Source organism: Azolla caroliniana, unplaced genomic scaffold, assembly GCF_043228905.1.
Source record: "Azolla caroliniana isolate FFs.n. ecotype wild unplaced genomic scaffold, voAzoCaro1.0.p SCAF_12, whole genome shotgun sequence".
Lineage (NCBI taxonomy): Eukaryota > Viridiplantae > Streptophyta > Polypodiopsida > Salviniales > Salviniaceae > Azolla > Azolla caroliniana.
The window spans coordinates 15,344,178-15,416,266 of record NW_028230447.1 but is presented as its reverse complement, the minus strand read 5'-3'; the positions used below and the strand labels follow the sequence as shown (position 1 = coordinate 15,416,266).

The following is a 72,089-nucleotide window of genomic DNA, read 5'->3' as shown; positions in this document are numbered from 1 at the left end:
TAGATATGATGTTCCACTTGAAAAACATTCAAGTTGTGAGACCTCAATCATGGGGCCATCATTCATTTTGTTGAAATCCATTTGGCCCTGTTTCACTATCATGTGGGTATTTTTCGTATGAACAAGGTGTGCAGATGTCAACCTAATGTTGGGATAAGCCATGGCTTGCTTCCTCTTGAGCCTTCCATGAGATCAATACTCTCTTCTCATTTCATCTCATCCTCTTTGTAATCTTTTTCCCATGAGCTTACCATCGGGTTATTCCCTGAGGAACATCCTTCATGTCTTTGTCTAGCTATTGTCCTTGCCTTGGCACATCACACCTTCATCTAGTCCTGCATCATCTCCCTCCTTCACTCAGGTCATATTGTGGCATGGTTCCAAACCTTTGGTAATGATGTTCTTGTCATCAGCTAAACCATCCTACCTCTCTAGCGCTTGAATCCATTGTCTTCATCCAATGTGGCATCCATGCATTCACATCAGCTTCATTTGACCCACTGAAGTCTGTACATGTTCTTTTTCATGATTCAAGATTCAAACCTTTGATCTTGTCATTTTGAGAGTAAGCTCCTACTAGTTGAGGTAAATCTTTTTGTAGTTTTAAGCCTTATCTTATTTTATGACCTTCCCGACATGGGATTTCCTAGAATTCAATATTGTCAGCTCAACTCTCGTGATTTCTCTAATCTGTATTTCCTTGTGACATTTTCCTTCATACTCAAATGTACCATTGGAAAACTATGTTGTATTTATCATGGAAATATCTAGATGAGGGTGTGTTGATAATCTAGATCCATGAATCCAAAGTTTGTTGCTTGCAAAGATAAGACAATTTCAAATGTAATTTCTAACTTTGTATGCAGATTGTTGAGCCAAAATTTCCATAATGACCTTGTTTGATCTTAGATTGCAAGGTTCATATTTATAATTCTTTTTCTAATACATTCATTTCATTACATAAAGATGGAAATATTCAAGCAATTCAAAAGGGTTAAAGATAGCTATACAATCAAATTGATTTTACATGGGGTGAGAAAGATGAAGAAAAGAGAAATATGAAAGAATATTCTTGAAGTATGCATGACGAGTCTTTGAATAATGGAACATCACCTTGGCTGTTGTATTCCTCTGACGAAGATTTGTGATCCGATAATCTGATCTCCAATGAAGCTTGGGCACTTTATCCAAAATTAACCATCCTTGATAATGAGCTCTTTTCCTCCTTTTAAAGATCTCTTGCCAAAAATAGAAGCTTTTGTAGCATGTGTCACCACTTGTACCTAGACGAGCACTTAGCTTTCACAAAATAAACAACCTTCATTTTGTTTTTACCACAAGCTTTGTCCTGTGCATGAGTGGCTTCCTTGAGCTTTCATTAGAACACATCTATAGATCAATGAAGTTATTGAAAAGATTTACGTGTGGAAGCTAAACAGAACATAACCGGCTCAGCCGAACAACAACAGAGAAAATAATGGAGAAACACAGAACGTAGGAGAGACAGAGAGAGCAAACGACTCAGAAACTCTATTCAAAATAATACACTATGTACGTACAAGTGTGTTCATAGAGCACTTTTATAAAGCCCTGACACAAGTACTATCAATACTTTAATGCTCATTAAAGAGCCTGATACTAACTTGGCCCATAATATTCCTATTTACTAGCATAGGAATATAGGCCCCTAACGTTATAACTACCTACTAAAATAGGAGTGTAGGCCTCTAACAGCTTGTTGGCTCTCCGATCTAGCTCTCCATTGATCCAGTCCTGACCTAACCAATCGGTCTTCATTTGATCCGGTTCTCGACTTATTCAGCCGATCCGGCCCATGTTGAGTTTGCTTCTCAACACTCCCCCTCAAGCTCAACTTCAGGTTTCTCTTACTCTGCCGGTTCTTCGCCTCAGCTCCTCCTGCTAGCTTGTCTCCTAGCACACGCTCCTCGACCCGTTCGGTCTGGCGCTCTTTGTCCTCCTCGGTCAACTTGTCTACTCTTTAGGCTTTTCTTAGCTCGCTCGTTGTCACGGTATTTATGCCCCTCGACCCGTCTATTCCCTCGTTTCGGTGTCAGCTTTGGTTGCCCTCTTGTTCGCTTAACCTTTATATGATTCAGTTCTTCCGACTCAAACCACTCGACTGAATCACTTGACTCTGATTCATTGTCGCCCTTGTTCAAATTGGTTGTCTCCAATTCGTCCTGCTTCTTCATGCCCTTGACCACATTCGACCATGTCCAGGTCCTGGCCTTTTTCTTCAGGTTAGCTCTGTCCTTCTTGACTCTACCGCATGCTCTGGCTTTACCGGATGTATCAACTTCTTCAGTCAATTCGACTTCTTCTTCATCCCTCCTCTTGCCTTCGGCTGTCACTTTCTTTGGCTCGTTACCTTTGTTCTCCTCTCCAACTATCCCATTTCTCCCCCTCAATTGAGGCCCGTCAAGATGCTTGAAAAGAGTAGCGTGCGGAAGCTTATAGACAAAACAGGCTTCACTGGATAGTAAAAGAGGGTAAGCATAGGTTTAATGGAAGCTTCAAAACAGAAAATACATAGGAGAGACAAAGAGAGCAGAATAGCATAAAATCAATTCAAAATAATAATGCTCTATACATACAAATGTCCTACAAAACACTTTTTATACAAGTCCTTAAAAGGACTGACAGAAGTACTAACAAGTACTTCAATGCTCATACGAGCAACTGACACTAACTCCAAGGAATATACCTATGTACTAGGCTAAGGTTGTAGACCTCTAACGGCCTACCGGTTATAATCCAGTTCGGCTCTTGGTTCCGGACATCGATCTCGATACCTATCTGGTTCTCCATTCCGGATACTGATCCGGTTCCAGCTTATTCAGCCGATCTGGAACCGGTTGAGCTTGTCCACTCAACACTACCCCTCAAGCTCAACTTGAGGTCAGATCGTTGAGTTAGTGTCTGCATAGTGGGCTTCTTCTAGCGTCTTCACGTCTCGTTCACGCTCCTCGACCCGTCCAGTCCCGTGCACCTCGACCATCTCGGTCGGCTTGTCTGCTCCTTTGTTGTTGTGACTCCGACCCTTCTTGACCTGTCGGTTCCTCCATGTCAGTGTTGACTTTTGCTGCCTCCTCATCCGTTGTCCTTCAATTGATCCGGCTCCTCCAAATTGAGTGCCTCCGATTCATTCCAGCTCTTGTCCGAATTGGTTGTCTCCAATTCGTCTTCAACCTCCAAGCCCTTCACCAAGTCGGACCACGTCCAGGTCTTGGCCTTCTTCCTCCGGTCGACTTTGTCCTTGTTGACTCTACCGCCATCGTCACTTGTTCCGACTTTATCGGATATGCTGACTTCTTCAGTCAACGCGTCTTCCTTTTTCTTCTTGTCTCCCCCTGCTTCGGTTGTTTCCTTCTCTTCGGCTACTTGTCCGGTGCCTTTGCCTATTTTTATGGTTTCTGTTCCGATTCTCCCCCTCAAGTGTGGCATGTCGAGATGCTGAAGACCAAGCAACTCCAAGAAATGTTGCAACTTGTCGGTTCCGGGGGCCTTCGGGAAGATGTCGGCAACCTATTGATCCGTTGGGTCATACCAGAGTTCTACTTCACCACTGAGGACCCGCTCGCACACAAAGTGATAATGCACTTCTATGTGCTTCGTCCGAGCATGGAACACAAGGTTCTTGGCTAGCTGCATGTTGCTCATGTTGTCGCAGTAAATAGGGATCAGAGTCGGTACTTCAATTCAAAGGTCTTGTAGTAGCCGCCCAAGCCATATGGCTTCACAGGTGGCAACAGTAGCACCCCGATACTCAACCTCAGTGTTGAAAAGAACCACTCTTAGTTGTTTTTTGTTGCTCCACGCAACAACAACGCTACCTAGAGAGAACATGTAACCGGAAGTGGACTGACGATCTGACCATCACCGGGCCAGTCGGCATCCGTATATCCAACTAGCTTTTCGGTTATACCATGTCAGTATAACAATCCCCGTTCCTTAGTGCCACTAACATACCTCAGTATTCGGTGTGCGCATTGAAGGTGCTCGACAGTCGGCTTCTGCATGAATTGAATTATCATCCCGACTAGATAGCTAATGTTAGAAAGATGGTGTGACAGTGAAATAGATGAGGCTTCAAACAATCTGTCGGAACCGTTTCTCGTTGTAGGCCAGTTCGGAGTCGGGACGAAGCTTTAGATTCCGGTCCAAGTGTGTGGAGACTGGTCGGCAATCTGTCATGCCGAACTTGTACAACATATTTAACACATAATGTCGTTGTGAGAGTAGTATGTCGTCTGGGGTATGGATCACTTCGAATGCATCCGACAACTGGGACTTCACTTGGCCGATTTCAGCGAGTTCGGGTTCGGTGATGACTAGATCGTCCACATAGAGCAGTATGCATACCAGACCAACTGGACCTTTTTGGATGAACAGTGAAGAGTCTGACTTCGAGGCCGCAAACCCCATCTTATGCAACCGGTGCATGATCTTCGAATTCCAAGCACAAGGGGCTTGTTTCAAGCCATAAAGTGACTTCTTGAGTTGGCACATTGTTGACTCATTCATCTCCGACTAAAAACCGGGGGGTTGGATCATGTAGACCTGTTCTTCAAGGTCACCTTGAAGAAACACATTCTTCACGTCCATTTGGTGAAGATGTCACCCCATTGCCGTGGCTACTACCAACACCACATGAACCGCCATCATCTTCGCTACCGAAGTGAAGGTCTCATCGTAGTCAATTTTGTGGGTTTGCGCTTATCCCTTAGGCATTAACCAGGTCTTTTACCGGTTGAATGAATCGTCAACCGGTAAAAGACCTCATTAGCCGATTTTAAGGCCCTCTTGGCCAAATCCGAAGGTCAATCTTCGTTATTTCCGGATTCGGATTCGCTTTTATCCGATTCTTCTTTCCCATTGTCATACTCCAGCATCTTCTTCTTCCCCCGTGTACCGTCTCATTGGTTCTTTACGTCGGGAAAGCATGGATGAGTCTTCGCTAGTCGTCGGCTCTTCATCGAACTAGTCATTCCGACTCAGTCGTTCGTTCGACCCAGTGAACTGAAATGAAATTGGACTCTCGTATAGAGTACCGAAGTCTTCTTCTTCTACAGCCCCGATCGTTTCGGTCTCACTAGCCTCATCTTCCAGAATCGGGTCAGAGTCGGGGGTTGGAGTTGCTACATAGTACCAAGATGTTGACTCGTCAAATTTGACATCTCGGCTTACTTGTACTTGCTTAGTCTAGGGGTTGTAGCACTTGTACCCCTTCTGCTCATGAGAGTAACCATATGCAATTCTCCGACTTCAAGTCCAACTTCCTCAATGAAGCACCTGAGGTGCATAAACCGTACTTGCATCCCTTGATCGACGATCTGTCCGACTGACACCAGGTTCTTTGTGATTGTCGAAACGTGAACCACATTCATAAGCTTACCTTGTTGTCCGACATGCACTATCGAGTGAGGAGTGTCATCTTCGGTTTCAACAACTCCCGCTTACTTCGGTTTTTATAAATACGAGAACCACTCTTCATGGCTCCTCATATGGTTGGATGCTCCGGAATCAACGTACCACACTTCCTCCGATCCGGAAGTGGTCTTCTTCATTGAGTTCACTTTGTGCTTCATCACTGGCCCTTTTCCGGTCATTCCGGTTCCGGATCCTTCCGATCCCTAGACGTAGTGCAAGCTTTGTCGGCTCCCTTGTCTGGCCTTGTCGGATCTGGATTTATCCGAATCGGCGCGCTTCTTCCAGCACTCTCTTTCCTAGTGGCCTTTCTTGCCACACTACCAACATTCTGTGTTGGCCTTCCCTTGCCAGTTTCCGGCACCGTTTTGTCTCCCCCTGGTTGTGGAGGGTCCCGAACTACTGTCTGCACCATCTCTGTGCCTCTGATTCTGCTCTTGCCGGCCACTGCTATTGCATGCCGACCCACCTCGTCCTCCACGCTCACGGGGCCGATCCGCCTCCATGTACAACGTCCGACTGTCCGATTGAGTGGTCCTTGACCCATTCACGTGGTTTTCTTCGACCATGAGCATCGATTGCAGGTTGAAAAAGGACGGTGACTTCTCCCAAGTGCAAATTGCCATCTGGATTGGTCTGTACCATTGAGCTAGACCACGTAGGCAGATCTGGACCATCTCGTCTTCGGCCACCTTCACGTTGATGGACCCGAGTGCATCACAGATCTCCTTGATTTGTGACCGACATGTCCCGTTGTCAGATACTATTAAGCCCTTGTCAAAGCTGCAACTTTCGAGCCGTTGTCGAGGAAATCCACGAGTGTTTGTGAAATGAAGTGGAATTGTCAGGGTCCTAGACCGGAAGGATTCGAAGTTTTACTAGCGTAAGAGAGAAAGTATTGACGGGAACTGTACGCTCCTTATACACAACGCTCGGCCACAACCGAGCTTAGAATCATACACAGAAAACGGGAAATAAAACGCACGAAGAAGAGAAGTGTACACAGGATGTTTACGTAGAAAACCCAAACTAAGGGAAAAACCACGGTAGCCCACAGACTGCAAACTATCACTATGCTAGAATGTACAACAGTGAGTTCACAGAGGCAACGACCTCGTGCTCACGATCCTCGCCACAGGCGGCGGTTACAACAGAGGCAATGACCTCTTTCTCTCTCTCTCTCTCTGTACACAGTTCCGCGCTCTCTCTCTCCTTGCGCCAACAAGAATAACAATAACAACAGTAACCTAAAAGTTTGCCCTAAGTCATATTTATACTAATATGACTTTTCGGCTATTTACAAATATAGCCTCGATGGACTCTCAGAAACATATTTACGAATATGTCTCTTCATCCGGTGAGCATTCATCACCGGGTCTGCACCATCCAGCTCTCCGTAACCGGGTACTCCTTATCCGGTTCTCACCGGGTCTACACCATCTGGCTCTCCGTAACCAGGTACTCCTCATCCGGTTCTCATCGGGTCTGCACCATCCGGCTCTCCGTAGCCGGGTACTCCTCATCCGGTCTTCACCGGGTCTGCACCATCCGACTCTCCGTGGCCAGGTACTCCTCATACGGTTTCGGCCTCGGCCGAGTTTGTTCATCAGCACTGTTCTTCTCCTTTCCCATCCGGAGGGACCTGTCTCCCAACAAGTATTAAGATAGAGAGAGAGATTGATAGATAGCCTCCAATTTCAACATTGAACCCTTGACTCCAAGTTTTTAGAGACAAGACCAATGAGGTAACTAGAATTTTATTATTCTTATGTTCTTGATTCAACACACTGCTCCCCTTTACACAAGCCCAACTAGGTCTCACTATGCTTGTAACATGCACAAACCATGGGATAAAACAATGGTTTTGTGCACATGGGTTTGCTAATGACATGCCCATGGTTTTGTGGACACCGTTTTATACACTAGAATATTGAATATAAGAAGAAAATATACAAAAGTTTAAGCACTTAGTAGTAGCTTTGGTGGTAAGTCAATTTGTCTTTTATCTTAGAGGTGCAAGGTTCAAACCTTGCTTGCACCCCTTTGTATGCACTCAAATGTTTTTCGGCTTTAGTCTTATTTTTATATTTACAAATGTTTGAGCACACATCACACGTGCACATGTTTGACCTTACATCTAGTATTTCTTTTCCAATTCTCATTTCGTTCCTAATTACAACATGCTAGCGTACGTGTGTGACCATCACCCCTTTCACACGTGCATATCACACCTTCTCGATTTTGTCCGCTCCTCACGATTTTCACACCGTTGCCGAAAATCCTCACGACATCCACCCCCCACAAACTGCACGTCCTCTAGTATGTGCCAAGAGAGAGTGTGAGATTTTGGTTACGGTGATTAATCAAATTCCCCCTCATCCTCATTGACCTTGCTCAAGTTTGAGGGTTCCGTATACTATCTTCATCATTGAGTTGATTGAGGTCAGGACCCTCGTCTTGTCTTTTCTTGAAGATCTTTATTCTTTTCCCTGTAATGGCTATGGCCAACCTTGATCCGTCTAGCTCCACAAGGTGGTAGGGGGCATTGTTGTTGGCACTCATCACCACATACGGTCCGAACCACCTTCTTGCGAACTTTCTTGTTGTCCTGTGTTGGTTATCAAGGCGGTTGTCATAGACCAATACCCGATCTCCTTCTTCGATCTTCTTGGGACATAGTCAATGTGTCTTGTCGAACCAAATCTTGTTCTTCACTCAGGTTGCCTCCATTATCTTTCGCACATTTTCTAGATCTTCGAGCCTTCTTGTTGCTACCTTATCCGCGCTGCCAATTATTCTTCTCAGCTCATCTCGTTCTCCCATGGTATCGTTACCTATGAGGCGATCGTCCTTTCGATGGGTATTACGAGCTTCTGTCCATACATAAGCTCTGTTGGCATATACCCTATCACAGAACTGTGTGTAGTTCTGTCGGCCCACCAGGCATAGGGCAATAGTCATGGCCAGTTCCCGACTCGACTGTCAAATGCTCGTACGATGGCTTTGACTATTGGTCCATGCCCTCGCTCGATCTTCCCATTTGCTTTTGGATTGTAGGCAGTCGTGAGGGAGAGCTTCACACCTAGTTGCGCGAAGAGCTCCATTGCTTCGTGTGCATCCAACTCCCATCAGTCAACCACTATCTTTCCCACATATCCATATCACTAGACGACCTCTTCGAGTAGAAATTTGAAAATGGTTGACATCGTCTTATTGGCCAAGGCCCGTCCTTCTACCATGTTCTTCTAATGTACGACTATAAACTACAATATCATCCAAGAAAATAATGACAAATTTTCCAAGTTGTTCTCGAAAAATGGCATTCATTTCTTGTTGAAATGTGGCCGGAGCATTAGTCAAACCAAAAGGCACAACCAAAAACCCATAATGGCCATAGCGCGTACAAAATGTCGTTTTAGGAACATCGTCCTCACTAATACGAATTTTATGGTAGCCCATACGGAGATCAAGTTTCGTCAAATACCGAGCTCCCTAGAGACAGTCAATTAGATCGTCAGCCCAGACCAATGGATATGAATTCTTGATGGTCACTTTATTCACGCGTCAATAATTAATACACATACACCATGTGCCCTCTTTCTTTTTTACCAAGAGAATAGGTGCACCTCATGGAGATTTACTATAACGTATATAACACATTTGTAAATAGTTTTTGAGTTGCTTAGATACCTCATCCTCTTCAGATTGACTTAAGCGATAAGCAGGTATACTTATTGGTGCAACGCCAGGTACAATATCTATACAATGGTCTATATTACGTTTAGGAGGTAACCCATTTGGTAGTTCACTTAGAAAAACATCACGAAAATCATTTAAGATTTCATCGAGTTGTTGTTGTTCAAAATATGATAATTAACCAAAGACATTATCAATATTGTAAACGTGAATGTTCGGATCAAGTACACAATAAAATAAAGTAGAACAAGACAACTCAAATATTGATGGAGATGAAACAATCGAAAGAGATTGTTTTTTAACACATTGAATAAAATGAGTACAATCGTTCAGTACAAAAGTAATTAAATGATGAACCTAGTCAATAGATAAAGAAGAGTTTTTAATAAAAAACCAGGGATAACCCAATATTAAATCAGTGGTACAAAGACTCATTACATGGAAGTCTACTTCCTCTATATAAGTATCAATAGAAATTCCTAATGAATGAATTGCCCCATTGATGTACTATACTCTTCCATCAGCCAAGTGTACCCTATAAGTGTGATCACTTACGGTGGGTTGGATTCCCCATATCTGAACCAAACAATCATTCACAAAGTTATGTGAGCTTCCTAAATAATAATATAATTGTACGGGAGATCCATTGATTTACCCGTTTGCACGTAGTAAATCATCAGGTCCCAATACATAGTGAGGGAAAGAACATTTAAAATTACTTAAATGGTGTGTATAAACCTCAAGGACATTAGGAATCTGACCTTTATGGTCTACAACTTTTGTTTTGTTGTCGTGCTCTTTCTATTGGAGCTTTCCACATTGCTCTTTTGTATGACCCTTCTTTTTGCAGAATATGCAAAAAGGATGTTGTCGCTTACAACGCGATCCATGAATTTGTTGGGTGTCTTGCGTTTCCCACCGAATTGTGATTGTTTAGTCCCGGGCGCTTCGTTGCGTTTGTTATGTTCCTTCTTCGAAGTGCGTTGATAGCGAAGAACTATTTCAACGGCCTCTTCGAAGGATTTTGGATCCATATCGTGCACTATCCAATGATAGTCCGAATTGGGAATGCCATTAACAAAACAAGCTATCAACCAATTGTCCCCTACTAGACCTTGATTTTTGGATTTGGGTTCTAGCATGGTTAACATAGTCTTCTAGCGAGGAAAACTTCATGCTAGAGAGGTTCATTAAAGCTTGTGCTGCCTCGGATTGAGAGGGAGATTGCAGAAATTGACCCTTGAAAACTATGACAAAATTTGTCTAGGAATCAGGCAATTTCCCCAAAGTTCGGAGCCCACACCACCAGGCGGTGGCCTTACCCCCTAGTTCTCGGCCGACATATGCAATCTTCATACTATCTAGTGTGGGATACAACTCAAAATGAGACTCCCATAGGCCCAGCCACGTGCAGATTGCTTCTTCGGTTCTTTCCTTTTATTCTCCCGTAAATGGCTTTACGACAAATGATGGTTCACCCTAACGCTCATCGGGTCTATTAGTGTCACATTGTAAACTAATGACACATGCCTCGAGAGCACTTTGAGATTGGCGAAGTTCGGACATCTGATGAGCAGTTGAACAAAGAAAATTTTGTATTTGTAATAAATACAACTCATTGGAGGTTGGTCCAAGAGGATTTCCTTGAGTTCCTTCCGCTTGAGCGGATGACATCGGGTCGTTGTTATGAACCATTGAATGATAATTTCTGGCAACAAAATAGGATAAGGTAAGACAAATAGTCATAACATCAAGTCGTGATGTAAACATATCATGGGCCAACATTAATCAATATCATGATCTCACGTCAATACCCCTCTAGACGTATGAGATGAGGTTTAAGTTCAGGTTACTATGGTAACACAAAGGTGTTTTAAAACCATGGGGGTGACAAATGAATGTCTTTCCCTGATCTCTATATCGATTTCTTCATGGCAGCTGCCCGAGGCTCAACTATGTATGTTCGCATCATGAATAGTTTATACACGAAAAAAATGTTAACAATAAACTATGTTTTGTGCCCACGTATATGGTTTCGGTTCTTTAAGTCCTATTACGAAGACCCCGAAGTGGACTTAGACCTAAAGTCTAAACATGTATTATAGCCATATGTATCAACAATGTTGTATGGTCTTGGTCATATTTGAACTCGAGACCTCGAGAACAAATGCATTAAACACTTGAGCTAACCAAATAGGTTGCTCGTGTTGAATGTTTAATGTTTTATGCGTATAAGAGATATGCGAGGCATTTGGCCATTTATGTTTTTTTTAAAAGAAACATATATGTCAAGAGTCCTTATTTCCCTCTCGTTTACCACAAACTATGTTGGTACCTTACCTAACCGCAAGTCTCATAATTATGATGGCATAAGCCAAAGTGCAACCTAATGGTCAAGCCAAATGAGCCCTCTTTTCGTAGTAGGCCCACGTGGCCCATCACATGGTTGCGTCATTACGAATGCCTTTCGTAAGAATGATCTCATGGTGGCATCGTATCCATGTAATGAGGGAGGGATGTTGGATATGTGTACCATAGGAGCAACCTCACATGAATTGGGTCAAGCCCTACGTTCTCAACATCATTGTGGCTATGATTGTTTCGTTACATAACGAAATCGAAGTGTCCAATGGGGATGTCAACAAAAAAATTGTTGAAAAAAGGATGGTGACTACACCATTCTCACAAAAATATGAAGACGGCCACCAAGATCCCTTCCCCGAAAAGGACAACATTCGATATAGAAATCATGTAATAACTAATATACACATATGTATATTTATCACATATATACGATTAAATACGTATACACGTGACCACATATGCATATATTTAAAAAAATCGTAATATCAAATAGCCAAAAATGATGTAATCGAGATACGTAGTCGAGGCATATAGCCTCTACGCACACGAAACATCCAAAAATAACGGTTAATCGTAATACGCAATTGAGGTATTGACCTCTTACGCATACGACACCAAACGCATATCATTTACTTAGAAATCGAGGTATTGACCTCATACGCATACGTAACATATTGATGTGAACGTAATACGCAATTGAGGTATTAACCTCATACGCATACGACACGAATCACATATCAAATATATGTCAAATGAGGTATTGACCTCATACACATATGTAAACGTTTTATACAACCAATTAATTACCACTAAAACATCATTGAATCAATGAAAGAAAACATATATTGACTATACATGATTAGATTGGTAGAAGAAAGAATAGAAAAAAAAACAAGAAAGAGTTACCGAAGTTCCTTTGTTGATCGCTATCTGGATCAAGGTCGACTGCACATCGATCGATCACCATCCATCAAGAAGATAACAAAAACCAACAAAAGAAACATTAGAAACATAAGCTCTGATACCAACAAAAGAAACATTAGAAACATAAGCTCCACTCGAACATTTCCAAAAGTGGGGCCTTCATTTCATGGGACCATTCAAACCAGCAGCCACCCGAACAGGAAATCAATATGTCATTGTCGCAACTGACTACTGCACCAAATGGGTCGAAGTTAAAGCGCTTCGGGACAACACGGCCACATCCACGATGAAATTCATGTATGAACACCTTTTGTGCCGATACGGTTGTCCAATCAAATTGGTAAGTGACCATGGGGGCCATTTTATCAACAATACAATCCACGAACTTACAACCCACTATGTCATCATTCACAAGAAGAGCATGTCATATTACCCTCAAGCAAACAGGGCATCTGCATCCGGAAAATTGTCTATGACACCTTTGATTGGCTCTCCTGATTTAAGGCGACTAAGGTAGTCGGCCATGGCATGTTGTACCCCCAATCAGTGATGGATGTCGAACTCGAATTGTTGTAGCAACAACATCCATCAAGCTAGTCTGCCTTTAAGGGATTGTTTCATAACCAAGTATATGAGAGTCGAGTGATCAACGTGAAAAGTGAATTTTCGCCCGAGTAGATAATGTTGAAACTTGGTTATACTATAAATCATCCCAAGGGCCTCTCTCTCTCTAGTCGAATAATTCTTTCCGGCAACCGAGAGACATCAGTTAACGTAATATACTGGTTGATACCAGTTGGGAGCCATCAACTGCATGAGGGCACTGCCAATTGCCACATCTGAGGCATCAACAAATACATGGAAGGGTTGCGTCCAATCTGGTGGTTGGAACCACTGGTGCTTGGGAAAACATAATTTTCAAGCAATTGTATGCCTCATATTCGGTAGAACTCTATTGAAAGGGCATGCGGTGAACAACCACGTGCAGAGGTGCCGCGAAATCGGCCAAGTAATGGTGCATTCGACTGTGCCACTGAATCCGACCTAAGAATCGGCTTAGGGCCTTCATGTTTTGCAGTGCCGGGGATGTGAGTATGGTGTTTACTTTGTCGGGATCTACTACGAGCCCTTCCCGGCTGACAATAGGTCTGAGTAGTGCATCGTTGGAGACGCCGAATGCACATTTTGTTGGTTTTAGGCTCAATCGTGCTTTTTGACATCAGTCGAGGCACAACCATGAATGGTTGAGATGTTCCCGTTGGCGGCCATAAACTATGAAATCATCCAAAAAGACCTGCATGAAGGTCGGGATATATTCCCCGAAAATTTTCGTGATGATCCGCTGAAAGGTTATTGGTGTTGTTTTTAGCCCAAACATCATTATGACCACCACAAAGAAACCCCATTCGATGATGAAAGAGGTTTTTTCCTGGTCATTTGGGTGAATTTGAATTTGGTTATACCCCCATCCATGAAACTATATATTTCATTGCCCGCGACTGCATCGAGGACCCCATCAGTGAAGGGTAGTGGAAATGCATCGGTGATGGTGGCGGCATTTAATTTCTGATAGTCAACACAAACTCAGATCTTGCCATGACGACAATCGGGCTAAGCCATGTGGCTTGCTTGATGGGTTGAATAAATCCTACGTGCATCAACTTGTCGATTTCTTCCTTCACCTTGGCCACGTAGTTACGATTCTTATGGTACTACCGCTATTGAACCGGTTTGGCATCTTGGTTCATGTGGATTTAATGTTGATAATATCATGGGTCGAGGCCTTGCATATGATTCTGCTACGACCTTCATCCCCTCGCCACCACCCTCCGTCTCCTCGGTCTTACATTGGTCCACAATTGTCGAAGTCTCATGATCAAGTGTGGAGGATCCCTCTCGATCCTTCTCTTCGTGGCCACCGTCCCCACTCATTCCCGTCTCCGTGTCCATCGATCTCGGCTCTACAACCCCTGATCGGGTCGGTTTGACTTTTGTCTGGCTCGGTCATCTGGAACTCAACATTCTCGGCTCCCATTTGGACCCGTCCTCGGTCAATCAACCCCGACTGCCTCTTCTCTCTCATTAAACCGATCTCTGGCATGTCAGGTCAGTTTTGGTCAAACGATCCATGTCTATATCGCGTTCATCCGAATCGGAATGTCGACCTAATCGATTCCCAGTTAGGCCGACTTCCGACTCTTTTATCCGCGGGGCCGCCCCTTGCTTCTCCGCTTGGCTTTCCACGGCTTTGTCCTTGGCCTCCTCACAGACCACCTCTTGTCCATCTCCGTTGGCATCATGCCAAGTCTCCTCACTGCTACCTCCCTTCTCTTCGATCTCACATCGGCACACGGGCTCGACCGCTATCGCGAAATTTCGCGCATGTGTGTTACTTGGGCGGGACCACATAGGTCTTGGACTAGGGAGTACGAAGGGATAGAGAAGACCCAAGGTTTGCTCGACGACAAGACTACTTCCCAAGCAAGGGCTCATTGCCCTTTTTGTAGGGCCTGTGGCTTTCGTTGATTACGACTCGTCGAGCTTTCAAGATCACCGCATGAGCTGAGTGATCAAACGGGTACAACCAAAGATGAGCACACAAGATGAACGCACAAGGGGAGGAAGAACACACATTCACAAATGCTTGTACGCCTTTATGAGGAGGAGAGGTGCATGGGCATGCCCAAACGCTCCCTCTTCACAAGACGCCGAACATAAAAGGGAAGGGGACGAGAACACAAATATGAATGCCCATACGTCTTTATGAGGAGGAGAGATGCATGGGCATGCCCGAACGCTCCCTCGTCACAAGACGCCGAACGTACAAGGAAGGCATAAACTCACACACGAGGGCCTGTACGTCCTTATGATGAGGAGAGGTGCATGGGCAAGCCCGAAACGCTCCCTCATCATATGACGGTCGAACATACAAGGAAGACACAAAACACATGCACAAATGCTCATACGCCTTTATGAGGAGGAGAGGTGCATGGACAAGCCCGAAATGCTCCCTCATCACAAGGCGGTTGAACGTACAAGGAAGACACAAAACACACGCACAAATGCTCGTACGCCTTTATGAGGAGGAGAGGTGCATGGGCAAGCCCGAAACGCTCCCTCGTCACAAGACGATCGAACATACAAGGAAGCCACAAAACACATGCACAAATGCTCGTACGCCTTTATGAGGAGGGGAGGTGCATGGGCACACCCGAAACACTCCCTAGTCACAAGACGGCCGAACGTACAAGGGGATGAGAATAAAGAAAGAAAGAAAAAAAACACGAATGATATTGGCTAAAGAAATAAATATGTGTTCGATTCCAACGCAAGAGTGCCCTTTATAAAATAGGGTTTGATTACAAAGTGGCGACTTCTAGTTAGCCACAAGTTCAACAAAATACAAATAGTAAATGCCCTTCGAGACAAGAGTAAATCCGAACACTAAACACAAACACGAAGAAGACGAGCACACGAGCACACCACACCACAAAAATGCCAACCCCAACAAACCACGATCACGGCCATGACCACCTGAACGACGAGCACACGGGCTCGCAACGACGAACGGGGAAGCAACACCGAACCAATTAGGCTCGAGCTCACAAGCACCGCAAACGACCCAAACACTTCGAGTGTCAACACGAAGAAGACGAGCACACGATGATGAGGGGATGAAGGGGTACGAGATGAAGAAAAATGGTGAAGATGAAGATGAAGAGCTCCAAAAGAAAAATGGTGATAGTCTCGTCCTCCCAAAACGTCCTCCCCAAATGAGCCTCCCTCGACCTCCTTTTATAGGAAAAAAAAGGGAAGGGGGGTGACCACATTCGTCTTCAATACAAAAGGAATAAAATTCCTTAAATCACGCTACATTGCTAGACCAAATTTGAACCATGCACCTTTAATAAGGAGACAATGTGTCTATCCTCTAGCCCATCAATTCTCTATTATAATATAAAACACCGGGTCATTTGAAACAGGTAATATGTCGCATTATGAGAACACTACGTCGAAAAAGGGCACAAAAGCACGCAGTTTTCAAAAAGACACGACGCATGAGTAAAGCTTTTCAGAAAAGGTGGCAAAATATATTGAATTTCAACATGACTACCACTTTGAGGCATAAGTAAAATGCCTCCAAAAATACATCACCAAAATTACAAAATAATGTACAACATGTCTACCAATTACAATTATACATATTCGTGAGTTTACATCCAAAACAAATTTACAAAGTTTCCGATCATGTAGTAAAACAATCCCCAGCTTGAACCAAACCAATATATTAAGACATGTCTGATGGACTAGAAGAGCATTCTGACATCTCATCCTCATCATCAGTGGCAATCAAAGCATTATCCTCATCCAATTCCAACCCAACATCTTTGTGGTTATGAGAATTGCTTCTGGTTATTCTCTGTATTTCGTTTGACACCATGTTTGGGATTTTCTCCTTTATTATCTTGATAGTTGCTTGTCTTAGATGACCTGATTTTGTCAATGAGAAGTCATATACTAGTATGTCAACACGGTCTAGTGTGAGAGTAGCCGTGCTCGGTATATTCTTTCTTCTTCTCTTTCTGCTTGAACATCCGACATCCTTAACCATCTCTAAAGAATACTTTCCTGTAAATGCATCAGGTGAATTTGTCTGATACCAGTGGACTACTATTGATTTTGTCTGACTACTTTCTTCATCCCTTACTAATTCAATAATTTTTGCAATCCAAAATGGATGGCCCAAGGTATCGTCCCTTGCTAATGTTGCAACCAACATTCCCACTTGTAGTTCTTGCAAATTACCTTGCCATCTTGCCTCAACAGTACGTGACTTTCTTGGTCCCACATAAATATCTCTTTGCAGCGGCCGAACTAAATCATGAAGCTCCATATTATTCGATTGTTGGTGATGAGTCTGCGATATCGTTGATGTCATCCCAATGTTCCATGTGAATGGGATACGGATTGGCCATAAACCGGCGATGTAATTATCTAAAATGGTGCGTTGATGGGTGAAGAAAATCTCCCACCATTCAACATCCTCATCACCGGCATACTTCTTAGTCCGATCAATATTATTTTGTTTCTCTGCTAGACATCTCAACCAATATGCCCTTTGTTCATCAATAGTACTATTTGGTGCTACATTTTTACGATCATCATATGGCATTTGTTGTGCACCATGTAGAGGTTCATCTGGGATATGAAGAAGGAGCCTACAACCTTCTTGGGGCTCCCATTGTGCACTAGATGAGTATTGTTTCGCAAACAACACCACCATCTTCAGGTGGGCCGATCTTTGTTTTATGAGGAAGACATGGTTGAAACTTATAATATTAAGAGGTGCAAGCACCCTACCTTTAGTCCCGTCACTATCCATGCAGAAACGTTTAAAGTCGTATACTTCTTCCAAGTGTTGTACTTCAGGCTTTGGTGTATATGCTTCACTAATCAATTTGGATAGCGTGGGAAGTGTTAAAGCATTACAGCGAGCAAGTTTCTTTGAGAACCTACTGAACATTTGATCCTATGTGATCATGGGTATGACCAACCAACAAGAAGTTAACCTTTATCTTTTTAAATATGCCCCTCTCTACTAGCATGCTTAGATAGCCGAAGACAGTTGAGTTCTTATTCTCTCTTGCTGTGTTGCCTAGTTGCACATATAGAACTGGCGGGAGTATACCTGACCATGATTGCAATACCCTGTGCATGACAGTGACAGTAAGATTAGGGTCGTTGTGGATATTGGGATAAGTTAAGAACACTTGCGGTCTTATAGTTTGACAATATGTCAAACAACCCACTAGATGCATTTGCACGAGACACTCATTTCCAATATCCTTAGGGAGTCTTTGAAAATGCAGCAAACAAGTTTTCTTTTGATCCATGCCGTCAATAATCATGCACATATACTTTTCGGGAGATTGAAACGCTTTTTGTCGGTGATGCATAGCCTTAGTACGTTCCAATGCCTGACTTTCACGATGTTCTTTTAACAGGTTCTTGTAATTCTTGATCTCTACATCTGATTTTCCACCCTTGGCCATACTTTTTAAACTCGCACATATTGAGCTGACTCCCATTCGCACCTTTCGTGGGATAACCACGTTATTAAATTGTAACCTCCATAGTCGATTAAAATGTTTGTACTGTATGTAAGGCTCAACATCGGAAGACATGTCGTCCTTGTACGATTGGTAAACTTCCCTTCGAGTAAAGTTATCTGACAAATGAAGTCTTCCTGTCGTTGGCATAACTTCACACTGTTTTGAAAAATATACCTCCATCCACCTAATTGCCTGTTGCCGAATTTGACCCTTACATCCAGAACCATTTTGATCGAACTGTACCCAGGAGCCCTTCAGAAGTCGCTCTTGAACTCGTTGCAGCCGCATATTTCCAATGCTATGAGTGATTTTAATAGCTGCTCGACAAGACTTGGTATTTAGTCCAAGGAAATATTCAACTTGCGTTGAATTAGGCCCTGCTTTGTGATCCAATTTAAGTTGCATATGTGCAAGAAGAAATGTATCTTGCTCTTCCCCATTAAGCGACAAGTATTTTTGTCGTGTTTCACATAACCTTGACTTTCCATAAGTTGATAGACAGAGATTCGCACAACATGATTTGTTCAAGTCGCATAGAAGTTGACGATCAGAACATAAGAAATTAAATCTCTTTTCACTAACTTGTCGAGGAACTCTTTTAAATGCTAGAGGTTTAGTAATGCTATTGTTATCTATCGACGAAGAATCGTCCGCTTGTAAGCTTGCATGAAGAGAGCCATCAACAGGATCAATTGAAAACAGAGAATTCGAAGTACTAGGAGCCACACTTTTCTGTTTAAGCCGCAAATGTTTTTTGTGGTCGTACTCTTCTATTGAGAAATACGAGTTGTCTGACAATGAAAAGGGGGCAATAGAAAAAAGAGATGTTCTACTTGTAGAAGAAGACATTTGAGGGAGTCTAACTGTATTCTAAAACCTTCTTTTGAGAAAATTAAGGAATGCTAAAACCTAACTATATAACTACCCGAACACTTAGATTAACTATATTATTTTCCGAAATTTTCCTAAAAAACAAATAATTAAAAATTATTTTTTATTTTAAAAGGAATGCTAAAGTCTTCTATATAAGGAGGTTAGAAATTTCATTTTCATTATCACGTGAAAGAATCCATCGAGCTCAGAGCACAGGCCAATTTTCGAGCACTCAGAAGCACATCGTCGACAGCACTACCATCGGCACGAACCATGAACAAGGGAAAGAAAATCGTCAGGTTAGTAATATTCTTTACATTTTTTAAGATTCCTAAAGATTCCTTAAAGATTCCTTTCCTCAACACATAGAAATTTTATTTTATTTTGTACAACGAACTTGGAAAGCAATTTTGAAAGGCAAGACCTTCAACCAAAATCCGATGCACTGCATCGGATTTTGGTTTAAAACAATGTTGTTTTTGCGATAAAAAACTATCGCATGGGACCATAAAATTGACGTAATTCAAATGATAATTTGCGTGATTTAGATAAAATTGTACGTTGTTTCTATGTTTTCACCAATGTTTTTAATTTCAGTGAACCCAGACAAAAAGTTCCTTCATTTAGATTGAAGATTCGATCTCCGACAAAACGAGAATCTGGCTCCTTCATCAAGGACACGAGTAAAAAGATTTTATTTGACTCAACGGGGGAAGGAGGATCCAAGTCATCTGTGGCTACTACCAAAATCAACAAAGGTAGTACGCAAGAGGAGAAAACGGTTGAGGTGAAATATAAGGATTACCCCGAACTTGAATGGTGTCTCTCTTATGTTGAGGAGGATGGGGTGTTGTTATTGATAACAGCAAAATCGGACGGGGAAGGGAAACTTCAGCTTGGAAAAACATTTAATTACGAGCATGTAACCAAGCTAGAGTACGAAGACATTGACTCTACAAGTATTTTAATCGACGTCTCGAGCTCAGTTGGCAACAGGCGATTGCGACTTGACGAGGGAAACCTAGTACCCGAATCTTGCAATCCCAAGGCTTTGCGTAAAGACCTGCAAACGAAAAATAACTTGTTGGTAGCTCTTCGGCCGTACGTGACATGAGAGATGATGACCGGTGAAGCAGAAACTCCACCGAAAAAGTCTAGGAAGACAAATCCTGTTTAAAAGAAATATACTAAACGACCACGACCCGAAGAAGAAGAAGAAGAAATATTAGAGTTCGTGGAAGAAGAAGACGACCAACAAGTCGACGTCGTGGCTCCAGGCGGACAACTATCTTCTAGTGTCCTGACGTCAGAACAAAATAAAATAAGAGAAAATATTGTGAAGACTAAACTTGTGCGCAGGGGCCAGCTATTTCATTTGCCCATTACTTCTATCCAAAGGCCCCCCATTGACCCCGTGACTGGAAGACGTCCCCTGGAAATTAGGGAGCCGCACTCCGTCCATGTGCAAAACCTGAAAAGCAAAATGAAAATCAATCCTCACGCTACTGTGGTGCCATTTTTGGTAATGGTTGATCAAGAACAATGCCCAACAGTAGCAGATTTCAAGTATAGCTCTGCAGACGATTACACATACTATGTAATCGGAGGATTGCATTCGGCCGAAGCTCGACGACAGCTTGTCAAAGAATATCCTCTCACGCCGTTCTTCAAGTACGCCGAATGTAAGGTATATGCAAGACTAACTCACGAGGAGGCGAAGCTGCTCGCATGGGACCATAACAATGACAACGATTATAGGCAAAAGATGTCATGTATAGAGAGAATAAGATTTTTTCATCATGAATACCTGGATGCCTTGAATCGTTTTGGTCCAAGATTGTGGCCTGGATTGCGACGCCAGTGTTTATTGGAAGTAGGGATTGCAGTGGATGAGAGTACCAAATCCGATGGTCTCCGAAAATATGATTCTTGGTTTCAACTAGCTTTTCGGACCGGAGAGGTGTGGGATCTCCAAGACAAAATATTCTCTATGTGGGAGCGGAAAGAAGTCAAGGGGCAAAGATCAAAAAAGGGAAGAATTGATCCACAAGTTGAGATCAAATCAAAGACCAAGGGAAACAGCGACTTGGTAATCGAGGAGTTAGCAGAGGACATGAAACTTTTACCTTGGAGATCATTACAAGGTATCAAAGATGATAGATTGTTAATATCCGTGCTATCTCGAGTGGTCGCCAAGGAATTTAGTTTGGATGAGATGGTAACAGACTTGCAAAAGTAAGTGTTTATAGTATACCTTTTCATGAAAGTCTTCAATTATTTTGAATATCTTATTTCTAATTTCATATTGATTGTGCAGTCACAAGGTATACATGAAGATTCAGGAGTTGATGATGCAAAAACTGAGTTTACCGACATGGGAAGAAGTTGAACAAGCCTGCCCGATAACTTCTTCCTACAAGGCATTGGAGGAATATTTTATTGTATTTAGAGAATGGGTATGTGTCTTTTGAATGTTGATATGTTAGAAACTAATGTTCCCTACTAACAACAATGACACTTGCAGAAACCATCAAAATCGAAAAAGAACAACGACAATAATGACGGTATTCCAGCGGCCTTCATCACGCACTTAGAACGTGCGAAATATGACAAGAGAATGACCAAAGGGAAGGAAATGGAACTGCCCGAGGATTCGGAGACTGTAAAGAGTTTTTTGCATAGGTCTGATCCTTTCAAACAGCTTCATTATAGTGTTTTCAATGGCGAAGTATCCCAGATGCTCGAACTGTTACCGAGAAGGCACTACACTTTGCTAATAGCTGACATACCATATGGTTTCCGTATTGCGGGATCAACATATGATGATGTGCCTTTCAAGTACCCTCAGATCGAGAAAATGGTAAAGGATTTCGCAGAACTGACATTGGCCCCCTTATGGAGGATAGTCATATTTCATAGCATGGGGCAATCACTGTCAGTCACAACAGCTTTGAAGTCCGTTGTCATGCCACTGAACACATGCATTGGTGCGTTATAGTTCGCTTTTACTTATTACAGTACTTCTTATTATATGTACACATTTACACCTCTAATACTTGATTTTCTTTCTCTATAGGATCAAAACAAATATTACACGTAGCCCTGGCGATCGAATGGTTAGTGCGGTCGAACATTTTTGTGTGGGCTACTATGATTCAATTACAAAGAAGAAGGCTAGAGCACATGTCAATGAGCGTAACGTGGTTAACTACATCATGTGCCCAGCTGTAACCAAAAAATTAAGACATGTGTCAGGGGATAAAAGTATGGTGAACCCTTATTAAAAACCTCAAAGATTGATCAACCGCCTCATAGAGCTCTTCTCGAATCCAGATGATTGGGTCCTAGACTTGTTCTCTGGCACAGGTATAATATATATATTTAATTTCAATCCTGTCGATCAAGTTTAAGACGTTACTTCTTATATATACTTGTTTGTGTTCATGCGACCATTAGGTACAACGACAACTTGTGCATTGAAGATGTTTAGAAACTGTGTTGCATTGGAGAAGGACCCTTCTCAAGTTAACTTCATCAAAATGAGGATCACAGGAATCTGGGACTGTCCAGATCAGGATCAAGAAGTCGGAGCAAAACACATCAACGAGACAGAGATGTTCCAGATGACTTCACGAGAACCAATGGAACCAATTGATGAAGAAGCAGGGGAGCTGGTGGACCTGGAAGATGTAGCACAGTTTGACCATACATCAGATTCGGGAGATCTTGGAGATGACACGAATGAAAATAGTCTAGAACAATCAGCGCCAGAGGAGCCTGCTCTGCCTGATTTGCTTATAGATTGATGTAGATGGCGTAATGTAAAAATTGAGGATTTTGAGGCATAATGTTCACCATCACTTCATATTATATTTGTATATGAGAACATCTGTAATTGTTTATCGTTTAATTAAATTCACCTGTTCATAATTTCCCTTTTTAATCATTATTGGAACCGTAGTTTGTATTTACATATAATTGGTCACCATGCTCTTCTTCAGTTTGAGATATTAACATGATATCGTAATTTCTCATTTCCGTTAGCATGACTGTATATGAAAAGGCGAATGTTTTTGATAATAAGAGGTTTTTAGTTACCTACAGTTCAAGTCTACTAGTTCCACATAGTATAAATGAATGTCATACGTAATTGTTACTCTTACCAATTACATTGTCATGAACTATATGACATTATACAATGAAACTATCGATATACCCGTCCAACAAGTGGGGTACTACTTTATTCCTAAACCAACCACATATTTATAATTACGGTTTATGTAGTTTTACTCTACAATTTGAATATGGATACCAATTTTAGAACTTTATATTGAACCAAGTCTTCAATTGTGCTCCATGATATGCAAATTGACACGAATGTGGACACATATACAATTTAGTAATTGCTAGGTTTTTTTTGTTCTATATTTAACCATCAAGTCGCAAAAGGGGTACGCATGCATCGTATATTTTCGATATCAGGCTAAAATAGGGTACTTTTCTACATCTGGCCAACTATGCCAAAAGAGAATACGACATATTACCTGTTTCAAATGACCCGGTGTTATAATCCTATTAATCTACAAATCCACAGTCTACCTCCTCTCTAATTTCCATCTCTCCTCTCTTTTACACGAGTTTCTATACCTCCTTTGCACCCTTCCTTTTCCCTTTTCTTTTGCATGTGCACAATTAATTGCCTTCGTGTGCACATACATTGCATATACACATTTCGACCCCCTATCACCGGATTTTTCCCACACTCGGCACGCCACATCATGACACCCCTGAAGTCTCCGAATCGGTGTGGAGAGCTCCTCTTCTCCTCCGTCCTCACTAGCATCGTGTCAAGTCTCCTCGCCGCCACCTCCTTTCTCTTCGGTCTCATGTCGGCACACGGGCTCGATCGTCGAAGTCTCCAGATTAGGTGTGAAGGGCTCTTCTCATCTTTCGTCCTCCTTTGGGCTCACTAGTCCCCGCTGCTTCAACCTCCGAATGGGCCGACTTGTTATCTACTTGGATCGGTCTCGACCGATTGCCTCCTTGCTCAGTTGGTCTTTGCTCGGGATCACCAAAGATGTCGCGGAAATCCGCGTGTACGTGTCAAATCCTGGGGCAGGACCACCAAGGTCTTGGACTAGAGAGGGACAGAGAGGGAAAGAGTGAGCTTCACCAGTATCAATCACTCCGGCTATGACATCGACCAACACATTTCTGGATTCATGCCGGAGGCAACCGGATGAGAGAGAGACAGACGCGTGCACACACACTCATTTACACATCTCGTACACAGATACTAGAAAGAAGGGAAACCGACACAGATAGGCACAAATCAATGTATATATACAAAAATAACATGTTACATCTCCGGCTTCGAGCCGAACCCAAACGTATTAGATACAACGAGTGTTTGCAGTCAAGCCTCTAGTCGGGGAGCTCACGAGCTTGCCATTGTGAGTGGAGCCCTTGTGCCAAAGACACAACAGAAAACCGGAATCCTCAGAGCATTTGAGCTCGAGTAGAACTAACCCTAAACACCAAAACGAAACCCCAAACCCTAACGGATGAGCAAGACCAAAACAAATCTAGACCCCACTCAAAAATGGGGAACCCCCCAAACATGAGACTCTCCCCTCCTTTTATAACCCAAGGAGGGAGATACGTTACAAAGTTGGTCAATATATTCCCCCTTTTCAAAGGAGATATTTGCCTTGATATCCGGAGGGGTACATTAAACACCCTCACTTTCGCACCCCCACAATGTATGCAAGTGCACTGATGTGTACACATGACACTTATTCCTCGCTAACTCCCATGCACTTTAACACACTTATAGTTTCCCCTTTATTTCTATTTACATTTTTCTAAGGTATGTACATGTGCACATGTTGCACATCGTTGGTGGGACTTTGCCCGTTCCCGTCCAGTTCTCTCACCGTTTGCCGGGAATCCTCACGACAACGGATATGGACACTGATACAAAGGCAAATTGGGATACACACAGATGCAAATTTATGGATACGAATACGGATACGAATGTGGATACAAATACGGACACTGATACAAAGGCAAATTCAAATACATACATACATACATGCATATATTGATGGCAAATTGGGATACAAACAAATACAAAGGCAAATTGGGATACACACAGATGTAGATTTACGGATACAGATATGGATGCGGACACAGATACAGACACAGATACAAAGGCAAATTCAGATACATACATACATAGATGCATATATTGATGGCAAATTCGGATACAAACAGATACAAAGGCAAATTAGGATACACACAGATGCAGATTTATAGATACGAATACGAATACGAACACTGATACAGAGGCAAATTCAGATACATACATACATACATAGATGCATATATTGATGGTAGATGAGATGACAAATATATGTATGTAACATGTGAACAAACTCCATATACATTATACATTATACATTATACATTATACATATATGTACATATATATATACATATACATATACATACACATATACATATACATATACATATACATATACATATACATATACATATACATTATACATTATACATATACATATACATATACATATACATATACATATACATATACATATACATATACATATACATATACATATATATACATATACTCCATATACATATACATTATACATTATATGTATACAAATATATGTATGTAACATGTGAACAAACTCCATATACATATACATTATACATTATACATATATGTACATATATGATATACATATACATATACATACAAATATACATATACATATACATTATACATTATACGTATACATATACATATACTCCATATACATATACATTATACATTATACATTATACATTATACATTATACATTATACATATATATCTTCTTCTTCACAAACTCTTATTGAAGCAGAGCAGGATTTCCATTCCAAGGAAAAGCTACAGGATATGGATATGGCTTCTTCTTCCTCTGCTGCTCTCTGCACTCCTTCCTCCTCTCCCTCCCCTTCTTTCTCTTCTGCACTCCATCTCCTGAGAGCGTCAGGCAGAAGAACAAGGAGAGCAGCTTCTTTACCCCCTTCTACCTCGATGATTTCCCTCTCCTTCTCTTCCTCTTTCTCTTCCTCGCTGTCCCTAAGGGAAGGCCATGCGAATTCTTCCTCCTCTTGCAGAGTGCAGAGAAGGAGGGGTGCTCCCGTGCAGACATGGGCTATGGCGAAAGAGCTCTGTTTCAACACTGATGGCTCCACCATAAAAAGGCTTCAGGTTTCTTTATACATATATATACTCTTCTTTCATGTGTTTTTGTATGAGGGAGTACCAGAATACAGGTGCTGATACACACACAAAACCATGACCATATGTGGAGGATATACATATAAGATAATGCGTTTTAGGGTATACAAGACCATGTCAATGTGTTGATATACACACAAAATCGTGTGATATGTGGGTACATATACAAAATCATGTGGTTTATAAATACAAAACAACGTCCATTTGTGCATATACATACAAAATAATGTTTTGCATGCAAAATTATTGTCCATATATACATGGAAATCATGTCCATGTGTGTATACACATAGAAACCATGGGAATGCATTGACATATATACAAAATTATTTGTTCTATACATACAAAATTATTCCCCTGTAAATGTAAATAATTTGTGGAAGGAGAGGATTGAGTTCTTTTTGACATAAATGTGATCATACTAGGCTGGCGTGGACAAGTTAGCCGATTTGGTTGGAGTGACCCTTGGCCCGAAAGGAAGGAATGTGGTCTTGGAAAGCAAGTTTGGTGCTCCCAAGATTGTTAACGATGGAGTCACTGTGGCCAAGGAGGTATTCTTCAACTTTCTCTTTGTTTTTCTTATTCAATAGAGCGAACTGGATTTCAATCCTCGCCATGATCTTGGCCCTATCTCACACATTATATTTTCTTCTAAAGACTCTTATGGTATGCCATGTGTAGAGGAAAAATGTTTTCGCATTTAAAAGCATGTAATTATCGTGAATGGAATCCTTTCGAGGTTGATTAGGACTTAAAAGAAATATGTATTCACATTTCTGCTTTAGCATGTAGTTTCTTGTATGAGATCCTTCCATAGGCTGAGTATGGTGTATAAGGGAGAAGTGTTTGACATTATGCTTTAGCATGTAATGTTCTTGGTATGGAAATTCTTTCTAGGTCGAGTTAGAAGATCCTGTTGAGAACATTGGAGCAAGGCTCGTCAGGCAGGCAGCTGCAAAGACCAATGATCTTGCAGGAGATGGGACCACCACTTCAGTGGTTCTTGCACAGGGTCTGATAGCCGAGGGTGTTAAGGTTTGGCGATAGATCTTATGGGTCCTCAATATTTCTAGTTGGGCATTGTTTCATTTTTCATGTTTCGTTTTAACTTGGCATACTTCCAGGTAGTTGCTGCCGGTGCGAACCCTATCGAGATTGCGCGTGGCATTGAGAAGACTGTGAAAGCATTAGTTGAGGAATTGAAGAAGTTATCCAAAGAGGTTTAGAATAGCATACGCTGTCTATCATACATAAGTTTATGATTTGTATATGTATTGTAATGTATGCATGCATGCATGTATATAATGTATGTATATCTATGTATGTAGCATGTATGTATATAATGTATGTGTGTGTTTTGTGTGTATCAGTAGATACACGCTGAGGATAGAGTTTTGAGTGCATATATTTATCTGTATATCAATCGATTGATACAGGTCGAGGATAGTGAGTTAGTGGATGTTGCCGCAGTGAGTGCTGGAAATAACTACGAAGTTGGAAATATGATCGCTGAAGCCATGCAAAAGGTTGGGCGCAAGGGAGTTGTGACTCTGGAAGAAGGAAAAAGTGCTGAGAATCAATTGCATGTAGTGGAAGGAATGCAATTTGATCGTGGATATATATCCCCCTACTTCGTCACTGATAACGAGAAAATGGTAGTAGAATACACTACATGCAAGGTGTGTATAACCTCGGAAATAGTGGCACAAATCTCTCAATTATCAATTGCTGGTCGTTCTGACAATTCACTTACTTATTTTTTTTGGCTTTGTAAACTTTCTATTGATTGTTTGAGGTTTTTGTATAATTTGTTTTTCAGCTGCTTCTAGTCGATAAGAAGATTACGAATGCTCGGGACATCATCGGTGTCCTCGAGGATGCAATCCGTGGAGGGTATCCACTTCTCATCATTGCTGAAGATATCGAGCAAGAGGCTCTTGCAACACTTGTCGTAAACAAGCTCCGTGGTGCCTTAAAAATTGCTGCTCTCAAAGCACCCGGATTCGGAGAAAGAAAGAGTCAGTACCTCGATGATATAGCTATTCTAACTGGAGGTAAAACCTATCCCAATAATGCACTTCTTGCCAATTCACATATATAACTCCCCTGACTTCATGTTTCTCTATTTTTCATCGAAATGTTATGGGTCTAGCTATGTGTTTTATGTAGACCTACAAATGTTATATATATACCTATAGTTTTGATATTCACCTGGTTTTGTGATTTCTATGTCATGCTATTATGCTATGTGCTACAGGCACAGTGGTGAGAGATGCGGTTGGACTCTCACTGGATCAAGTTGGTGGGGAGGTACTAGGAACGGCTGCTCGCGTCGTTCTCACAAAGGACACAGCTACCATTGTTGGGGATGGAAGCACCCAAGATGTTGTCAGCAAGCGTGTTGCACAAATCAAAACTCTACTTGAGGTATTGCTTTCCGAGTCACTTCCGCTGTTTCTTATAATAAGATATGCACAATTACCGTTTTGCATGAATTGGCTGGCTCGAATTAGTTTATACCTGATTTAAAAACGTAAATTTTTCTAGTTTCCATTTTTGAGGTTACTAATATTTAAATTAGATATCTTACATGAATGGCTTGGATATCAGCCTATACTTCAGTGAAATTTTTAAGTTTCTTGGTCTCGTAAAGCTTTTTTCTGTTCCTTAATAGTGCTACATATGTCTCATGCATGTTTGTTTGTGCCACTTATGCGTCTTACATGATTGTTGGTTATAGTGTTACTTCATTTAACGTGTGATGATTACTTGTACTGCTACTTATTATGATTTTTTTGCTAGGATGCTGAGCAAGATTATGAGAAGGAGAAGCTTAGTGAAAGAATAGCCAAGTTGTCTGGAGGGGTTGCTATAATCCAGGTATGTATTGGTTTGGAAGTATGTCGGGGAAAATTGTTATCATGACTCTTAAAATTCAGTATATTGTGTTCAGCTGTGAGAATTTTTATTGAGGTTTCTATGTCATTTCATTGAGATTTTAAGGTCGGCGCACAAACAGAAACCGAGCTAAAAGAAAAGAAGCTTCGAGTTGAAGATGCATTGAATGCAACTAAGGTGTGTATATCCTTCTTTATATAATTGTAATATTTATGTTTTTGTGAAAAAACTGTGGAATGTTAAAAAATCCAGTTTTCAACACATTGCAAAATCATAAGAAAACCCAATGAATTCTCTAGAATTTCATTTAGAGGATCAACTCCTAATAGGCTAGCAACAATGTTTAACATAAATCTTAAAGAAATGTGTTTAAAAGCTAGTTTAACAACACATTTGAATGCAAAGGTATTAAATTGAAGCAGCACATGACTCTTACTGTATCTCTATAGACATGCAGTACAAATAAAGTGTAAACTGTATATATGTAATATTAATTTATACAGCTTTATGACAATTAGATTGCTAATGACGATGCTTTCCAAACTTTTTGTTGGGTATTGCTGTAGGCGGCTGTTGAGGAAGGTATTGTTGTGGGTGGGGGTTGTGCTCTTCTGCGCCTCGCTGTTAAAGTAGATGCGATCAAAGAATCTTTGGAGGATCGTGAGCAACAGGTCTCTCAAACATAACAAATCATTTTCTAAAATCCAATAGCTTAAAAAGATGCTTTCTCTATCTACATTTCTTTTTCTTTTTCTTTATCTTTATTTCTATTTTTGTGTGATATAAGATTGGTGCAGAGATTGTGAAGCGAGCTTTACGGTATCCATTGAAATTGATAGCGAAGAATGCAGGAGTGAATGGGAGTGTTGTGGTGGAAAAAGTGTTGGCGAATGATAATTTCAAGTTTGGATATAATGCTGCAACGGGTGCATATGAAGATCTCATGGCTGCTGGTATTATCGATCCGACAAAGGTCAGATATTTTGTCTTTCTTTTTGGAGCATTATGTAAACTAGGATTATAAAGTTATGAAGGTTTCCGAGTAAGACTTATTAAGCATAATACTATTTTTTTTTGTTTCAAATGTAGGTGGTAAGATGTTGCCTAGAGCATGCGGGATCTGTTGCAAAGACGTTTCTCACATCAGATGCTGTTGTGTTTGAAATCAAAGAACCTGAAGCTCCTGCTGTTCCCAGCAATCCAATGGATAATTCAGGTATGTATCATTTAAGAATATAGATGGATTGTGATCATTTGACATATAATATAAAACAATACTGTAACATAACGTCATGGTTAAGTGAAATGCGTTTAAAAGGAGAAATGCTCAGAGAATTTACTTATTTGTTGTGCAGGATATGGTTACTAGGACAGATTTTGACTCCACTACACAGGCTGCATTGCATCCAAAGAGAGGGTGTAATGCAACAAAATTTTCAGTTAGCGGAGATGATTGATAGATTTGTGTATGAACGAATTTTTGCGGTATAAACAAGAAATATTTCATTCGCGTGGATACTTGGACTAAAATGAAAAGCCATAATGAATCCCTAATCAAATTTTCCGGAAGATATAGTAGCAAAATGAAAACTTGATTTGCCTCCTAAATGACTTTTTTTCTTTTTAAAGGCATGTCATAAAAAGTTGATGTAGTGTTTGCCATTGTACAATATACCGTTGATGTCTAAAGAATCTCCTATGATTATTGTATGATTTAGAAAATGCTTTGTTGAACATGGAATGAAACGGTATACATGGTTGCATGTATGTCCTTGGTATGGCATGGATGTGTCATGGGTAATTCATGGATGGTCATGATGGAATATGCACAATCATGATGGAGAGAAATAAGAAAACGCTTAAAAGCTCACCAATCTTTGTCGAAAGCTAGCCTCCGAAATTAAGCTCTCCTACCCCTTGCTTGCGAAAAGAAATTGACCATCTCCGAGACACAAAACTGCACTGCAAAACCACAGCTTAACGGTTCGTAAATCTCATAGAGCCATTTGGTTTGAGCTTGGAAATTCCTATAATCATTTGATTTGAAAGGCTTAAATGTGGTTCTATTTTGTTTGGTTTAAGTTTCGAATATTTTTAAACAAGTTTGATTTTGAGACTCCCAATCAAACTAAACCGTATTGTTGCCGATTTCTAGTCATATTGCAATTTGTGGGGAACTAACCTTTATTAAGTAGCAACGATTACCCAATAGGTTTATAAAGTGAAAAGGGCCTTTCAAGGTTTCCAACTTGTACAAAAGGGCGAGCAAAGGCTCTTATTTAAAAGTCCTTTGGGTGCCCTAACTTTGGGGCTCCCTTTGTGCCTCTCAAGCTCTCCCATTTTGGATCTACTAAGACCTCCTTTCCTCTATGAAAAAAATGTTGGATAACAGGTCCCTTCGGATGGGAAGAAGAGAACGACCCGAATCAAAGAAACCTGTGAAATTTGGTCGAGGCCAAAATCAAGAATCAATTATATAACCAATTCAGGAGGCTACATTTGTAAATAGTCGAGATGTGCCCATGGAGGCTATATTTGTAAATAGTCTGCTATGTATATGAGTCTATATACAACTAGGGCAAACTTTAGGAGGGTTGTTGAATCATTATAGCTGTATCGTTACGTAGAGGGTAGTCGCCTCAGTAATTGTGTAAGAGTGAGTGAGTGAGAGAGAGTGAGAGTAACTCTATAGCCGCCTGACTGACGAAGGAGAGCTTAAGGTTGTTGCCTTAGAGCTTCTTGTTGTACTCCTCCCCTTATAGTGATCTAGTTTGGAGTTCGAGGACTCCTGTGGTTTTTTTCCCGTTAAATATCCTTGACTCATTTCTGAGTTTTCGTTTTTCTATTTTTCTGACTGTGCATTGTCATTGTCGATTCTTTGCACCCAAACATATGTACAATTAACTGGTTGTGGTCGGTTCCGATCCTAATAAAAAATTCAACTAATTAGTTTAGACATCTTGTATGTTTCTTATCTAGCAATTATTTATTTAATTAAGACCAACATTTTTCTTAATAGGTGTAGTGACTATATATGTGTTAATTTTTAATTTAACTTAAGAAGCATTTGAGACTTGCATGGTTGCATGGAGTAGATAGGTAAGCATTTTTATGTGTTCAAAGATGATATAGTGTTTGCAATTGGGGAGTGACATCCTTTAATCCCTTTGTTAGGTGCCACAAGTACCAATTAAAATACAAACAAACATACTATTGTTGGCTCCAGCGTAGTGGAGCACTTGAATGCTTTCCAAGGACTTATCAATCAGATCACCTCTCTAGAAGTACCTATTGCCAATGAGGTATTAACATCATTGTTGCTGGGATCCCTTCCGAACAACTAAGAGACACTCGTTGTCACATTGGGAAATGCCAAACCGGAAGGGAAGCATCTATCCCTAAAGATGGTGAAGTCAAGCTTACTAAATGAGGAAGCTCGTCGGAAGGACAAAGAGTCCATTATCGACCCAAAGGCCTTAGTCATAGAAGGTGACACAAATTGGGGAAGAGACCGGAATAGAAGTCCCCAGAACCGAGAGAAGTCGGGGACAAGGTCGTGCTTCTACTGTGGGAAGCCGGGGCACTTCCAAAAAAATTGCCGACATTACCGAAAGGACAAAGGGGGAGCTGATTGGTGTAGAGCTGAAGAAAATTTGGGACAGAAAGAACACTTCAACAATCATCGTGAGTGAAAAGGAGATGTTGTTCATTAGTGAACAAAATGAAGACAATCTCGTTGGCGAAGAATCGACATGGGTGGTCGATTCAAGTGCATCGTTCCACCTGACCCCCAACAGAGGATGCTTCTCATTGTACAGAGCTAGAGACCACTATTATAGATCTTAGTACTAAAGTAAGCTTAAGATAAGGATAAAGAAATGAAAGATAGAAAGGAGAAAGAGAAAGAAGGGTGCCGATCCACCCGACCACCCCCGAGCGAAGGGATCGAGACGGACTCGAGCCTCGATTGGCGTCCCATACCACCGCCGTGGCGTCGAGTCGTACCTGGTGCTGGCGCGCTCGCTACAAGAGTTGACCCACCACACCAGCAGAGTCTCGATGTAGTCAAAAGATGATCAAATGAGGGTAGCTAGGCCTCTTATTTATAGCGATACCCAAGGCCCCCAGGCAAGTTCATACTTGACCTAATGGGTTGTCTTAATCCCGAGGATTAAAAGTAATCCTCCCCTTCTTTACACTCTCATTTAACCCTCACACTTATCCACGTGTATAGATTACTACGGTAAATTCTGACCACGGGATATTATATGGTCATGCCCGTAACAACCACGGTGTTGTAAAGATGGGAAATGAAGGAACATGCCAAATCATTGGCATAGGAGATGTGTGTTTGGAAACGTCTACCAGGTGCAGACTGGTATTGAGAGATGTTCAACACGTTTCGAAAGTCAAATTGAATATGATATCAGCCAGTCGGCTGGATGATGAAGGCTACACAGGTATCATCTGGAACGACACTATGAAGTTCTGCAAGGGAAGCCTGATTGTGGCCGGAGCCCAGAAAACCAACACACTATATCTAATGCATGCTCAATTATGCCTAGAGGAAGTGAATGTGGCAACTAGCACAACCGGTGAGTTGTAACACAAGAGGCTATGTCACATGATTGAGAAAGGGATGCGGAGACTTACCGATGATAACCTCATTTCGGAGGTGAAAAACGTGCAACTTGAGAAGTGCACTGATTGCTTGGCCGACAAGCAGAATAGAACCTCCTTCCGAACTAGGCCCCCGATAAGGAAGAGAATGCCGTTGGAACTCGTGCATACTGATGTATGCTACATAGAAACTAAGTCACTTGCCGGCTCACAATATTTTGTGACCTTCATTTACGACTATAGTTGGAAGTTGTGGGCTTCCGTATTGAAGACGAAGGACCAGGTGTTATCCTTCTTCAAGGAGTTCCAAGTGAGAGCCAAGAGGGAGACTGGCCTAAAATTGAAAGCTATCCGAGCGGATAACCGAGGAGAATACCAAGGATTGTTTCAAGAATACTATCGAGCGAAGGGAATCCGACTCGAGTACACCATGCCAAAGACGCTAGAGCTCAACAGGCGGACTGAAAGGATGAATCAGACCATAATGGACAGGGTCCGAAATATGTTAGCACATGCCAAGTTTTCCAAGACATTTTGAGCTAAGGCGTTGCTGACGGCAGTGTACGTGATAAACAGATCACCCTCGGCATCCTTGGATGTAGATATTCCACAAGGGGTGTGGACCAGCAAGGATGTCTCATACCGACACCTAAGGGTGTTTGGTTGTCTTGCCTATGTGCATGTTGCTAAGGACCAGAGGGGAAAACTAGATCTGAAAACTAGGCCATGCATATTTCTCGGATACGGCGACAACGAATTTGGCTATCAAATATGGGACTTAGCCGAGAAGAAAGTGATATGGAGCCAAGACATTGTCTTTAAGGAAGAAAAGACAATCGTCGACTGGGAGAAAGAGAACTCGGATACGTCCTCCCGACCAGTCGGAAGTCGAACACCAACTAAAGAAGTGAAGGAGTCGACCGAATTCAGACTGGGAGTTGGATCAGTCGGAGATCAGTCGAGAATCAGATTTGGACATGAAGTCAGATTCGGAGCCGGATCGACAGGTAGACACTCGGTCGGATCCGAAGAGGAAGGAGTAGTCAACTCCAAATCAGACAACGGACCAGACGAAGGAGAAGAGAAAGGACCTAGACAACTAGCTGAAGAAAACAGAGGAAGGAGATACCCTCTAAGAGAGAGAAAGCCTCCCCGGAGATTTCCAGATAAAGAATACATGTTGCTAACCGAAGAGGGGGAGCCGCAAAGCTTCGAGTACGCAAAGGCGGACACTCGCAACAAAAAGTGGAAATGTTTCATGCAGGACAAAGTGAATTATCTGGATGATAACCACACATATGATATGATGGAGTTACCGAAAGGAAGCCACTCTGAAATAAGTGGGTATACAAGTTGAAACGAAGTGGGAATCCACCCAGATACAAAGCGTGAATCGTGGTGAAAGGCTTTCAACAGAAGAAGGATGTGGATTTCGATGAAATATTTGCCTCGATAGTGAAGATGACATTCATCCGAACAGTGTTGAGCATAGAACCACCATTGATCTCGAAGTTGAATAGTTGGGTGTCAAGACGACATTTTTGCATGGTGATCTTGAGGAGGGGATATACATGCAGCAACCAGAACGATGTGTCGAAAAGGGAAAGGAGAATCTAGTGTGTTGGTTGAGAAAGAGCCTTTACAGACTAAAGCGCAATGGTACCAAAAGTTTGAATCTTTCATGGTGGATCACGGTTTCAACAAGACACAAGCCGATCACTATGTTTTTTTTAAGAAATATGGTGGAGGAGACTTTCTCATCCTCCTGTTGTATGTTGATGACATGCTAATTGTCGGACAAGACCCGAAGAAAATCGGAAGCAAGGAGAAGGCCCTGAGCAAGTCATTCCCGATGAAGGATATGGGTCTGGCAAAGCAGATACTAGTTATGCACATTGTCCGAGACCGGACAAAGAAGCTGCTATGGTTGTCATAGGAGAAATATGTGACAAAGGTGCTCTAGAGATTCAATATGCAAGACGCGAAGCCGGCCAGTTTTGTTGAGAATTGAGACCGTCAATGTGGAACATCAAGAGCACCTTGACATGAAGATCACTAAGTGTACAAGATGGAGGCAAGATAAAAATTCTGAAACGGAGATTGAGAGAGACAAATAGGCACATAAGATGTAACAATATTATTCAAGATGAACAACAACTTATGAGCTAGGTTACAAAGCCCTTTATATACTAACTGGGCTAGGGCAACTGCCCTTTGAAATATTTACAAAGATGTCCTAAACCTAGACTATCCAAAGGGACAGTGTGAATACGGCCATTAGAGACCCGTATTCGACAAGTTCAACATTACCGACAAACAATAAGCTATCCGGAAGTCAATGTCCGAAGACGAAAACGGAGAAGGCTGAGATGAATAAGTTCCCTTATGCCTCAATAGTTGAAAGTCTCATGTACGTGATGGTATGTACTAGGCCGGACATCGGATACGCAATCAGAGTCGTCAACCGATATATGAGCAACCCCGGAAGAGAGCATTGGGCAGCGGTCAAGAGGATACTTTGGTACCTGAAAGGCACCTCGAGTGCGTCTTTGATTCGGCTTAGGCAAACCCATACTTGAAGGCTTCACTGACTCGGACATGTCGGTTGATGTAGATACCAACCGGTCCACGTACGGATATGTGATGACATATGCAAGGGGAGCCGTCTCATGGCAATCGAGGCTGCAAAAGGTTGTGGCTTTGTCGACCACGGAAGCGGAGTACATGGCCGCAACGGAAGCCGACAAGGAAATAGTTTGGATGAAGGAGTTCATCGGAGGGTAGAGATTCGACAAGAGGAATTCTGACTCTACTGCGACAACCAAAGTGCCATCCACCTTGCGAAAAATGCCACCTACCACTCAAGGACCAAGCATATCCAAAGGAGAAACCATTGGATCCCGAAGTGGGTAGACGAGAAGGAGTTTTCTCTAGTGAAGGTGCACACAACGGAGAATGGATCGGACATGATGACGAAGGTGTCGTCGACCGAAAAATTGGATGCGTGTCGAAGAAGGGTCAAACTAACGAAACACCCCATGTTGGAGTGGAGGGGGACTTTGTTGGGAAAATCGATCCCTCCGGATGGGAAGAGCATGAGGTGGATCAGTCGAGGTCAAAAATCGACTAATAATCGATTCGGTTGATAGTCGAATCAGTCAAAGCTGAGTCGAGGCTAATAGCCTCATTGTGCCCTTAGTGGGTTATATTGTAAATAGCTCAACTTGTATATGAGTATAAATATACTTAGGGCTAGTTAGAATGGGTTATTGATTATTGTTGTATAGTTATTATGGTTTGTTGCCTCTGTAACTAGAGAGTGTGTGAGAGAGTTGTAATTCTGTAGCCGTTTGTCAAACGAGGAAGAACTCAAGGTCATTGCCTTGACATTTTTATTGTGTATTTCTTCTCGATATAGTGATTCAATTCGGAGTTTGTGGGCTCCCATGGTTTCTCCTATTTCGGGTTTTCCACGAAAAATACTTGTGTCTCCATATTTCTGTTTTCTGTTTTCTGTTTTCTTTCTCAACAGTACTTGAGCAATCGGTTGTGGTTGATCCCCATATACATCATACTTCCACCCCATAGAGAAGCACTGATGTCACCAAAGTGTCAAAAAGGTATTCCTTAAGGACCCAACACTTAATATCTCCACAATTGCATGTGTTCTCAAATGCATAATATGCTCGCTTTCCAGCCTTTAATCGGTGTATAGCACATTCATTCCATCTACGATTTAAAGGAACTTCAAGGCCAAGATATTTAAGCTTTCCACACATTCCAGTGGCTCATTATTGTCCATAATGAATGGCTTATCTCTTTTTTGGCTCTTCACAAGCATAATCTTTGTTTTAGAGCTATTAACACTTAAGTTCGTATGCATGCAAAGTTTTTCCAATGTCTTCATAAGCTTTTGCACATCTCCTAAAGTATTTGCAAAAAGCACTACATCATCCGCATATAACAAAAGCATAATGACAACATTCTCAATTGCAACTTCTTCAATACCTTCTTCCTTTACAAACCTGGCAACCATTTCTTCCAATTCATCAATGCATATCTACCAAATAGTGTTGGTGAGAGTGGGCATCCTTGCTTCACACCAATAGTGTTATCGACAAAATCTTAAAGTTTATCGCACATACGCACACAACATATAACCTTCTCATACATTATAGAGATTGCAAGCATATATTCAATTGGCACCTTGAGTTCTTCCATTCACCGCTAAAGATGGTCACGAGGTACCATATCAAACGCTTTCTTAAAGTCTACGAAGCAACGATATAAACCTTTATCTCCAACACAACTTTCCTCCATTAATACTTGAAGGGTGAACTCAATGGTGTTATGGTGTTTTCGAAAGCCAACTTGTCCATAAGCTCTTGTACCATTTTTTTCAGCCCATGCACTTATCTATGATTAGATTATACATCCAAATAGTTTTGCCATTAACGAGCCAACCAATTATTTTCAGATACAACTACTGGTCCGAAGTGGAATTATGCCATACCTTCTTTTATGTTGGATAGTGGACATATATGACATCATTTGTTTGATAAGATCTACTAGCTTTTGTATCTTACAATAAGAATTGAGATGAAATGTCTCCTTCTGTTTTTTCTATGTAGACTTTTCAAGTAATATACTAAGGTGCATCTTCCTTTAAATAAAAAAAACATTCTCATATATTCAGGAAATTGCAAGCATATATTCACTTGGCACCTCGAGTTCTTCCATTCGCCTCCAAAGATGCTCACAAGTGTTAGAGACATGAACTAATGTAAGCATTAGATAAGGATAGAATATAGATTGATAGATAGAAAGGAGAGAGAGAAAGAAGGGTGTCAATCCACCCGACCACCCTCGAGCGAAGGGATCGAGACACACTCGAGCCTCGATCGGCATCCCATACCACCGCCATGGCGTCGAGTCGTACCTAGTGTTGGCGCGCTCGCTACAAGAGTTGACCCACCACGAGACAGAGTCTCGACGTAGTCAACAAGATGATCACATGAGGGTAGCTAGGCCTCTTATTTATAGCGATACCCAAGGCCCCCAGGCAAGTTCACACTTGGCCTAATGGGTTGTCTCAATCCCGAGGACTAAAAGTAATCCTCCCCTTCTTTACACTCTTGTTTAACCCTCACACTTATCCATGTGTATAGAATACTACGGTAAATTCTCACCACGGGATATTATATGGTCATGCCCGTAACAACAAGTACCATATCAAAAGCTTTCTTGAAGTCTACAAAGCAACAATATAAACCTTTACCTCCAACACGACTTTCCTACATTAATACTTGAAGGGTGACAAGGTAATCAATGGTGTTATGGTGTTTTCAAAAGCCAACTTGTCCATAAGCTCTCTTACCATTTTTTTCAGCCCATGCATTTATCCTTGATTAGATTATACATCCAAATAGTTTTGCCATTAACGAGCCAACCATGATGGTTCGATAGTTGTTTACGTTATTTGCAACTCCACCTTTATGTAAAGGTTTGATCCAATTTGTAGTCTAATCATACGGCATACCATGTTATCCATGCATGTGCTCCCTATCTCGTCCATTTGAGCATTTAAGCCTTTATACATTGAAGATCACTTACCTTTCAAGAAGCCAATTTCTTAAGTCCTATGCATATATCTTCGATTGTAAAGAAGGGAGACATATGTGAAAGAGAACCATAAAACATCATCTTTCCTGCAAGAGATAGCTCATATAGATTCTTACAATGCATAAACAAGTCAAGAAGAGTGAAGCCACCATACCTCTCAACACATTTCCCCTTTAGATTTCCCCAAATTTTAGTACATGCATGCACTTTCTCTTGCGTTTGGAAAAATTGTTGAGTAATTTCCCATATTCTTCTCTTTCTTTGAATAAGTCTTTTGTACTCATGCAAATGCTTTTAGTAATTTTCCTTAACTACATCCAAAATCATAAGGCACTTTCGAGCTTCATGACATTCTTTATCAAACCATTTTTTCTTTGAACTACATTTCTTGATGCATTTCCAAAATGTGCTTGATCAAAAAACATTTGTTTGCACATTAGAGAATGACTTTCTTAAAAGCTTCCCATTTGCATTCTAGCGTGGGCCCCATGTTGTATCTATGTCATTTGTAACATATCCTCAACCATCTTGAAGTAAATGGGCGCTCGCTTGAGGTTCATCCTCAAGTGGGGTTGTTTATTGTTTTCAATGGCCTTTTCACAATCAAACATATGTATACATTTGAGGTCAATACATAAACCCATATGATTGGATTTTGGTGTCCATTCACCAAGAGACAAAGAAATAGATTCTATTATCGTCGTCGGAGGTCAAATACAACCTATGAGGCCAAATATATTACATTTCAAGTGATACATATAAAAGTGAATAGTGATTATTAATGTTCAAGAACATTACCAATGAACGTTGTTATCAAAAGTGCACATTACGGTTGTGAGAGAAATTTGTGCAAGATTGGGGTTGGTGAAAGATGTGTGGAAAGCATGGTCGAATATAATTAAAAGCAGAGCATTATCTCAAAGTGTGATACTCAAGACCCTCAAACTTGTTTAGGGCAAAGTCTACATAGTAGTCGACCACTCTAATCACTTATGCTCCAAAGCCCATCTCACATCGCAATGCATGTGAGCTAAGTCACATAGAAGCAATGGTTCGAATGGCAGACAACGAGTTGAGAGAGAGAGTGACATGAGAGAGCATCACAAACAAAGAAACCCTCTTTTTATTGCCAAAGCACATGTACCAATCTTGATCGAATATTGTGGTCGAACATGGAGTAATTTTGTAACAAGCTGTATATTTGGGAGTTAGATCCCATGGACTCTTCCTGATATGGGTTTTTATTGAATTGATCAAGAATTGAAGAAAAATGAGAAAAAGGATATGAACAAGCATCAGACATGACGTGTACATACTAAAACAACATCAACAAATGAAAGAACTAGAACCCAACTCATTTGCTCTCATAATAATGTAGGAAATGAGCAAAACACTCTTTCTATGATCCGAGTTTGAAACAGTTCCAATAAGAGAATGTCAGCTTCCAATAACCCCTAGCCAGTGAAGTAGTACAGCAATGATCAATATTACGATAGCAAAGATTAAACCAGACCTTCCCAAAACAAAGTCTTTCCCTTTCCTCGCAACATTTACGACTTTCTGAACTCGATCAGCCCACTTCATCTGTGTGCATACACACCACAAGAAAAAATGCATCTCAAAAGGACGAATCTCTTTTGTACAAAAAATGTCAAAAAATTACAAATCTTAAATGTGAAAATTTAGATTGAATAGATTTCAAGGAAAACATTATTTTTCACAAATTTGAATAAATTCCATGTAAAAAATCTTTTGGGTGAACAAAATTCAAGGAAAAAATCTTTTTTGAGTAAATTTCAAGAAAATGATGTTTCCAATTAAATTTTTCAAATAATTCCACGCAAAGATTCTTTTACATGAAAAAAATCGAGTAATGTTTTCAAGAGACCCTGTTCACAATTTATAAAAGTTTAATTGTTATTTATCATTTTACCATTCTTTCGAGATCATGTGGGCTCAAGTTAGCCATCGCTGCTTTTGCCTTTTCAGCCTCTTCTGGAGATATCTTGAAGCCCATTTGCTCACTCATTGCTACCATGCTCTCCGGTGACATGTTTTGCATCATTGAAGACATCATCTATTCATTCCATCATGAAGGTTATATATATAACACATTAGAGATCAGGATTACCAAAGCATTGCATTGGAATGTTTCAGACATAACGATGAGTTATTTATCCTCTAAGAGAACCAAATCAAGGGAGAAAGAAAAACCCTCAATAAGCAAATATTGACAAGAACTATGAATACAACAAATGTGGCCTTCAATAAAGAGAGATTGATTAAATGTAGCCATCAAGACATTTTTTTAAAAACATGCAAATTAAAAATGCACAAAATTCCTAACACTTTTTAGTTTTGCAAATAAATACAGGGCAGTTAATTACCTGTGTCATCATTGGATTTTTCATGTGCTGCTTCATTTGCTCTTGCATTTCTGAACTAATACTCGAGAGATCAGGAGTAGTTGCCATAGATCCTGGCCTTAAATCCTGATTATCTTGTCTAGATGTTGATCTAGACACAGCAGATGTGGATCCAGAAGTTGTCGATGTTGATTGCGAAGTCATGTGTGTTGTATTGGCAGTGGATTGATTTTCAAATGATGAAATCATTCCAAACATGTCTCGCATGTCATCGGCCGACATTTGTTTGACCATATCTGTCGCTAACTTTGCCATTTCTGGTGACATTTTTCCACCACTCATGGCAGCTATTTGCTCTGGCTGTAGACTGCCCATAATTGAATGCATGCCTCTGTATTGATTTGCATTGAAAGATCCAAGGATCAGGACATGGATTTGACAGAAGAACCCATGGATGAGGAGTGGCTACAAAAAGAAATAATCACAAGATAGAAATTCTTCTGGCCCAACAAAAAAATAATTACCTAATCATTTCTGGATCCTGTTTGAAGTTGTCAAATGTCTGAGATAAGGCACTTGTATTCGGTATTACTTGTTCACTTCCGGATGGATGAGACGGATTCTGGTTCACTTCTTGGCTAGAAGTTGTTGACACAGACAATATCTCAACCTCCGACTCACTAATTTCTTCAATAATAGGGCCTTCAATATATCAATCAATGGAGTTTGGAATGAATGTTTTCGAGACAGATGAAAAGAATGGAAATGAGGAGAGGGAAGTTCTTTGGTGATTCAGCCTTACCATTTTGCATTGCTGGTGAATGTATACAATCGTCATCCACAACTTCTCCTTCTATCTCAACCTGCTCTTGAAGTTTCCTGAAATTTTTCACTTACTATCTTAAATACATAACACCATGCAAATCTCTGAGGTAAACAAAACACTAGGCTAATCTTAAAACAATACTTCAATGCATCGTTGACTGTTTCATCATCTGGAGAAAGTTTTGCTGCTTTGCTCAAATCAGCAACAGCGAGCTGCCCAAACAAGATAAAGAGTTGCAATATTTCTATCATTATTTATGCTCATTACCGTATCTACTAGAAATCAGTGAAAAAAATGAACATGTACCCTTAGTTTTCCTAGCTCTTTATATGCTTGGCCACGCCGATACAAAGCTTTCAGGTTGTTTGCATCACTCCCAAGAACCTGACAACATGAAGAAAAACATGAGCACATTGATCTCAGACCCAGAAACATAGAAGAATCAAATGCTATGGCAAAAGTAAAAAGAACCTCGACTCCTTCAGCTATTGTTTTTTCAAATTGTCCTGTCTTCAAATAACATGACATCAAATTCAGCGAGCATGCCTGTCGCAAGGCTGCTGCTTCTGGTGTGCGTAAAGCTAAGAGATTCTGCTTCGCCTGATAAATAGATTTTGCAATGTTTTTCGACACAATGTTATTGTTGTGATCATGTTAATTTATCATCCATTTTGACAGCTGGCGACATAGTATGCACTTACTCTGTGATATTTTTCAATTGCTTCACTGTACTTTCCAATCCCATGAAGATGATTTCCCTGGTAATAACAAACCCACAAGATTAAACAAGAGAATATCTTGAAAAATACCAACAAGCTGAAACGTTTTAAAAGAAAGAAAGATATATTAACATTGTTTAGAGGCCAAAATGGCCCATAAGACCAAACAAGAGATTAAATCTTAAAAGAGATAAACAAATCATTTTGATGTTAACAGCACCCACTTGGTTTTTCAGTGCTAATGATCCACTGTATTCATATGCTTGTTGTGCGTCGGCCTGAACCCTCATTGCAGCTATTTCTTCAGGCGATGCATTTGCAAGACGAGAGCTCATCTCTGCCATATCTTCAGGCCTTAACCGTTTCATTTGTTCAGTCGCGAAACGTATATCATCTGCTTTAAGATCCTTCATACTCTCAGCAGCCATGCGGATGAGATCAGGATTGTTCATCATCTGCCAAGTTTGGAAAGAGGATGTAAGTTAGAAAAGCTAGTAGATAGAACTCACATATGAACCAACTTTTCTAATATAATACGAATGTGGGTGATACAAATTTGCATGTCATCTCTAAAGCTCCCCTCAATAGGTATGCATAGGATAGAACTTGCTTTAATAATAAAGAGAGGGTTAAGGACATTCAAGATGAGGGTTTAATCATGTGCGAAATGTAATGCTGCATGCTGCAATCCTAGTGTAAAAGCTTCATTATAACCTAAATGATGAATATATATTTGCAAAGTGTAATGCTGCATACTGCAATCCTATAGTAAAAGCTTCATTATAACCTAAACAATGAATATATATTTGCTGGTTGCACTATTATTCTATCAATATGACATCTTTAACACATAATTACAAAGCTAAATTAATATGAAAAGAATCTAAATTGGATTATCGCACTGACCACTAAGTAGGTGCATAGAGTTCATAGAGCCCATGTTTAATGGAAATCATCCAAACTAGAGTAATCACTGGTATTTATTTAATGAAATAAAGAAATACAGATCAATTGGTGGGTTCATTGCCCTATGGTTATTGGCTCTAAACGTGAGTATATTTGTGTGTCTGAAACAACTGCGGTCCATTTCATGAGTTTCAGCAAAAGGAGATGTGAAATTGCTCTTACTCTAGACAAGATGTCCCCACAGACATCAGTAATCAATGCTAAATGGACCGATAACATCCTGACACAAGGGCTATGCATCCGTGAGTCCACCAAGGTATAGACCTTTGGCCCTTTACCATTTTCATACTGTTCTTCCAGTGTCATATTGCCCAATTTCAAGAGGATCAAGTAAAAATGAATAAAAATATAAATGAAATATTTATTGAATAATGTAATGAAAGAAAAAAAGTAACACTTCCTGGTGACATTCTGCCTAGAGATATTTTGGCTCAGGGTTTACCCTGAAATGCCTCAGCTACCACCCTGGCGTTTTTGCGACCAATAAAATTTGTGGCAATTATTTATTCACAGGTTAAATTCAATATCTCATTATGTTTCTATCCAAAACAATTCTCAAAAGTTTTGAGGTATTTACATCTTCAATTTCAAAATTTGACGGTTGTCTTAGAATATTGCATATTCAAATTACAATCAACTCCAATTTTTTTCCAACCTTCAGATCATTGTATTAAATTCATCACATCAACGGATGCGTGTCAACTCCCAGCTTGGGAGATGGGCTGGGTAGAGAGCTTTTATAAATCCTTCTATTTGATTAATAATCATGTTGCTAATTTAAATTAATCAAGTAGATTTCTCATTTAGAATGCATGAACCTTACAAATTCACATCTTTCTAAGGCAAAATAAATAAGATTCGCTCACTCATCATGTCACTCACGTCCCTTGTACAATCAAACGGCAAAGACCATATGCAAATCATTCTTCTATGAGAGTCAGATAAAGATATATCTATACACATCTCTGTTAAGTGAAACAAAAAACCTCTCAGTAACCTAAGCCCGCATTTCTATAGCAGGAGGCCACATCTGTTTTATGTTCAAATGACAAAGATCATAAGCAAATCAAACAAAGAGATGTGTGTATGTATGTGAATGTCCAGATCTCTGTGACTGAAAAGAAAATTGTCTGTCAGGCCTAAACCTACATTTCTATGGAAACCTGCAAATCCTTCCCTATCACAGGGTGAAGATCATTACGAAAATAGAACAGGAATAGATATGTACATATACATATATACACATGTATGTATGTATGTATGTGGATGGATGGATATACTGCAGGACTTCTGACCTGTTGTGACATTCGCCTTAATTCATCGGGAGGAATCCGACTCATCTGTTCTGTGGCGAACCTGAGCGTCTCGGCATCCACCATAGTGAAGTGCTGCTGTTTCTTGTTTGTTGGGAAGGAGTGGAAGGCGATCCACGGCGGCGATGGAGAGATGATTGATCGATCGATCGATCGAGATGGTGTCAAAAAGAAAAGAAAAGAAAAGAAAAAAAACGCAGGTACCACCCCTCCCCCCCCACCCACCCACAGGACCTCCTCTCTCTCTCTCTCTCTCTCTCTCTAAGCTCTGTCTCTCTGTGTCTGTGTTTTGTCTGTGTGTTTCTCTGTGTTTGTGTGAGGCACCATGTGATCTCGAGCTTATAGTGAGGGAGGGGCCTCCCAGAATACGAATACGAATACGAATACGAATACGAATACGAACCCGAACCCGAACGAACGAAAGTTCGCCTCCTTGCCCCCCCCCCCCCCCCCCCCCCCCAGATCGGTCGGTGCACGCTAAATTTGAATTTGTGGGCGGCTTCGGATCTGATGGCACCATCGGCAAACCTTTTGAGGTTTCTTGTCGGCACGAGTGAACCCGCACACGTCGTTGTTGATTATGAGATCAAGACAGAGACAGAGACATACAGACGGACGGACGGACGAAGAAAGAGATAGAGGCAGAGATTCTATTATCGTCTACGAAGGTTAAATATGATGTATGAGACCAAAATTAGTACATTTCACGTGATACATGTGAATGTGAGTAGCAATTCTCGATGTTCAAGAACTTTACCAATGAATGTTGCAATAGAGAGAGAGAGAGAGAGAGAGAGAGAGAGAGAGAGAGCCATGCCCTTATCACATTTACTACACCATCCCGTAAGTGTAAACGATGACCTCCTTGAGTGTGCATCTAGAGTGAGATGTTCCCCACGTTATGATGGAGACGGAGGAGAAAACAATGGTACCGATCCGATCTAAAGCCTCATATGTCAAAAGACAAATTCACATTCGCTTTGTTCTTCCTTTACACATTCACACTCTGCTTGTCAAAAGACACATTCGGGAGTTCTTTTTATTATAAAAGATTTTCTTCAATAGTATTAAGAAAACAACACCCGAAGGCTACACATTTAGGAGTTGAACGAAGCAATAGTTCGTTCTTTCTTTATACCTCTAGCCAACTAATTTGTGTTTGAGTAGAAACCCCTTCCAAGACTCTAGTTTGACCAATTGCTAATGTAGAGAGAGGATATCTCAATGTAACAATCTCCAATAGGATGTGAAATATAGAGCACCAAAAGGTTTTCTTCGAGCCCAAGTGTCCCCCTATGAATTAATGCATAAAAAGCCAAACGATGTGGTAGGCGAGAGGTAGTTACATGTATTTTTATTTTTTTTGTTTTTTCTGAAGAAAAAGCAACCAAAATCACTAACATTAACATCATGAGTCAAGCACGATTTTGGAACAAAGTTTTAGATCGTCTTTTAGCATTGTTTTTTTGTTTGCCTACCTTGATCTAGGCTTTGCCATATCGTGAGATTACTACTAGCTCATGTTAATTCTCAATTAGTTCCTTCTCATAATTGTACAATCATATAATCATTCAAATACCTTCACAGAGATGAAGCTTAGAAGTTGTTGCTTGACTATCATAACACGCTTTCATGTAATGGAACCATTTATGACATTTGAGAAATTATGGAGACTCGTCCGAAGATTGCATGTTCCATTCTTTTGCAATGGAGTTTAAGGATCCTAAGGTAGCCTAAAACATTATAATGCCATATTAAACAAACGTTAGGTGTGAAAAACATTGTAGCCATTGGCTCATGTTGGTTCCTAAAGAACATAGTCTAATGTGATTAAAGACAAGCAAATTGATAGATAGCTATGTTTTAAATGTGATCTATGAGACAGGGCCTAGTCCATGGAGAGGATTGCCCATAGAGAGAGAGACAGAGAGAGAGAGATGATGATGATGATGATGATGACGACGATGACGATTCTTTTATGTTTCTATAGGCCACAAAAGAAAATATTGAAAAGAGTACATTCAAGTTTAGGATCAATTTACATTGGCTTTAGGTTGCATATAAATTGGAGGAAGTCTCACCTTATTTCTTGTACGGAGAGTGATTTGGAATGTTGGCATGGCAAAGGTCAGTGATTACACGAGCAATTCATTAGTGTTTGGGGTATCAAATGTTCAATTGATTGACAACCTTGATGATCAATTAATGGAAAATTTTATTTATTGGAAGTCTAAATTATGGTCATTTCATGTGCAACTCAATATGGTGCAATGTATCGTGATGACCCATGCCGTTATATTTTTTACCATTTCTCCATTGGACTAAGAAGGCATTACAAACATTGTTGCAACCTCTTCGACTCATGTTGTGGTGAGAGGGAGAAAAATACGAGTTACATGGATTTCATTGAATTGTTGCCTACTCCCAAATGGTTAGGTGGTGCTCAAATATTGAATTTGGCAATGCAATTGATGACCCGTAGATTTGTCTTGTTATGAGATATGTGTCAACAAGATCAACCATGGATGTTTGTGATAAGAATTAGTAACAATTCAATTTCGGCTAAACTAGTTTCGTCTTGTTCAAACCAAACCGATTAAGCCTTAAACAGTTTGGGAGTTTTCAAACTTGAACTTGTTGGCTGGTAGGACGACCTAGATGTGAAAAGGCCACGAATGGTTACGAGTTAGATCAAGGAGCTAAGAAAACGTCAGTAACATAATTAGTGGAACTGGTAGCGATTCATGTATAGATGTAACTGCCCATGCTCACTATAAAAAGGGACATGGAAAGATGTAAAACGTAGTTGTATCAGTGTATTAAGTCTACATCTCGTAATAGAATATCTGTTTGCTTATTCTCTATTCCTGTGTTGAGAGTTTTAATCTGTGTTGAGCATTTGTAGTCTGTTATTGTGTATTGTATATCACAAGTTGGTTGTAGCAAGCTTGGTGCCCAGTCTCCACAACCACTGCAATTCAATTCGTAAACTACGTAGGTTTTTCACACCTCGTTGTACTATTGGTGCCTCCCTGGATTGAGAACCTGTCCACGTTTCCATCTCCCTACCACAAGACCTTGAGTTGGACACCAAAGGAGCGAGTGTCTGACACCATGTTACTCTAAGACACAGAGAACAGCAAGGGGATGGATGTCATCTAGCCAATGGGGGAGCAAAGAGACGATAAGATGAGGCAAACCGCATACTCGGGCAGACTCCTAACACATGATAGAGGTTGCACTCACAGAGCAGTCTCAATGGCACTTCCAACGTGCAAACCACGAAGAGAGTGTGGCGAACTCAACTCTCACGGAGCAGAGCCAACAAGTGTTGGAGGCCCACTCCAAAGTGCAGCTCGACTCGGTAACAGCCAATGACAACAATTCTGAGGTTGACCACTGCAGTGACCAAACTCACCACACCACCGACCGAGACATCAACCTACCAAGGGAGGTAGCCAACCACCAAGACCTCGACACAATGTCATACCCTTATCCTCAGTAAAATGATGAAGCGGACGCCGAGGCACATGTACATGCTTTCCTGGCGATGTGGCAAGTTGTGAAGGTTAACATGCGGAAGCTAACACAGACACAATCGGCTTAGCCAGACAACAACAGAAAAGTGGTAAACACAGAAAACAATGGAGAGAGAGAGAGAGAGTACGCGGAAGAGACAAAGAGAGCAGAACATTGAAAAAACTTAATTTCAAAATAACACTTTGTACATACAAATGTGTTTAGTGAGCACTTTTATACAAGTCCATAAAGGACGGTCAGAAGTATGTTAGTACTTCAATGCTCATAGTTGAGCTACTGACACTAACTCCTAGGAATATAACTACCTACTACCTAGGAGCGCGCCTGATGGCCTACCGGTTCACACGTGGGTCCGACTCTCCGATCCGGTTCCCCATTTCGGCTATGGGCCTAACTGATCGATCTTCATCTGATCTGGCTCTCGACTTGTTCAGCCGATACGGCCCACGTTGAGATTGCTCGCTCAACACTCCCCCTCAAGCTCAACTTGAGGTCAGTCATCGTGTTAGCATCTATCTGTCATGAATCCGTGAACATTATGTGGCTTCACTTGGGCTTGAACCCAAGACCTTGTAATACATAATAAAGAACCTAACCATTAAGATAACATATGATTATATAAAATAATAAAAGCTACTTCTTGTAATAGACTAATATTGTAAATGTTCTAGAACATCCTAGAACATTCTAGAATATCCTAGAACATCTTAGAATATTCTAGAACATTATAGAAATCACTAGGTTATTCTATAGGAACCTATAAATTACAATTCTTCTCAAAACCAATTCGAATCAACACCAGTCTTAAGCTCTCATCACCTATCTTGTATCCATTCTTATTCTACTTTAATACATTCATTCTTCTCTTATCATTTCATTCCTCTTCTTGTGATCTCTTTATATCTTTCTTCTATCACTTTACCTTCTCTCTTGTTTCTGATAGTTTGATTCGAATTTCCTTCTTCTCGTCTAGCCTCTTCCACAAACACTAGTAAGTACCCATGGATGTTGGCAACCCACAAGAATACTTCGCCCTTGTTGCAAAAATGGAGAATCTCAAAAGCAAGTTTGCATCACTAGAGCTGGAAAATCAACGATTCCTTGAAGACCTACAGAAGGTTTCACTAGAGAATCAACAAATACATGACGAGTTTACACGAAGGGTTCAACAACTAGAGTCGGCAATAGTAACTTTACAACAACTAAAAGTCAACAGTCAAGGAGTTCTTAAGGAGCCCAAAATCAGCTTCCCAGCTAAATTCGATGGGTCGAGAGCACATTTTTGGGGTTTTATAAATCAAGTGCGGTTGGTAATTCCGATGCATCCCACGCGTTATCCGACGGATTCATCTCGAGTCGGGTTAGTGGGCACTTTATTGACTGGCACAACATTGTCATGGTTTGCTCCATTGCTAGAAGCAAATTCGCCCCTACTCAACAACTTTGAAGAATTTATCAAAGAGTTTAAGGCTTGCTTCGGGGACACAGATAGTGTAAGAACGACAATCAATAAGATTCGCACATTGCGACAAGGGGATCAACCAACGTCAATGTATGCAGCCAATTTTCGTCTCATTGCAAGTGATATTCCTTGGGACGAACAAGCTCTAATGGAGCAATTTCATTTGGGCCTTTGTGGAGATGTAAAAGATTTACTTCTTACCTTCCCCGAGGATCCAAAATCCCTTATAGAAGCTATTAGCCGAGCAATACGGTGTTATAATCGGCTTTTTGAGTGTCAGTTTGAGCGACAACAACAACAAACAAGATCAAGATTTACGCCAACTTATGCATCAATGATGGCACAATCTCCAAGGCAACAATATAGCCCCGTCCCAACTCCACGGCAAGCACGTAGCCCAACACTAATGGATAGCCCGACACCGATGGAGATTGATATGACCCGGCGACGAGGACCTTTATCAGATGAAGAGAAACAACGCCGTCGAGCAAATCGAATATGCTTATATTGTGGAGGTCCAGGACATATTGCCATTCATTGTCCACATAGACTGAGACGTCAGGTACATCACATTAACTATGATAATAGAAATGAGTCTAGCATTATTGATAATAGAAATGAGTCTAGTATTGTTGAAACTGTGCCAACTAATGTTTCTAGTAATCCAACTCTATCCAATAAGTTTGAGGTCCTAAGCCAATTAGAAGAGGAGTCAAATGAATAAGTCCGGCCAAAATCGGAGCCGTTTGGTTGGACAGTCCTAGATCTGTACAACCTAGTGTGGGTTCCATCTCTTCCAAGCATGTTAGTAGAGTTTTCTCAACCCAAGTACAAGTTAGGACACCAAGTTGTCAACTTCATGTCCTAACTCTCTTAGATACCGGAGCCAATTCTTGTTTCATGGATAGAGATTTTGCCCGAAAACATCAAATAGCCTTGCATAAACTTCCTTGCCCAGTTTCCGTAGTAGTGATTTGAAAAGAATTGCGTGCGGAAGCAATATAGAAAATTGAACAACAGAAAACACAAGTTTAATGGAAAGCTTAGGTTTGCACAGTACGCATGGGAGAGACAGAGAGAGAGTAAACACAGAACTTAATTCAAAAAGATAATACTCAATCTGTACATAGGATGTGCTCAATGAGCACTTTTATACAAGCCCTGACAATCGGGCTGACACAAGTACTGACAGTACTTGATTGCTCATAAATGAGCCTCGACTCTTACTCCCAAAACTATTCCTTAAGAGGAATATCTTTCTAACGACCTTTGGGTTTACGCACCTATACGACCTTCCTACGCACCGGTTTGTGTACCGTTTTACGCATCCGTTTTACGCACCGGTCCAGCCTAACCGATCAGTCCCAACCAATCTGGTCCTCGGCTTGCTCAGCCGATCCAGCCGATGTTGAGCTTGTCTCTCAACACTCCCCCTCAAGCTCAACTTGAGGCTCTTCGGGATCTTCGGGATCACCGCTCCGGTTCCTCCTGGCTCCACACCTCGCTCGTGCTCCTCGGCTTGTTCGACTCTGCGCGCTTCGACCCTTCCGGTCGGCTTTTCTGCTCCCATGGCCCTTCACAGCTTCCTTGCTGTCGCAGTGTTGGTGCTTCTCTTACTGCCTTCTTCTCCGCTTGGTCCTTGGTTGATTTAGTGCATTCGAATCAAACATCCAAACCGACTCAGCTACCTCTGATCGGTCTTCTCGCCCTTGACGACGTCATCTCCCCCATGCTTGGTTGACTTCGGCTCTTCCTTTCGGCTGCTCCCCTTATGTCCGCTTCGGGATTCTTCCACGGATCCACCCGACTCGGCGTCACGGTCTTCTCCGCTCCTTTCCTGCTTCCTTCCATGGTCATTCGGGATGTCTCTCCCCCTCAAGTTTGGCACGTCGAGGTGACGCAATCCAAGCGCACCCGAGAATTGCTGCAACTTGTCAAGACCAAGGGGTTTGGTGAAGATGTCGGCAATTTGCCGATCCATCGGAACATACTGAAGTTCGACTTCACCAGAAAGAACACGCTCACGGACAAAATGGTAGTGCACCTCAATGTGTTTGGTCTGTGCGTGGAAAACGGGGTTCTTTGCGAGCTGGATGCTGCTGAGGTTGTCGTAGTAGATCGTCATCGGATCGGACACCGCCTCTTGCAGGTCCTTAAGTAGCCGCTTCAACCATATGGCTTCGCATGCTGCGACAATCGCTCCTCTATACTCAGCTTCGGTGCCCGACAATGCAACTGTCGGCTACTTCTTGCTACTCCACGCTATCACGGCACTCCCAAGAGAGAACGCGTATCCAGACGTGGATCGGCAATCGGTGGCGTTGCCAGCCCAATCAACATCGGTGTAGCAGACCAACTGCGAGGCTATACCAGTCCGATATAGCAGTCCCCGGTCCGTAGTGCCGCTTACGTACCGTAGTACGCGTTGCGCACACTGAAGGTGCTCCTCGGTAGGCCGCGCCATAAACTGACTGATCACCCCGACCGGATAACTGAGATCGGGTCGGGTGATTGTCAAGTAAATAAGGCTTCCGACAATTTGTCGGAACCTCATCGGGTCGCACACCTTTCTAGAATTGGGGCGAAGCTTGACGGTTCTATCAAGAGGAGTCGAGACGGACTTACAGTTTGTCATCCCAAATTTGAAGAGCATATACAATGCGTAAGGGCGTTGGCTGAGTAATATGCCTTCGGGGGTATGGATCACTTCGATCCCAAGGAAGTAATGAAGATCCCCCAGATCCTTCATGTCGAACGATGCCACAAGCTGGAGCTTCACGCGGTTGATTTCACCTAGGTCGGCGCCGGTGATGACCAAGTCATCAACATAGAGTAAAATACTAACCGGCCTGAGTCGACCTTTCCGAACGAACAGTGAGGAATCCGATTTTGACGTCGCAAATCCCATCCGACGCAGACGATGCGTGATCTTTGCGTTCCAGGCACGCGGGGCTTGCTTCAGGTTGTAAAGGGACTTCTTCAATCGGCACAATGCCGACGTGTTCGTTGCGGAGTGAAATCCGGGGGGTTTTACCATGTACACTTGTTCCTCAAGCTCACCTTGCAGGAACACATTCTTTACATCCATCTGATGTAAGTGCCACCCCTTGGCCGCGGCTACCGCGAGCAAAACACGGATGGTCGTCATCTTCGCGACCGGCGCAAACGTCTCATCGTAGTCGATGCCGTGTTTCTGCGCATAGCCTTTCACTACTAACCGGGCCTTGTATCGGTTGACCGAGCCGTCGGTGTTGTACTTGACCTTGTACACCCACCTACATCCGATCAGCTTCACACCCTACGGTGCATCAACTAGGTCCTAGGTCTCGTTTTCCGCTAGTGCGTGCATCTCTTCCTCCATTGTGGCTCGCCAATTCATGTCCTGAGCCGCTTCTGCGTAGCTCTCCGGCTCACGCACTTCTGCTACACGAGTCATGTACGCATAGTGATGCGCCATGTACTCGTTGTAACCGAACCGCATAACTGGGTTCTTCTAGCGGGTAGATCGGCGTAATCGTTCATTAGCCGATGTCGAGGTCTTCTCGGTCGACGCGGACTTCGCTCTTGAAGGCCCGTCACCGCTTCCCTCGGAGTCGGACTCGTGTTGGTCTGACTCGTTCTTACCCATGCCGGAATCCGACACCTTTTTCTTCCCTTTCTCTTTGCGCGTAAGCTGTCTCCTCGGTTTCCTCGGCTTCTTGCGCGGGGAATGTACGGCCGAGTCTCCACTACTCGCAAGCTCTTCATCGGATTGGTCGACACGACTCAGTCGTCCATTCGGTCCACTTAACCGAAATGAAATTGGACTCTCTTCAGGGTCCCTATTTCAGGCTCAGCCAAAGACACCTCGGCCTCGCTGTCCTCATCGTCAGAACTCGGATTGGAGGTGAGGTCCGGAGTCGGAGGCAAGTACTAGGACGCAGACTCATCAAACACAACGTCGCGGCTCACGCGCGCTTGTTTGGTACGTGGGTTATAGCACTTATAACCCTTCTGCTCATCCGAATAGCCGACCAAGATACACTTCTCGGCTTTCACGTCCAACTTCCTCCTTTTCTCCTTCGGCACATGCACATACGCAATGCTACCGAAAACTCGTAAGTGTCGCAAGTTCGGCTTCGTTCCGAAATATAGCTCGTGCGCCAACACTTTATCTTCGATCCGATTCTAGATGTATACCGCGGTCCGAACTTGGGCAAGCTCTTCTCTTCTAGCATTGCCCATGCCGCTTCCACAACCGACTGATTTTTCCTCTCGGCCACGCTGTTTTGCTCCGGCGTGTATCTACAACTGAATTCGCGCTGAATTCCCATCTGTTGTAGATAACCGTTGAATTGACCGGAAAAGTATTCTTTTCCGCCATCCGACCGCAGACACTTGATCTTTCTTCCTGTTTCCGTTTCCACGAACCCTTTGAGGTCCCGGAAATAGTTGAAGACTTCGCTCTTCCTCTCGATGAGGTAGATCCATGTGTGCCGCGTGTAGTCGTCGATGAAGGAGACGAAATATCGGCTCCCGCCAAGACTAATGTTTTGTGCCGGCCCCCACACATCAGAGTGTATCAAGTCGAGCTTGTTCCAGCTCCGGTTATGCTCGTTGGGGAAGGGAAGTCGGTGTTGCTTCCCTAACTAGCAGGCTTCACAAATTTGGGCAATCCGAACACCACTTGTTTCGATTGCAGGTCTTGAAGCCGCTGGTAGTTGATATGGCCTATCCGCTTGTGCCATAAGTCGATGTCTGACTCGACTTTTTGTCCCTTCGCAAACATTGCGGTGCCACCATCAGTAGAGTCGAGGATGAACATCCTCCCATCTCTGCGCCCTTGCGCAATAATACGGCCGTCTTCCTCAATGAAGCACCCGAGGTGTGTAAACCGAACCTGCATCCCCTGGTTGATGATCTGCCCGATCGACACCAGATTCTTCGTGATGGTCGGGACGTGTAACACGTTCATAAGTTTCCCTTTCTGCCCGACATTGCTCAAGGGAACTTCCCGACATTCGCGATCAGATGCGGAGTGTCGTCTCCGGTTGTGACTACTCCGGGTTGTGTCGGTTTCACAAGAGATAGAACCACTCCTCGTGGCACGTCATGTGGTTTGACGCGGCGAAGTCGACGTACCACACCTCGTCTAATTTCGGGGCAGACGGCTTCATTGAGTTTGCTTCATGTCTCGTCACGAAGATTGACCCTTTTCCGGTTTCTCCGGATCCTTCGGCGTAGTGCGATCGCTGCCGGTTTCCTTTGTCAGTATGTCCGGAACTAGATCCAGAACCGGTCCTGTCCGACTCGGCGCGCTTTTTCCAGCACTCGCTTTCCCTGTGGCCTTTCTTGCCACAGTACCAGCATTCCGCAGCAGATTTCCCTTGCCGGTTCTCGTCGCCTCGACTCCCCCTGTTTCCGGAGGGTCCGGACTTGCTGTTGGCATCACTTCGGTGCCTTCTTCCTTGATCCCGTCGGCCGCCTCCATTGCGTGCCGACTCGCCTCATCCGCCACAACCACGGGGCCTCTCTCCCTCCGTGTACAATATCTTGTTGTCGGCATGCGTGCTTGTCGATGCACCCGCGTGGTTCTCCTCTATGAGCATCGACTGTAAGTCAGAAAATGACGACGTATTCTCCCGGGTACACACAACAGTTCGGAATGCCCCGAACTTCGACGCCAAACCCTCGAGACAGACCTGGACCATCTCGCTTTCCTCGATTTTCACATTGATGGAAGCTAAGGAGTCACATATGTCCTTAATCCTCGAGGTATAGTCAACCACCGACAAATTGCGTTGCCGTAGGTTGCTCAACTCCTGTCGGAGCTGAAGCTTCCTGGCTGTGGTGCTCGCGGCGAAAATCTTCTTCAAATTTTCCCACGCACCCTTTGGCGTTTTTGCATCCCAAACGTAGCTTAACAGCTGTTCGCCCACACAAGACGCGAAACAGTACAACACTCTGCTCGCCGATTGTTCCCACGCCGGGAAGTCTTTGTGTGTCGAATCGGGTGCTGTGTCAGTTGCTCCATCGACATAACTCCAGTAACTGTGTCCGAATAGGTACTGGTGCATCTTGTAAGACCAAGACGCGTAGTTGTTTCTGTCGAGCTTCTCCGTCGGAAGCGAGCTAGCCATTCCTCTGTCCATCGGTTTTCTTGTTCTTCTTCGTTGGTTTTCCCTTCAAGCAAAGTCAACTGCAGAGGTTCTCAACCCTCGTGCTCTGATACCATGAAAAGAATTGCGTGCGGAAGCAATATAGAAAATTGAACAACAGAAAACGCAGGTTTAATGGAAACCTTAGGTTTTCACAGTACGCACGGGAGAGATAGAGAGAGAGTAAACACAGAACTTAATTCAAAAAGATAATACTCAATCTGTACATAGGATGTGCTCAGTGAGCACTTTTATACAAGCCCTGACAATCGGGCTGACACAAGTACTGACAGTACTTGACTGCTCATAAATGAGCCTCGACTCTTACTCCCAAAACTATTCCTTAAGAGGAATATCTTTCTAACGGCCTTTGGGTTTACGCACCGATACGACCTTCCTACGCACTGGTTTGCGTACCGGTTTACGCATCCGTTTTACACACCGGTCCGGCCTAACCGATCGGTCCCAACCGATCCGGCCGATGTTGAGCTTGTCTCTCAACATGATTGATGGACGTCCCATAGCTTCTGGAAAGATATTCGAGGAGTCTAAACCGATACACATACTCTTAGGTGATTTAGGATGTGTGGTCTCCTTTAACATAATCCGTAGCCCTGAGCATCCAATAGTCCTTGGTTTGCCATGGTTCGAGCTACACAACCCAAGAATTGATTGGAGACGACGAGAAATTAGGTGCCCTTCAAAAGGAAACATAGTAGTCAAGGGTCGAACCCAGGATCCTTCCCTTGAAAAACATAGTGTTACCAATTCACCCTTTACCAAACATGTTGTTCCTCTTCATCAAATTTCAACCATCACCCTAGAACAATTATGCCAAGAAGGAGCAAAAGAAGATTTATTCTTATTTGCCATATCAGCTGCACCTTCTAGTGACACTCAAGGGACGTCAGAGGTCTACATTCCTAAAAAGTACCAAGAATATGTTGATGTCTTCGACAAAGTCAAAGCTAGTGTACTTCCAAAGCATTGGCCATACGATTGTCCTATTGATCTACAGCCAGGAAAAGAGCCACCATGGGGTCTGATCTACAATCTGTCACCAACGGGGAGCTTGAGGTTCTTCGAGCATACATTTACGAGAATATTGCAAGTGGATTTATTCGACATTCAAAGTCTCCAGCTGGTGCTCCTATCTTTTTCGTGAAGAAAAAGGACGGCTCACTTCGTTTGGTCGTGGATTATCAGGGATTAAATAAAGTGACAATAAGAAATAGGTATGCTCTACCTTTAATTTCCAGTCTTTTAGAGCACATTGGTGGGGCAAAGCATTTTACCAAGATTGATCTAAGGGATGCATATAATCTTGTCCGTATTCGACTGGGAGATGAGTGGAAGACTGCATTTCGCACTCGATATGGCCATTTCGAGTATACAGTTATGCCTTTTGGGCTCACAAATGCTCTTGCTGTGTTTCAACATATGGCAAATGACATTTTCCGAGAATTTCTAGATATCTTTCTTATCATCTATTTAGATGATCTATTGATTTACTCTAGAACCCAAGCGGAGCATGATATACATGTCCGGAAGGTACTCCAACGCTTAAGAGAGTATGGTCTTTATGCCAAACTAGAGAAGTGCAGTTTTGATTGCAAAGAAGTTGAGTTCTTGGGTTATACCATTTCATCCAAAGGTATCTTCATGGATCCAGTGAAAGTTCGAACAGTATTGGAATGGCATACTCCAAGTTCCGTTCGCGATGTCCAGTGTTTCCTTGGATTTGCCAACCTCTATCGCAAATTCATATGGAATTATTCGAAGATTGTATTGCCACTTACTCAACTCACCAAGAAAAATCAAGCATTTGTTTGGACTCCTGAAGCAGACAAAGCCTTTACTCAGTTGAAAGAGGCATTCACATCAGCTCCTGTCTTAGCTCATGTTGATCCAGAAAAGCAATTTATCATCGAGGCAGATGCATCCGACTTTGCATTGGGGAGCATCCTATCACAACCAGGTGAAGATGGGCACTTACATCCAGTCGCGTTTCACTCAAGAAAGTTTAATGTTGCGGAGATCAACTACGAGGTGCATGACAAAGAGTTACTAGCTATGTGACGGGAACTAAACGCCCCCTATGCACAATGCTCGGCCACAACCGAGCTTAGAATCATACACAAAAAACAGGAATGAATGCACAACACAGTGAAGAGAAGAGTACATAGGATGTTTACGTGGAAAACCCAAACTAGGGAAAAAAACCACGGCAGCCCACAGGCTACAAACTATCACTATGTTACAGTGTACAACAGTAAAGCACCGAGGCAACAACCTCGAGCTTTCTATCTTCGCCACAAGCAGCGGTTATAACAGAGGCAACGACCTCTTCCTCTCTCTCTCTCTCTCTCTATACACAGTTACGCGCTCTGATCTCGCGCAAACAAGAATGACAACCACTCTAAGAGTTTGCCCTAAGTCATATTTATACTAATATGACTTTTCGGCTATTTACAAATATAGCCACGATGGACTCTCAGAAACATATTTACGAATATGTCTCTTCATCCAGTGAGCACTCCTCACCGGGTCTTCACCATCCGGCTCTCCGTAGCCGGGTACTCCTCATCCGGTTCTCACCGGGTCTGCACCATCCGGCTCTCCGTAGCCGGGTACTCCTCATCCGGTTCTCACCGGGTCTGCACCATCCGGCTCTCCGTAGCCGGGTACTCCTCATCCGGTTCTCACCGGGTCTGCACCATCCGGCTCTCCGTAGCCGGGTACTCCTCATCCGGTTCTCACCGGGTCTGCACCATCCGGCTCTCCGAAGCCGGGTACTCCTCATCCGGTTCTCACTGGGTCTGCACCATCCGGCTCTCCGAAGCCGGGTACTCCTCATCCGGTTCTCACCGGATCTGCACCATCCGGCTCTCCGTAGCCGGGTACTCGTCATCTAGTTCTCACCAGGTTTGCACCATCCGGCTCTCCGTACAAACTGTTCATCAACATTGTTCTTCTTCCTTCCCATCCGAAGGGACCTGTCTCCCAACACCATGGTCAACTCTTTTGTGCAATGGCGACATTTCCTGGAAGGTTCGCCTCATCAAATCATCATTTATAGTGACCACAAAAATCTTACATATTTTCAGACGGCTCGAGTGCTAAATAGGCGACAAGCTCGGTGGGCACAATTTTTAACTTGTTTTGATTTCAAGATCATTTTCCACCCAGGGAACCAACAAGGGCAAGCAGATGCTCTATCTCGACACTCATATTTGGCACTTCGCCCTGGAGATCCAGCTTTCGACAATCAAAAGCAAGTTCTCCTTGGTCCAACAAAGCTACAAGCAACCACGGTTTGTGGCACGCCATTGGATTCAAGTCTTCTTGATACTATTCGACAACAACTTAACTCTGAGGATTTTGTTAATGATGTCCTCACCCACCTTGGTCCAAATCATGCATTTTGCTCCACATTACCATGGACATGTCAACGCTATAAGGAGTTCAAGTGGCAAGATAACTTACTTTTCTACAAGAATCTACTTTATGTCCCTGATGGATCACCACGCCTTCGAGTGTTGGAGCACTGTCATGATGCCCGTATGGCCGGACACTTTGGTATTGCCAAGACCATGGAGCTAGTGAAGCGATCATTTTGGTGGCCTCATTTACAACAATTCTTTGAAGATTATGTTTGCACATGTGACACATGTTGTCGAGCTAAAATGCCTAGGCATCATCCTTATGGGTTGTTACAACCATTGTTGACTCCGAGCAAGCCATGGAAATCAATTACTATGGATTTCATTATAAATCTGCCACCTTCACAAGGTTTTGATGCTATTTTAACCGTAGTGGACCAGTTTACCAAGATGGCACATTTTCTACCCTATGTAAAAAGCATCAGTAGTAAAGAAACATCAGATATCATTATGCGTGAAGTATTTCGCCATCATGACATTCCAAACGACATAATTAGTGATCGTGGACCGCAATTTATCTCTCACTTTTGGAAGCACCTATGTGACGGGCTCCGAATCTCTTGCAAACTCTCTTCAGCATATCATCCCGAAACTGATGGCCAAACAGAGCGCACAAATCAAACACTTGAGCAGTATCTTCGATGTTTCATCAGTTATCAACAAGATGATTGGAGTCATATATTGCATCTTGCAGAGTTTGCATACAATAATACCATCCACTCTTCTACCAAGGTCACACCTTTCTATGCCTATACTAGCAACCATCCTCGATGGTGTCTCTTGGACATTCCAGTGATCTCACCAAACCCTAGTGTTGAGCAACACCTCCACCGACTACAACATCTTCAGTCTGAGTTGTCTTCACATCTTCAGAAAGCTCAAGCCCAACATAAGGTCCATGCAGATCGACATCGTCTTCCGTCTCCATTCAAGGTTGGTGATCGGGTATGGTTGTTACGCCGTCACATAAAGACTACTCGGCCATGTGATAAACTAGATTATAAACTCTTGGGTCCTTTTGTCACCACAACACGGATTAATGATGCAACATTCCGTCTTGATCTTCTTGCAAGTTTGCGGCTTCTTCCAGTCTTTCATAGCTCTCTTTTGGAACCTTACCACACCAGCTCGATTCCCAATCGTGTCGTGCCGCCAACGCCTCCTCTCCAACTTGCTGATGGCCCTGAGTATGAGGTAGCCTCCATTCTTGATTCAAAGATTGTGCACAATAAGTTGTATTATCTAGTTGATTGGCTAGGCTATACTCCGAGCGATCGCACATGGGAACCTGTCGATAATGTTTGTAATGCTCAAGCTCTTATTCACGACTTCCATCGTCACTATCCCAACAAACCTGGCCCTGCATTGTTAACAACTCCTTCCACTCATTGTTTTAAGAGGAGGGATAGTGTCAAGAATCTGTGAACATTATGTGGCTTCACTTGGGCTTGAACCCAAGACCTTGTAATACATAATAAAGAACCTAACCATTAAGATACCATATGATTATATGAAATAATAAAAGCTACTTCTTATAATAGACTAATATTGTAAATGTTCTAGAACATCCTAGAACATTATAGAACATCCTAGAACATTATAGAATATCCTAGAACATCTTAGAATATTCTAGGTCTAGAACATTCTAGAACATTATAGAAATCACTAGGTTATTCTATAGGAACCTATAAATATGGACATACAATTCTTCTCAAAACCAATCTTAAGGTCTCATGGCCTATTTTGTATCCATTCTTATTCTACTTTAATACATTCATTCTTCTCTTATCATTTCATTCCTCTTCTTGTGATCTCTTTATATCTTTCTTCTATCACTTTACCTTCTCTCTTGGTTCTGACACTATTGTGTCCTTGTCTCCGACTCCTCTAGCGTCTTCACGCCTTGCTCGTGCTCATCGTCCGGTCCCGTCCCGCATTCCATGGCCCCTCTGGTCCAACACTCCTCGACCCCTCTAGTTCCGCGCTCCTCAACCCCTACGGTCAACATGTCTGCTCTTAAGGCCCATCTCAGCTCCCTCGTTGTCATGGCTTTGGCGCTCCTCGACCCATTGAATCCTTCTCTTCGGTGTCAGCTTCGACTGTCCTCTCGTCCGCTCGGCCTTTATGTGATTCGGCTCATCCGAATCAAACCATTCAACTGAATCGACTGTCTCCGATTCGTTCCCATTCTTGTTTGAATTGGGTGCCTCCAATTCATCTTCCTTTTTCAAGCCCTTTACCACATCTGACCATGTTCGAGTCCTAACCTTCATCTTTCAGTCGGCTCTATCCATCTTGACTTTGCCGCATTTGTTGCTTGTTCCGACTCTATTGGATGTCACAACTTCTTTAGTCGATTCAATATCTTCTTCTTCGGCTCTCCTCTTGCCTTTGCCTTTGGTTAATTCTTCCTCTGGTACATCGCCTTTGTTCTCTCATATACTTCTCCCCCTCAAGTACGTCACAGGTGCTGGATACCAAGCATCTTCGAGAAGTGTTGCAACTTGTCCGATCCGAGCGCCTTGGTGAAGATGTCAGCCACTTGTCAATCAGTTCAAACATACCAAAGTTCAACTTCACCTCTCAAGACCCGCTCGTAGAAAGTCATAATGCATTTATATGTGCTTCGTGCGAGCATGAAAAACAAGGTTCTTGGCAAGCTGCATGCTATTGATGTTGTTGTAATAGATTAGGACTGAAATTTGGAGTGGGAACTTCGATTTGTAAGTCCTATAGCAGCCATCGGAGCCAAATAGCTTCACATGTAGCGGTGGTGGCTCCCCAATACTAAGCCTCAGTGCTTGACAGTGCCACCATCGACTTCGTCTTGATGCTCCACACTACGACCGTGCTCCCGAGAGAAAACATAAACCCTAATGTCGACCATCGATCCGACGCATCTCCAACCCAGTCAACATCCATATAGTTGACTAACTATTCGACTATATTGTGTCGGTACAATAGTCCTCGACCTTTCGTGCCGCTCACATATCTAATAGTCAATGCATACACTGAAGATGCTCGATAGTCGGTCGCTGCATGAATTGATTTATCACTTCGACCAGATAGCTGAGGTCGGGTCAGGTGATAGTAAGATATATAAGGCTTCTGACAATTTGTCGGAACCGTTTCACATCGCAGACCGCTCCCGAATCGGGATGTAGCTTCAGGTTCCTATCAAGAGGTGTTGAGACTGATCGACAATCCGTCCTGCCGAATTTGAACAACATATTCAAAACATAGTGTCGTTGAGACAACAATATGCCGTAGGGGGTGTGGATCACTTCAATCCCGAGGAAGTAGTGAAGGTCCCCTAGGTCCTTCATCTCGAATGCGTTCGACAATTGGGACTTTACTCGGCCGATTTCAGCAAGGTCAGGTCCGATGACGACCAATTCGTCGACGTACAACAAAATGGAAACCTGGCTTTCAGACCTTTCCGGATGAATAGAGAAGAGTCGGATTTGGAGGCCGCAAACCCCATCTTACGCAACCGATGCGTGATCTTCGAGTTCCAAGCACAAGGGGCTTGCTTAAGGCCATAAAGCGACTTCTTCAGTCAACACACTGCCGACTTGTTCACCTCTGACTGAAAATCGGGGGGTTGGACCATGTATAGAAGATCTCCTTGAAGAAACACATCCTTCATGTCCACCTGGTGGAGATGTCAGCCCCTTGCCGCTGCCACCGCCACCGCTAGTACCACACAAATTGTCGTCATCTTCACCACCGATGCGAAGGTCTCGTCATAATCAATTCCGTGGGTCTATGTGTATCCCTTGGCCACCAACCGATCTCAAAACTGCTTTAGGAACCTGTTTGGATCGAGTCTTGCCAAACTGAGTTGAAACTAGTTAAGGACACTCAAGCCTTAATTGAGTCAAACTGAACCACCAAACTGCCAAACCATTTAAAAATGGTTAACAAATTGATTCAAGCCTGAGCTAAAACATCGTTGTCTCCTAATCTATGATGCAATACTTTATTGATCATGAAGGATTGGTGCATGGAAAAACTAAGATTCAAGGATCATGGTGGCCATTTCTCAATGGATGTATTCATCTAAAGATTCAATGAATTGTCCCTGAACTGTATGTACTCAACAATTGGTTAGGTATTGACAAGATGCCTAAACATTTTTTTGAGAGGGCACCATCAAGTAATCGAGAGCTTTGTAATTCAGTACAAAATGAGTTACGCAATCACTTATTTCAATTGGGGGATATGGTTGATAATGAATCTCAAAGGTTGTCAGACTTTGAAGATGTTAAGCAATGGTTGAGTATTTCCCCAAATTATGGATTTATTTGGGATACATTAGAAAATAAACTATTTTTGCATGTATTTTTGCCATGAAAGCAATTGGTGCTCCTTGGGTAAATTGATGGTTAAAGGATAGTGCACATTTATTATAGAACACCACAAGTATATTGTATCACCATGCAATCACATCATTATTACAAAAGAATACATGCGGAAGCTTAACAAACACAACTGGGTAACAATAGAAAAAAGACAACAGACAAGGAAGGTTTAATGGAAAGTGTAATCAACATAGCGTACGCGGGAGAGAAAGAGAGAGCAGAACACAGAAAACTCTATTCCAAAATAATACTCTAAAACTCTGTACATAGAATGTACTCAGAGAGCTCTTTTATACAAGTCCATATGGACTGACAGAAGTACTGACACATACTTCAATGCTCATCAATGAGCACCTACACTAACTCCCAAAAATATATTCCTCCACGGAATATCTATCCAACGGCCTCCCGGTTTACGCACCGCTACAGCCTCTCGTTGTGCACCCAGTTTACGCATTGGTTTGTGCACCCAATGTTGAGCTTGTATCTCAACACTCCCCCTCAAGCTCAAGTTGAGGTTCTGCATAGACTTCTAGATCTTCGTTCCGGCTTCTGCTGGCTTCACGCATCGCTCGCGCTCCTCGACCCATTCGATTTCGCGCACCTCGATCGTTTCGGTCGGCTTGTCTACTTGTGCGGCCTTTCTCAGCTCCCTTGTTGGCGCAATGTTGGCACCTCTTCTGTTGCCCTTTCCTCTGATTGGCCTTCAGTTGATTCGGCGTCTCTGAATCAAACATTCGAACCGAATCAGCTGTCTTCGATTCGTTTCCTCTCTTGCCCGAATTGACTGTCTCCAATTCGTCTTCTGTCTTTGGGCCCTTAACCACATCAAACCATGTCTTGGTCTTGGCCTTCTTGGCCTTCTTGGCTTCATCTCCCCCTTGTTCGGCTGACTCTGGCTCTTCCCTTTGGTTGTTGCCCCTGTTTCCGCCTTCGGCTTCTTTAGCCGACCCGAAATCGAATTCTTCATCTGACTCTGCTTCGTGGTCATTTCCACTCCTTTCCTGGTCTTTTCTGACGAGAACTCACGGCTCCTTTTGCACAACGCTCGGCCACAACCGAGCTTAGGATCATACATAGAAAACGGGAAAGAAAAACACGACACGAAGAAGAGAAGAGTAAGCGAGATGTTTACGTGGAAAACCCCAAACTAGGGTAAAAAACCACGGCAGCCCACAGGCTGCAAACTATCACTATGTTAGAGTACAACAGTGAGTTCACGGAGGCAACGACTTCGTGCTCACGATCTTCGCCACAGGTGGCGCTTACAACAGAGGCAACGACCTCTTTCTCTCTCTCTCTCTCTCTCTCTCTCTCTGTACACAGTTACGCACTCTCTCACTCCTTGCACCAACAAGAATGACAACAACAACTATAACTAGAAGTTTGCCCTAAGTCATATTTATACTAATATGACTTTTCGGCTATTTACAAATATAGCCTCGATAGACTCTCAGAAACCTATTTACGAATATGTCTCTTCATCCAGTGAGCATTCCTCACCATGTCTGCACCATCCGGCTCTCCAAAGCCGGGTACTCCTCATCCGGTCTTCACCGGATTTGCACCATCCGGCTCTCCGTAGCCGGGTACTCATCCGGCCTTCACCGGGTCTGCACCATCCGGCTCGTTCTTCTCCCTTCCCATCCGGAGGGACCTGTCTCCCAACAAACTCCCCCTTCACTCCGGCATGGGGTGTATTATTAGTCCGATCCTCTTTCGGCATGTGTCCAGCTTGTCGGGTATCAGAACTTTGGTCAGCATATCTGACCCGTTCTCGGCCGTGTGGATCTTCGTCAGTGTGAACTCCTGGTCATCTACTCTTTCCCAGATCCAGTGATATCTTCGTTGGATATGCTTCGTCCGGGAATGGTAGGCCGCATTCTTAGCAAGATGGATGGCACTTTGACTGTCGCAATAGAGCCGGTATTCATCTTGTCGGATACCGAGCTCTCCGATGAAGTCCTTCATCCATAAGATTTCCTTGCCGACTTCCACAGCTGCCATGTACTCTGCCTTCGTGGTTGACAATGCAACCGTCTTCTGCAGCCTCGACTGCCACGAAACAGCTCCCCCTGCATATGTCATTACATACCCGGATGTAGACCGGCTGGTATCCACATCAGCCGACATGTCCGAATCGGTGAAACCATCAAGGTGAGGTTTTCCGGAGCCGAATCGGAGACACATATTTGAAGTGCCCTTCAAATACCGGAGTATCCATTTGACCGCGTTCTAGTGCTCCTTGCTGGGATTGCTCATAAACCGGCTCACCACTCTGACTGCGTATCCTATATCTGGTCGGGTACACACCATTGCATACATCAAGCTCCCGACGGCAGAGGCATATGGAATCTTCATCATATCCGCCTTCTCTGCTTTCGTCTTCGGGCTTTGCTTACCGGATAGCCTGCAGTTTGCCGGAAGTGTCGATCCGACCGGTTTCGCATCTGACATGTTGAACCGGTGAAGCACCTTTGTCACGTACTTTTCCTATGACAGTCATAATTGCTTCACTGACCGGTTCCGGATAATATGCATCCCCAGCATCTGTCTTGCCGGACCCAAGTCTTTCATTGAGAAGGTCCGGTTGAGGGCCTTCTTCAACATCCGTATTTTGACTTGGTCCCGTCCGACGATCAACATGTCATCCACGTACAGAAGGAGTATCAGGAAGTCACCTCCTTCAAACTTCTTCACAAACACGCAGTGATCGGCCTGCGTCTTGTGGTACCCTTGATCGGTCATGAAGGAGTCGAACTTTTGGTACCATTGACGGGGAGCCTGCTTTAGTCCGTACAGGCTCTTCTTCAACCGGCATACCAGGTGCTCCTTCCCTTTCTCCACGAATCCTTCCGGTTGCTGCATGTAGATTTCCTCTTCGAGGTCGCCGTGAAGGAATGTCGTCTTCACGTCCAGCTGCTCTACCTCGAGGTCCATGCTTGTCGCTATACTCAGCACCGTCCGGATCAAGGTCATCTTTACAACCGGGGCAAATATCTCGTCGAAGTCCACGCCCTTCTTCTGCTGGAACCCCTTCACCACAATCCTGGCTTTGTATCTTGGGGGGTTGCCGGCATCTCCCGGTTTCAACTTGTACAACCACTTGTTTCGGAGTGCCCGCTTTCCTTTCGGCAACTCCACCAATTCGTACGTATGGTTCTCATGCAGGGAATCCATCTCATCCTGCATGGCACTTAACCATTTGCGGTTGTGGGTGTCATCCTTCGCTTCTTCGAAGCTTTCTGGCTCCCCCTCATCGGTTAGCAGCACATGCTCTACATCCGGAAATCTCCGGGGGGCCCTTCTCTCTCTGAGAGGATATCTCCGTCTTCGGGCTTCGGTAACCGGCTCCTCCATTTGCTCTTCATCCGAATCCGATTCGGGGTCTTGGCCGGTTCCGGATTCGGCTTCCTCTACTTCTTCTTCAGGCTGTTCGGTATCCTCACCGTATTTAGCTGGTTCTTCGAGTGCTAACCGGTCTCTCGCCGGTTGGGTCTGCTCATTGTAGAATCGATCCTTACCGGTCAACTCGGAGTTCATTATCTTCTTCTCCGACTCCCAGTCGGCAAGCGTCTTGTCCTCCATTAAGATAATATCTCAACTCCGGAATACCTTCTTGTCGACCAGGTCCCACATTCGGTAGCCAAACTCATCATCACCGTAACCGAGGAATATGCATGGCCAGGTCTTTGGATCTAACTTTCCTCTCCGGTCCTTAGCTACATGCACGTACGCGAGACACCCGAATACCTTCAGATGCCGGTAGGATACTTCCTGACCGGTCAATACTCTCTGTGGCGTGTCTCCGTCCAAGGGTACTGAGGGTGATCTATTTATCACATATGTCGCCGTCGACAATGCCTCAGCCCAAAACTTCTTGGGTAGTTTGGCATGCGCTAGCATACTCCGGACCCTCTCCATTATGGTCCGGTTCATCCTCTCGGCCAGTCCGTTTAGTTCCGGCGTCTTCGGCACGGTAAATTCGAGCCGGATTCCCTTCGAGCGGCAGTACTCCTCGAATTGCCCCCGGTATTCTCCTCCGTTATCTGCTCGAACCGCCTTCAGCTTCCGGCCGGTTTCTCTTTCCACTCTCGCGTGGAGCTCCTTGAAGACGGATAGCACCTGATCCTTCGTCTTCAACGATGTGGCCCATAGCTTCCGGCTGTGGTCATCTATGAATGTCACGAAGTACTGCGCTCCGGCATGTGACTTCGTGTCTACTTGACACACATCCGTATGCACCAACTCCAGTGGTGCATTACGTCTCATCGGTGGCCTTGGTCGGAAGGAGGTCTGGTTTTGCTTACCGGCCAGACAATCAGTGCACTTCTCCAAGTGCACGTTCTTCACTAGAATGAGGTTGTCGTCTGCAAGCCTCTTCATCCCCTTCTCGCTCATATGACACAGCCTCTTGTGCCACAGCTCACCGGCAGTGTCAGATGCCACATTCACTTCTTCCGGACATAACCGGGCGTTCATCAGGTACAATGTGTTGATCTTCCGGGCCCGAGCCACAATCAGGCTCCCTTTGCTGAACTTCATGACACCGTTCCGGATGCTACCTGTGTAGCCTTCATCATCTAGCCGACCGGCTGATATCAGGTTCAAACGGACCTCCGGAACGTGTCGGACATCCTTCAGCAGCAGCTTGCATCCAGTTGGTGTTGTCAGCAACACGTCTCCTATGCCGACAATTTGGCATGTACCTTCATTCCCCAGCCGGACACAGTCGTGATCACCGGCAACGTAGAATGAGAAGCATTTCTGGTCCGGGGTAAGGTGGAACGATGCTCCTGAGTCTACCACCCAGGTCATCTCGTCGCCGGCAAGGTTTATCTCACTCTCCTCGGTGATGAGCATCAACTCTTCTTCACTTGCCGCGATTGTCGTCGTTCCCTTCCGGTCCGGCCCCCTCCGGTCTTTGCCGTTCCGGTTCGGGGTCTGCTTCGAATCGGTACCGTCGGTCTCCTTATCTTTTCGGAAATGCCGACAGTTCTTTTGGAAGTGTCCCGGCTTGCCACAATAGAAGTAAGTAGGCCTTCCCCTTGACTTTGACCGTGTCCCCAACTTCTTCCGGTTCTGGGGACTACGGTTTCTATGTCTTCCGCGTTCCGATTCGGTAAGGAGCGCTTTGGAGTCGGAGCTCGTATCTTTATCTTTCCAACGCGCCTCCTCATCTAGCAAGCTCGACTTTTCTCTTGCTAGGGATAACCGTTTCCCTTCTGGCCCGGCGTTGCCCAAGGTGACAACCAACGTCTCCCAGCTATTTGGGAGGGAACCGAGCAGGAGTAGTGCTAGTACCTCATCGGCGAGAGGTACCTCCAATGAAGTTGCCTGGTGTATTAGCCCATGGAAGGAATTCATGTGCTCGGCCATGCTGGAGTTGTCTTGGTACCGGAGTCTTACTAACTTCCGGAATACCGAAACCTGATTAACAACATTTTTGTTTTGAAACATTATGCCGATCTTCTCCCAGAGCTCATGAGCCTTGCTCTCTTCATTGAAGTTGTTGTACAGGCTCATGTCGATGAAGCCTCGTATGTACGCCGTTGTCTTCATGTGCATCACCTCCCATATCGCGGCGTCGATTTTGTCCGGTCTCTTGTCCCCGAACTGAACCGGTAGCCAGATGTCTTTAACCACGAGCATGTCCCTCATCTTCGACTTCCACACCGAATAGTTGGAGCCGGTGAGCTTGAACATGCCACCAAACGATTCGTCCATTTTCTGTGTTGTTATGCTCTGATACCACTTGACGAGAACTCACGGCTCCTTTTGCACAATGCTCGGCCACAACCGAGCTTAGGATCATACACAGAAAACGGGAAAGAAAAACATGACACGAAGAAGAGAAGAGTACGCGGGATGTTTACGTGGAAAACCCCAAACTAGGGTAAAAAACCACGGCAGCCCACAGGCTGCAAACTATCACTATGTTAGAATGTACAACAGTGAGTTCATGGAGGCAACGACCTCGTGCTCACGATCTTCGCCACAGGCGGCGCTTACAACAGAGGCAACGACCTCTTTCTCTCTCTCTCTCTCTCTCTCTGTACACAGTTACGTGCTCTCTCACTCCTTGCACCAACAAGAATGATAGCAACAACTATAACTAGAAGTTTGCCCTAAGTCATATTTATACTAATATGACTTTTCGGCTATTTACAAATATAGCCTCGATAGACTCTCAGAAACATATTTATGAATATGTCTCTTCATCCGGTGAGCATTTCTCACCGGGTCTGCACCATCCGGCTCTTTGTAGCCGGGTACTCCTCATCCGGTCTTCACCGGGTCTGCACCATCCGGCTCGTTCTTGTCCCTTCCCATGCGGAGGGACCTGTCTCCCAACATTTTCTCCCCCTCAAGTTCAGCACATCGAGATGCCGCAAACCAAGCGCACCCGAGAATTGCCGCAACTTGTCGAGACCAAGGGTCTTGGGGAAGATCTGGGCAGTCTGTCGATCCGTCGGAACATACTCTAGTTCGACTTCACCGGAGAGGACACGCTCACGGACAAAATGGTAGTGCACCTCAATGTGCTTGGTCCAGGCGTAGAACGGGTTTTTTCGCAAGTTGGATGATGCTGAGGTTGTCGCAGTAGATCGTTGTTGGAGCAGACACCTCCACCTGCAGATCATTGAGTAGCCTCTTGAGCCAAATGGCTTCGCATGTCGCAACAACCGCTCCTCAATACTCAGCCTTTGTGCTCGACAATGCAACTGTCGGCTGCTTCTTGTTGCTCCAAGCGATCGCGACGCTCCCAAGTGAGAAAGCGAACCCAAATGTGGATCTATGATCACCAGTGTTTCTGGCCAAATCAGAATCTGAGTAGCCGACGAGCTGTGCGCCAATACCGATCCGATATAGGAGTGCCCTATCCTTAGTGCCGCTAACATAGCGCAATATCCTTTCCGCGCACTAAAGGTGTTCGGCCATGGGCTACAACATAAATTGACTGATCAGGCGGACCGGGTAACTAAGATCCGGCCGAGTGAGCGTCAAATAAATTAGGCTTCCGACAATCTGTTGGAACTGTGTTGGGTCACGCGCCTTCCCCGAATCTCGGCA

General features: G+C 43.1%; 2 protein-coding genes across 2 annotated transcripts; one reads left to right on the top strand and one right to left on the bottom strand.

Annotated features, from left to right (window-relative positions):
- Positions 1–26,361: 26,361 nt before the first annotated feature.
- On the top strand, positions 26,362–31,153 carry LOC147857236 (ruBisCO large subunit-binding protein subunit beta, chloroplastic-like). Its single transcript, XM_087328339.1, has 13 exons — positions 26,362–26,709; positions 27,165–27,290; positions 27,637–27,774; positions 27,864–27,959; positions 28,176–28,418; positions 28,559–28,793; positions 28,997–29,166; positions 29,542–29,619; positions 29,743–29,814; positions 30,204–30,308; positions 30,425–30,610; positions 30,727–30,853; positions 30,993–31,153. The coding sequence occupies exons 1-13, from the start codon at positions 26,392–26,394 to the stop codon at positions 31,004–31,006; spliced, it is 1,908 nt and encodes a 635-aa protein (XP_087184465.1). The 5' UTR covers positions 26,362–26,391; the 3' UTR covers positions 31,007–31,153.
- Positions 31,154–41,213: 10,060 nt separating this feature from the next.
- On the bottom strand, positions 41,214–46,173 carry TPR7 (Tetratricopeptide repeat (TPR)-like superfamily protein). The gene is made up of 11 exons (XM_087328779.1): positions 46,052–46,173; positions 44,015–44,245; positions 43,773–43,829; positions 43,543–43,671; positions 43,378–43,455; positions 43,213–43,283; positions 43,048–43,124; positions 42,770–42,947; positions 42,267–42,636; positions 41,813–41,956; positions 41,214–41,463 (listed from the first exon to the last, which is right to left on the bottom strand). The coding sequence occupies exons 1-11, from the start codon at positions 46,133–46,135 to the stop codon at positions 41,317–41,319; spliced, it is 1,566 nt and encodes a 521-aa protein (XP_087184905.1). The 5' UTR covers positions 46,136–46,173; the 3' UTR covers positions 41,214–41,316.
- Between the last annotated feature and the right edge of the window lie 25,916 nt (positions 46,174–72,089).

Bases quoted from the DNA above. Each gene is read 5' to 3' on its own strand.
- TPR7 (XM_087328779.1), bottom strand. From the start codon at position 46,135: ATGGTGGATGCCGAGACGCTCAGGTTCGCCACAGAACAGATGAGTCGG. The intron at 43,456-43,542 runs GTTCTTTTTACT...TCATGTTGTCAG, and splicing joins CAATAGCTGAAGGAGTCGAG to GTTCTTGGGAGTGATGCAAA. The intron at 42,948-43,047 runs GTAAGGCTGAAT...GATATATTGAAG, and splicing joins TTCACCAGCAATGCAAAATG to GCCCTATTATTGAAGAAATT.
- LOC147857236 (XM_087328339.1), top strand. From the start codon at position 26,392: ATGGATATGGCTTCTTCTTCCTCTGCTGCTCTCTGCACTCCTTCCTCC. The intron at 28,794-28,996 runs GTAAAACCTATC...TATGTGCTACAG, and splicing joins TATAGCTATTCTAACTGGAG to GCACAGTGGTGAGAGATGCG. The intron at 29,815-30,203 runs GTGTGTATATCC...GTATTGCTGTAG, and splicing joins ATGCATTGAATGCAACTAAG to GCGGCTGTTGAGGAAGGTAT.